At 47.6% G+C, this 71,601-nt stretch overlaps 1 protein-coding gene across 1 annotated transcript; it reads right to left on the bottom strand.

Annotated features, from left to right (window-relative positions):
* Positions 1-25,185: 25,185 nt before the first annotated feature.
* On the bottom strand, positions 25,186-52,608 carry Kank1 (KN motif and ankyrin repeat domains 1). The gene is made up of 11 exons (XM_032891749.1): positions 52,300-52,608; positions 47,628-50,306; positions 37,436-37,627; positions 36,684-36,792; positions 35,331-35,582; positions 33,859-33,946; positions 31,541-31,760; positions 29,396-29,538; positions 28,676-28,876; positions 26,707-26,805; positions 25,186-26,171 (listed from the first exon to the last, which is right to left on the bottom strand). Exons 1-11 carry the CDS (start codon positions 52,421-52,423, stop codon positions 26,109-26,111), a joined length of 4,170 nt encoding a protein of 1,389 aa, XP_032747640.1. The 5' UTR covers positions 52,424-52,608; the 3' UTR covers positions 25,186-26,108.
* Positions 52,609-71,601: the final 18,993 nt, after the last annotated feature.

Genomic DNA, 71,601 nt, shown 5'->3' with positions numbered 1-71,601 from the left:
TGGGAATTCCGTCTTTTGTCCTTGTTCCTGGTGAGGCACATTAAGAGTTCATCATGATCAGCAAAGCACTGTCAGCTTCTGCAGTAGGTCCTGAGTAGCTTCATGGGAACCTGTCCTGAGAGGACACTGGATGAGCAGAGGGGGAGCAGCCGCCTGGGGGAGGGGTTCAGGCTGGAGTGACCGAATCCAGCAATGCTCCTGCTGCTCCCCTGGAGAAAGGACCGGCCAGCCTTCCAACGTGGATGTGTCTGAAGATGCCTCCTGAAGAAAAAGCAAGCTTCCTAACTACGAAAGCAATTGATCCTCTTGTGGAAAACCTCTTAGACTATGTAAAAATGAAAACCAAACTCTAATCCTGTGGTTCGGAAATAGCTACTACTTTTCTCATGGAGATCGCTCGTGGTTGCATCACAGCAGATTCCCTTATCCAACCAGGATTGGTTTTTGTTGACAGGAATGGCGTGGTGCCCACTTGTAGTGCCAGCTACTTAAGAAGCAGAGGCAGGAGGATCATAAGTTCGAGGTAGCCTGGGCTATATAATGACGTCAAGGCCAACATGAACAACTTAGGGAGACCCTGTTGTAAAATAAGAATAAAAATAAAGTGGTAATAAAGGCAGGGAGATAGAGTTGTGTGATAGAAGTTTCGCTTAGCATTTGTAAGGCCCTAGGTTCAGCTCCTAGTACCAGAAAAGGAAGGAAGGGAGGAAGGAAGGAAAGAAGGAAGAAATGGGGGAGGAAGGAAGGAAAAGAAACAAGAGAAATGACACTAGCAGACATTTACAAAGCCTTCTAGGTCTCCTAAGTGCCTGCCGGCTAGCTCACTGGGTCCTTTGGCAGCCTGTAAGAGGCACAGGCATTATTCTCATTTCAGTGGCTGGAACTAAGTAGGAACTTATCCAAAGCCACAGCCAGTAAAGGCTGGACCCGATCGGATTCTGAGTCCTCAATACTTCCGATCATTTCTCTGTATTGCCTAAGATTCCATCTCTGGGGCCAGGTTCCACAGCCTACGAACGCAGGTGTTCTTTGCTTTTCTGACACTTAAAACCAAGCCCCCGTCTGGGGCTGGAACATTTTCCTCTCCCATTTCTGAGCTAGCAGCCGAAGAATCCACCAGGGTGACAGGCTAGTCTGCACAGGAGACTGGAATCCTTGACTTACAGTAGCGACTTTTAAGAGGACATTTGGATCAGAGGCATTCTGGTCATCTGTGGCACCGCAGGGTGGAGGAGCTCTTTGTAGCACCCTCCCAACGCTCTGTCTTCACAGGGTTAAATGGAAGAGGCTCTTGGGAGTGGGAGAGACTGTAGTCCGAGCTAGGAATCCTGTAGCTTGTGTATTATTTGTGTCAGGGGTGAGGAGTCCATGTGCCCTGGCCAGTGTATGGAGGAAGACTGGAGCGGGTTGTTTCTCTCCTTCCACCATGTTGGTCCCAGAGATCGAAATTCAGGGTTGGCGGTAAGTGCCTTTACTGAGCATATCACAGCCCTGTTGTTTGCTGTTGGTAGAAAAGCCTTTCCTCGTCTTCCTAGGAGATTGGCTAGCTGAGGCATGGACTAGCCCTTCAGTGCAACGCCGGAAATGAGGTAGGTTGGCAAATTCTGACCTGGAGATGTCCTTTTAAGGCATTTCAGAGCTGAGCCATCACATGGCCCGACTCAGAAGGTGTGTAGACGTGACTGCCTCTAAGGAATGTGCTGGCGAGAGACTAGAGCTCTTCGATTTTTGCTCTGTGCATATTTTTATCACTTGAAACCCTCCGTGTACATCTATTCCCGTAAGAATTAACAGAAAAACTGCTAGTGTTTGACTGGGGTTTCCCTTGCCAAAATGCAGGTCGAAGTTTGGGTACCAATGTAAAGGTTTTGAAGGGCGGTGCGGGTTTTAAGAGGTAATTAGGTCTTTGGGGGCTTCACGCTCAGGAATGCATTTCTGTAGCGATGCTTTTCAAGGCCGCCTGGTGCCTCTCACACTCACGGGCCTTCAGTTGATACTTCTCACACCACCGAGCGACACAAGATTCTTGACAGCAGCAGTTACCCCATCTGGAAGTTTTCAGCCTTTCAATCCGTTAAGTCCAACTTTTCGCTTCCTAGTTAAGCTGCTTTAGCTATGCATCTCAGACTGCGGTGGCTTGGACGAGATGCTCCTATTAAGTCTTGGGCATTTGAAGACTCATTGGTGACTGTTCGGAAGGATTAAAAGGAGTAGCCTTGGGGTTGGGATATAGCTCAGTGGTAGAGCACTTGCCTAGGAAGGCAAGGCCCTGGGTTTGGGGTCCCCAGCTCAAAAAAAAAAAAGAACCCCCAAAAAGGTGGCCTTGTTAAGGTAGGTGTGTCACTTAGGCCAACTTAAGGTTTTAAAAACTTCCCACCATCCCCAGTGCGCTCTTTCTGCTTCTTGTTGTGGAATGGTGGAGAGACAGCAGCTGCTCCAGCAACATGCCTGCCTGCTGCCATGTTCCCAGCGATAACCCTTTCCTTCTGTAAGTGGCCGTGGTCACGGTGTTTTAGCACAACAATAGAAAAATAACTCATGGCCCAAAAGGGCAACTGATAGAGATATTACACAGAGCTAGGATACTCAAGATACAAAATCTTTAAGCATGTAAAGAGAAACTCTTGTTTACATATGGGGGAAGTGAGCCAAAGAACAGAAATTCAGAATATAGAGCACTGCCCACTGATCTGGTACTTGGACGATGGAAATCTATTTCCCCCTGTACTCTCTGGGTGCTTAGCATTATAACTGCATAGCTACCCTGTACAGTATAACTGTGTAGCTATGTGTACATGTAGATGAAAGGACAGAGGGCCTGACATCATATTAAAAGAAAGCAGATTTATCCCTCTGTGCTCTTCGACTGTGGACACAACGGCTTACCCACTTTGATGGATGGTACCCTCAATGGACCCTAAATTAGGAACATCTATAATCATGTCCCAACTCAAGAAGAGGGCGCAGAAATCGTTGGCTGATCGGGGGTGTCGATCCAATGAGACAGACCGTCATGAACAACACTGTGAAGCTGAGAGCTCCACTGACAGCCCAGACACAGCCTCCAGCCTCCACAACTGACAATTCTAGAGGAAGTCCATGGCCTGGTCTCGGCCTCTGAGGTCATCTCTAGGAAAGGCTCAACAGGAGAGCAGGAGAGGTGAACTCTTGGGATACAGGAGTGGGAACTGTTAGAGTAGACTAGGAGCTGCCTTTTATTTACTGTCTGAATTATATGTCTTTACAATTTTAATGGGCTCCCTATTTCTTATAATGTAAAACCCTTCAATATACCTACTTTATAAAGTTATAACTAATTTAATATCAGTTTTAAGGGGATATAGTTTGGGGTCCTTTCCATTCATTTTTATCTTGCAAGCTTAGACTTTGTAAACGAGTCCTGAACTGCACAAGGAACTCCATGGTTACTGGACTACAGATCTGACACAGAAAAGACTATTGCCTTAGAAATATTTGTAGAATTTGGTTGCTGTAGGCTGAAAACTTCAGTACACTCGGGAAATAAAGAAGGTGCTAGAAAGAAGGGGATTCATACACACTGTATGCGGCCTGTCAGGTGGACCCAGGTTCCACATCTCCCCCTAATGAGACCAACAGTGAAGACACAGGTTTATTTTGTCCAGGGCTGAAGATCATTTCTCCTTGCATGGAAAGCCTTGAGTAACGCTCATTTGTCCGAACTTCCTCTTCCGTTCCTCTTTGATTGCATTATTTGAAGGCTTAAAAGCCAAACTGCTGCCCGTCCTCTCCTACAGATTCTCCACACAGCAGTGTCACAGCATCTCAGGCATCGAACATGGTGGGCTCAGGGCTCCATAGCAAACTGTGAGTGATCCTTGTGTACCTTTCAAATGGCACCCCGTGTGTGTCTAATGAGTCACATCATCCACCATGCCACAGCCTACCCTACTCCTCTCCTTTGTTGTTGGGACCATCCTTGGGCTTGCTTGGTCTTAAGGAGCTTTGCCACAACTGATATTGAAGTGACTGGTTTTCGCTTAGGACCCCAAGGCACGTTCTCATCACAGAGGAACAGAGGGCAGAGGACCAGACACAACGACAGGAGATAGAGGATGACGGAGAAGGGGAAAAGGACAAGGGCGAGGGGACAGCCATCTTTTCCTCAGAGGGGTGGGACAATGGACTGCCTCTAGATAGAGAGGAGACAGATGAGGCCCATAGGCAAATGTTGGTTTATAAGGGTAAAGGGGAAACCCCATGTTAGGATGGGGTGTTGAGTTTTAATTGGCATGTTAATTAGGTGAGCCAAAGGAGGCTTTTGATTGCTGGTCTTCAATACTTTGGTAGCTGGACCTTGGTAGTCAGCCTTAGGGTGAAGAAGTGGCCAAATAAGGGAATCAACCTGGGTGGCCAGCTTTTAGCAAGGTTGTGACGGGAATGGAGGAGAAAGCCAAGGCCTGCCAGCGTCATGCTGGCCATGCTGGCCATGCTCAGGCTGCTTAGAGTCCCTTCTTACGTCATGTAGCTTAGGAAATAAATGGGCTGGTCTCCGGTTGAATCTGACTCGATGGTCTTGAAATAATAGTTTGGACTTTTATAAAAAGAAAGTGTCATAAAATGTTCAGGGGAAAAGGAAATAGATCGTATTTATAATGTATTTAATGGGAAAAATGTGAAGTAAATTCCTACTATAGCGAGGGAGGGAGGGAGGGAGGGAGAGAGGGGGGGGCACCCAGGTGTCAGGAAGGATGCCTTTATTCTCATTCAAGAGGCAAAGGCAGACAAATTTTTATCTTTAAGGTCAGCCTGGTATATATTGTAAATTCTAGGCCAGCCAGGACTACATGGTAAAGTCCTGTCTCAACATCTTTGCCCATGGAAGGAAGGAAGGAAGAAGGGAAGGGAGGGAGAGAGGGAGGGAAGGAGAAAAGGAAGACAGGCAGGTACCCCCACCCACAGAAGGAATCAATCAATCAATCAATCAATCAATCAATGTTTAAGTCTTTAAAGAGAGTCCATGATACCTGGGATTGGAACACCAGGATCCCCAAGGCTTTAACTGTGTGAACTTGATTTCTCTGTTCATTCAGGGAAAATTTATAATGAACTTCCATCCCAGACCACACATGAGGATCACAGGGTGAGCTTAGCTTGTAAATATCACCAATGAGCCAGCCCCACAGATGGAGGGGGGGTGGGGCCCGGAACTGCTCCCTAAGACATTGCAATGTTCGCAGGAGGTTGAAAAGACTGGGCTAGCCTGAGCTGCGGGGGAGGGGTGCCCCCTCCCCTCTTTGTGAGCAGGGACCCCACCAAGGGGTCCAGGTGTTCCAATCCCAGGTATCCTAGACTCTCTTTAACCAGGGCCAGAAGTGCTAAGTATCAAATAAGTAAACCAGTAGTTTTTCAAACAGCTCTTGGAGAAGGCAAGCTTTAAGGACCACTGGACCAAGTCTCCTGCCCCCTGGGTTTGAAAAGTGGTTGCTCTTTGCTCATAATAGCCACTCTCCTTGGGGATTTCCCTGGCATTTGGATGTAAAGAGTCTGCATTTTTAAAGCTGTCCAAATACCTATTTGTGCTGCAGACCATAACTCCTCTCCGTAGGCTTCTATGCTTCATCAAGTAAATGATACACATCTAAAAACCTATCTGGAGAGACATTTACCTGAGGGACTGTGTGTGTGTGTGTGTGTGTGTGTGTGTGTGTGTGTGTGTGTGCTTGTGTGTGTGTGTGTGTGTGTGTGTGTGTGTGTGTGCTTGTGTGCGTGTGCGTGTGGACATGTATGCATGTGCCTATAGTCCCATGGCTCACTGGCTAAATAAACTCTTCTAACCATTTTAAACAGACACAGCTAGCAAGATGTCATTTTGTTTCCCTTACACACTGTGAAACACCATAGTGTACAATGGGCTCGTTTAGCTGTTTTTATTATGAATTTCACATTTTATTTTACTTACTTATTTCATTATGAATTTCACATGCTTCACCGAAAGGAAAAAATTTTAGGGGCCAGTAAGGTAGCTCAGTGAGTAAGGGAGCCAAGTCTGCCTACCTGAGTCCCATCCCTGAAAGGAGAGAATTGAGTCCCTCAAGTTGTGCTCTCTGTCCTCTACACACACACACACACACACACACACACACACACACACACACACACACACACACACATGTATGCACGCATGCACACACAGACACACACAGATTCTCTCTTTAAATAAATAAATAAATAAATAAATAAATATTTTTAAAAAAGGAAAAGGGGATTAAATCTTTCAGTACTGAATATGAAGCAGGAATATGGATGGCACCAATTTCTCCACCATTTTAATATTGGGGCTTGAGCTCTGTCTGTACTAGCAAGATACCTCCCCACCAGCCACACCCCTATCCCTGGTTTTCCCTTTTACTGGTTGTCTTAGTCACTGTTCTATTGCTTTGGAGAGACACCACAACCCAGGCAACTCTGACAAAGTTTCAGAGGTTCAGTCCATTCTCCTCCTGTCAGAGAGCATGGCAGCAGGTAGGTATGTGCTGGAGAGGGAGCTGAGAGCCACACCCGATCCACAAAGAGACTCACGCTGCTGGGCTCAGTGTGGATCTCCCCCCCCCCCAGCAGCCAGGAAGGAAGATGTGAAGACATGAATGGACGCTGAGCACAGGTACCCAGCCATGTGGCTGTATGTAGCTCAAAATAATGGGTTATTTTAGTTATGATCTAGTCGGAGAAGAGCCTAGCTATATGGCCAAAGTATTTGTAAATATATTTTAAGTCTGAATCTTATTTCTGGGAGCAGGGGGGCTGAAAGGCAGAACCAAGGCTAACTTCTACAATCAGCCCTCCTTTTGGGTATGTGTATATGTGTGCATATTCACGTGTGTGCATGTTCGAGTGTGTGCATATGTGTGCAGAAGCCAAAGGATAACCTGGGTTATTCTTCAGGCTTCATTCACTGTTTTTTTTTGTGAGATAAGGTTACACATTGGCCTGGAACTCACCAACTAAGATAGGCTGTCTGGCCAGTGGACACCAATGACTCCCTGGTCTCTACCTCACAGTGTTGGGGTTATATGTGTGTGTCACTATATTTGGCATTTAAAATGTGAGTTCTGGGATCAATCTTAGGTCCTCGTGCTTACAGTGCAAGCACGTCACCGATGGAGCGCTCTCCCTGTTTGGCTCTCTGCAAGCACAATGGTCACAGTTTATAGACGATTATTCTTAAAATCCTCGTTCAACAGCTGTAGAAGCTAACGCTTAACAGCCATGCCCTTGCCCCAAGTCTCAGGTGAGAGCGTGACAAACATGACCAGTCCAGTCAAGTCCAAGAGCCCTTTCTTTCTCCCAGTACCATGGTGGCACTAGTTCTCCACAACATTCCTGGGTTCTCTGAATGATGAGGTGGTAGCCATGAAAGACTGAAGAGAGGATTCCATCCTTGGAAATGTAAATGGAAGAGGCTGCAGTATCCTATATGGACACTAGGTGGCAGAGGACCACTGGGCTCCGCAGGTCCAGCTCTGCCAGACAGCTTGCTTCCTGTGAGCTGTGCGTTAGCCAGAGGTTGTTAGGTCCCGCTGTAAATCTTTAACTCTAGTGAGAAGAAAAGGCTAGGTGTAGCTATTAACTAGTTACCCGAGTTTTAAAGGTTTCTCACTTTACTCGTGTTAGTTTTACATAGCTGTCACCAAATACATGACAGAAACTACTTAAGGAACAAGGACTCAGTCCACCATGGCAGGGACTGTGTGACAACGTTTATGGTGTTTGTGGTGTCAGGAACGGGCGCCTGGGACTCCTTACGTCTAGGTGGACGTGGAAGCAGGGTGTTTTAGTCAGTTACCAGGCTAAATCTTAGGTTGCCCTCTAGTGGTCAGCTTCTTCTGGAGGCTTCCCCCTCGAAGGATTTCCAACTTCCCAGAACAGCGCCACTCTGGGGACCAAGTGCCCAAACACACCAGCCTGTGGGAGACTTTCACAGTCAGACCATAATATTACCCCGGGACACAAAAGAGGCATTAAAGGCTGAAAAGCCGGCATGAAAGGAGAAAAGACCCACAACACATCGTCAGTACAGCAAGAGGCAAAAATTCCACTTAAATCCTTCTTTTAAATGAAAGAGCTTAAAATTAAACCCTCGTGATAGCTCACTTAGAAACATTTAATGATATATGGCATTTAATTCTGACCTTTTTTTTTTTCCTTAAGGAAACAAGAGCTGCTTAAGTTCCCCTCCTTCGTTTTCCTGGAGGGAAAAATGCTATTCTTCTGGTTGTAAAAAGAAAAGTACGTAGTCTCATCCCATAGGAGAGGAGTGGGGTTCTGTGGTGTTTTGTGTTGGGGTGACGGTATTTGAGAATGTTGGAGCTAAGACATCACAAATCATGTTGCGGGTGACGATTATTGGCAGAAGTGGGCTCATCTTTTGAGGTTGCCTGAGGAATGAACGAAGTGAAGGTAGGGGCTGGGACTACTTCGTCCCAGAAAGCCCTCTTGTAGCCATTATTTCAAGACAAATTAGAGACATGCAGTGGCCTAGAAGGGACTCTGCCTTTTTTCAGAATGGTCTGGCGAATCCCCTAAAAAGCAATGGATCCTACCTTTAACTGCATGAAATCTAAAGCATTCTTCTTTGAATGACATGGTGGCTGGTAATTTAAGCTTCCTGCCACAGGGAATGCTCACAGAACTATCCAGTATTAGCATTTGGTGTCTGAGAAGTGAGGGTAGGAGCCATAACCACGGGACGCAGCAGAGAGGCCTCTGTACCAAGGCCACGCCTTCCTATCCTGTGGCTTGGGATCTTGCATTGGGACGGTATTCTGATTACTTAGTTCCTGGTTAAACTGGATTCAACTTCCAAATGGATGCATATCACATACTATGCTCAATTCTGATCAGTCTGTGACTACCAGCACTGTGACCAGTCCCCTCATTGAGGGCTGTGATGTAGTTCTTTGCAAAGGTACCCAGTGTTCAAAATGAGGGAGCTCGGGGCCCTTGGATGTCTACTGGACACTCTGGAAAGGGGTCTAAGCAGTAGATGGAGGGACACCACCACTGAGGGCCAGAACCTCCTGGGACAACTGGCTTGGCACAGCGGGGGAGGTGGGAGCAGCTTGATGGGACTTGGATCTAACTTCAGAGGAAACTTCCTCAGTCCTGCTGAACAGGAGATGAACAGATCCTGGGTAGCTTTAAGAAGGAATGCCGTGCCACATTGAAGAGGCCAAAGAGAGACCAACTTGGACACCCCCCAGGCAAGCCAGGAGAGACACCATAATGCTCTGAACTGAGGAAGCAGCGGTGGGAGAAAGGAGGAGAAACTGGTGGGTGTCAGGACAGCCTGGCCGAGGTGGTGTGGCGAGGTAGCATGTGACAGTACGGATGCACCAGGGGACCACTGGGAGGTTCCGCCTGGGCGGCAGGTTAAAAGCACTGCTTCGGAGATGGAGAGAATGAAGGTTCTAGATTGCACCAGGGAGTGGTGAGATGGCAGAGCCATGTACTGAGAACAGCACAGGTCTGATGAGGCCCAGCGTGTGCTGCCTGACAGAGCTCTCAGTCCTTGGAACATAGAGCTTTCCTCTCTGCACTGTAAGATAGCCTAGAACAGTGTCTCTCAACCTGTGGGTCCCCTTTGAGGGGTCGAATGCCCCTTTCACAGGGGTCACCAAGATTATTGGAAATTTACATTACATTATATTACAGATATTTACATTATAACTCAGTAACAAAACTACAGTTATGAAGTAGCAGTGAAAATAATTTTATGGTTTGGGGTTGGTATGTGGTTCCTCACCACAACATGAGGACCTGTACTAAAGGGTCGCAGCAGCATTAGGAAAGTTAAGAATAACTGGCCTAGAGGTTCCTCAGAAGGGCCTAGTTGCTGGCCAGCAGGCTGTGTTCATTGCTTGTCCCTTCCCACCATGGCGGCTTGCTGAGCTCAGTCAACATCACAGTGCACGGCCCAGTGGGTGTGGTGGCCCAGTCATTATCCCTGTTTTTAGGGTACCCAAGAATGATGCTTGCTTTTATTTGAACACCTCTGTACTTGTAGAAGGATGCTAGTGAGAGAAAGGAGAGAAAAACACCCCAAAACAGAGAGAAAAACGTACTTACCCCAAGCAAAACTGCCACCATTTCCATGGTTTCCGTGCAGGTTACAGAGGCTCTGTCAGTGCAGGCTCCCGTGACTTCCCAGCTGTGACATCCTCAGAGAAAGCAGTTGCAGACTCTCTTTGTCTTTCCTTCTAGAAGTTTCCTCATGGTCAATAAGTACTGCTGTTTTCCTATGTGAACGGATTCCTTCTGGTCCTAACTTGCACAAGTTAGAGCGTCAGGCTTCAGGGTCTCAGGGTACTCAACTGTGAAGAACTCTGGTCAAGAGGGATGTGGTAGTTAGCTTAGTGGATCTGCTTAGGCAAGAATGTTCATTTAGCTGATGAAATATCTCTGGGTGCATCTATGAGGGAGTTTCTGTAAGAGACTGAGAAAAAAGACAAATGCTGTCCAATCTATAGTTTGGCTCCAACAGAACAAAGACTTGGAAGTCAAGCTTGCCTGCTTTAGCAAGGTCTCTGTCCTCTGCCACATCCAACAGTGGCTCTCTGGGCCCAGGCTTTGGGTTTTGGACTAGAACCACACCACTGGCTTTTCTGGACCTCCAACCTAAATAAAGATGGCAGATTGTAGGGTTTGTTGGCTTTAAGAACCTCATAGGTCAATACCTCAGCCATCACTTTCTCTGTGTCTGTTGTGTTCTGTTGGTCTGGTTCTCGGGTGGGCCACGACTGAATCATGAGAGTCTCATGGGGCTGTGTGCACAGCTGAGCATGGGAGGGGCTTCACCAGAGAGTGCGTCAGGAACAGTAGGAGCCAGTCTGTGGAATAAAAACAGTATTCTGGCCATGTCTGCAGCCCATTCCACCACCGACACTCTCTCTCTCTCTCTCTCTCTCTCTCTCTCTCTCTCTCTCTCTCTCTCTCTCTCTCTCTGTGTGTGTGTGTGTGTGTCTCTCCCCACCCCCTTTCTCTCTCCCTCCCTCTTCCTTCCTTCCTTGAATGTGTGTGTGTGTGTGTGTGTGTGTGTGTGTGTGTGTGTGTTCTCCCCATGTAGCCTGACTATGTAGACCAGGCTAGCTTCCAGCTTCTGGTGATTTTCCTGCCCCTGCCTCCCATGTGCAGAGATTTCAGATGTGTGACATCATTGCCAGCTAACCCTGATTTCTGTGGCACCATACTTCTGAGGCAGAAGACCTTGGGTAACCCTGGCAGGCAAGAAAATTGTAGAGCAAGTAGGTATGTGAGTTAGCCAGGCATTTGAGCCCTGCCTGGGGACAGAAGCAGCAAGCAAGCTTGGGAAGGGCACCTTGAGGGACTTATCAGAGCTATAGCCTGAGGTACAGAGGCAGGTAAATACGTTCTATTTACCTGATCAACTGATGCCCTTAGATTTGGTCCCTAAAATTATGACCTAGACAACTGGACAACCACACGGCAAGGACACAGAGTCCCTGAGAACATGGACTTTCTAATAATATCTTTGTCCCCAGAGCAGGGAAATTAACTGCCCTGTTTGTTATCCTAGAGACAGCGAGCTCCCTGCCCCCCACCCCTCAGCTTCTGGCTCCTTAGGGTGGGAGTGATGAATGATAGGCTTAAAGAAAGCAGCTATGTGTTCTTTGGCTTTTGTTCTAGAAGTTTCTGTCCCCACAGTTAAGAAGTCTCATGACCTAACTATAACTAGGGCAGACTTCTTGAAACTCATGTCCTACTTCTGGGCTTTGCCCATTACTGTGCTGGCTCTAGCTTGTATTCACCTCTAATAGCTAGAGGTGAATGGAACCCTGGGTAATTGTTCTGTGAGAGCCGGGGCATCCCCAGAATCAGACCTGAGGTCTCCAATTAAGTAGGATCTAGAATTTATCAGGGTAGTCATATGAGGGTTTCACTGTCCAGTAGTCCCTTGGGCTTTACAGTCAGAGCAGACCATTTCCGATGTGGTCACAGGACCGACATGAAGGTATGAGTCAGGTGTAGCTCATCTTGCTGTCTTTTCCTGGCCCTGAGGTGAGGGAAGGTAAAGGGCACCAGAGCTGATACTTCCTGTCTGGAATCTTACACAAAGGGGACAATAATGGGGTACAGCTGCCTCCTAGGTTTATGGTGATGCTGGCGTGTTTAACATGCTCATAAGCAGAGTTTATATATAGCTGAATGTTATTTAAGGAACATTTGTCATTTCCACCACTGAAATGAGCAAAAATATGAAATAAATGGTGACAAGGCAAGATGGCTCTCAGTAGCTTCTCGGGGGATAGAAGGAGGTAGGCCAAGGAGGCAGGAGGCCTAGCTTCTCTGAGACTCATGGGAGTAACTCTGTTGTCTGGAGTTTCAGTCCTTTGACTTAAGGTACAGTGAGGATACAGTTAAGATACAGGGATTACAGCCCAGGTATCCATCCACAGGTGGTTTTATAAACAAGAAGGCACGTGCACACAATGGATGGTTTTGGCTATTATACTAGGAATGAGCCTTCAAAACAAGACAAGGGAAATAAACCCGTTACGAGTGACAGCTGTCACATGACTGCACTCAAGCAAAGCATCTCAAGCAGGAAGAAGGAGAGAGAGACAAAGCAGAGGTCAGTTTTGCTTAATATTTGCAGTTTCTTTTGTGTGTGTGTGTGTGTGTGCGTGTGTGCACATGCATGTGCGTGTGTGCACACAGGGTAATGACAACGTTCTGGAAACAGAGATAATGGTGGTGGGACACTGGGATGTGCATAATGTCATAGAATTAACATTATAAATGATTAAAATGGCAAACTTTGTGCTATGTATATGTTACCACTGTAAGAACGAAAAAACCAAACAGGGAGAGCGTTATAGCTCATTGGTGGGTCATTTGCCCCACAACCGTGATAGCCCGAGTTCAGTCCCCAGGACTTTAACCATAGGGGAAAAGCAAGTCCTGAAAACAGAGAGGAACAAGGCTGTAAATATGAGTTTCTAGAGAAAGCCAGAGGCAGTGACTCCCCACAACACACACACACACACACACACACACACACACACACACACACACACACACACACACACACACATACACACACACCCTACCCAGCTCTGGCCTGTCAGGAGGCACACGCTGTTCCTCTACCAGCCTCATACCCATCATTTCCTTCCTGATGCAGCTCAGGGCAAACTACCCAGCCCTGTGTCCTGTTCCCACAGCCCTTCTGCCTGTCCTTGGAAAACCTTGGTGCTTTTGGCCCAGGCACCTGCTACATTACAACTCAGCCTTTCTTTTTTTCCTGTGTGGCTGGTTGGTGGTCTCCTTAGTCCCTCTGTGGCCAGGGACTGGCCCTCCTCCTGCTTCGGCGTTTTTCTCTACCCACAAATCTGTGGCTAGAAGAAGTCCAAATGAGCACTTTTAGATGATTCTGGTCTTTGTTCTCTGCCATGAGCAGCTGTGTGTTCTATCTGGCTTTGCAAACATTTTAAGCATTCTGATCACCATGACAACTGGACTTTAACTCGTTGCCCACAATGCATATACAGGTAAATCTTTATGGCGTGATTCTGTTGCTCCAGGCAGCACAACCTAAGATTGCAAACGTGTTCTGTTTGTATAAAGTCTCCATCCTGCTTGAGAAGCTCATTAGAAAGGCTAGAGCGTGGGTGTGTTCATAAACTGGCCACTAGGGGGAGCCCATGGGTCAGAACTCATTGAGGAACAAATTGGTCTGGTTTGGAAGTATGGTTGTCAATGAAACTGGCTGGGCTTGAGGACACTTAGCCTCTCAGGTCCCTTGACAAGTCCCCTTATAGAGGGACCATGGGTGTTGACTCGGTTTGTCTATTGAACAGTGTCTACTTAGTTGATTTAACTGGATAAACATTTTCTTGGCTTAAGGTCTCCCGGGGGCTGTTTCAATTTACTGTCTTGTTTTGTGGTAGATGTAGTCTCAATAGCCACCTCTCCTTTTCTCAGAAAAGGATGAAATTTGTGTCCCCTCCTCTCTGCTTCCTTATTTCTTATACAACTGTCCTTCAGAAGTGTGGACACTTGACACGTACCTTGACACGTGCCTCATGCAGACTCCCCTTGATGGGTGGGTTCCCCAGTTTCCTCTGTACATAGCCGCGCCCTCTTTTCAGACCATGATATAAGGCCAAATCTGCTTGCTGTTTTGATTCTTCTGCAGGGAGAGTTGTTACTTGTTTTTTTAAGTTATTTAAAGTTTCTGAGCTTGTAATGGCGTTATTTCCCCCTTCCCTTTCCACCCCACCAAACACTCTGATCGTGTATGCCTCCTGCGATCTTTCCAATTCATAGCCTCTTTTTCTTTCATTGTTGCCGATGGTGTGTGTATGTGTGTTCCTAAATACAAATACAAATACAAATACAAATACAAATACAAATACAAATACAGCCTGTCTCATCTGTATAACGTTATTTGTGTGTATGTGTTTCCAGGGCTGAGCATTTAGTAGTGGGCACCAATCGACGTGCCTTTCCCCAGGGAGGAAGAGCATTCTGTAGTTGCCTGCAGTTCTTTGTCTAGGGTTGGGGTCTCACCGGCTCTCGCTCTTCCAAGTTAGCATCTCTTTTGGTGCATCCTTGTTCAGGTCATGTTAGGCAACCGTGTTGGTGAGACATCATGTGCAGAGCTTCTCTGACATCTCCAGCAGACACAATCTCACAGCAAACTCCGTGATCCTCTGGATCTTACAATCTTTCTGTGCCCTCTTCTGCAATGATCCCTGAGTCTTAGATATGGGAATCATATCGTAGATGTATTAGTTGGGAATGGGCTTCACGACTCTGCATTCGGGCAGTTGTGGTCTTCTATAATGGTCTTTGTCACAAAGAGAAGTTTCCTTGATGAGGGCTGAGGACCACATTTTCTGTGGCTATAATGACACATTTTAAAATGTAGTTAGACACTGTGCTGGTTTAGTAAAGTGGTGGTTGTACGTTCTCCTCCAAAATCCATGGCTTCAGTAGTGCCACCCCCCCACCCCGCCCCACCCCAATAGTTGGCTAGGTTCCCAGTACCAGGCACCATTTCCTTCTTGTTGAACGGGCCTAACACCTGAGTAGAGAGCAGCTGGTTAATGGGAAGGGCACCACTACTGCAGTGTGAGGGCTTTCTGGGCCGTGCTGTTTACAGGCATCATGGATGGGCAGACTACCGATTGTTTCCTTCCTTTGAAAGCTTGGAGGTTGCTTCTGGTATCATGAATGTTAGTCCCTAGAGAGGAGGCATTCAGATCAGATCTAGCATAGATCTTTTGGGTCCTGTATCCATAGTGCCTGGTGTCTTCAGCCGTAGGGACTTACCATCCATCTCTGGAGAACAACCAAAGGCAACAGAAAATGTTTTGGGCATCTCTTGGATAACCCTGACCAACACACTCAAAAGAGGGCTTCTCCTGCCTGGTGTTGGGATTTTTGTTAGATGGGATATGGCACCTATGGGGGGGGTATTGTCAGCCCTAGATGGGTGTATTTCATTCGAACCATAATGTATATTGATATTCAAACTTGCATGTTTCACAGGTATTCTTAGGTAGATAGCCATTTTGAATTTTGAGAAAAGGATGCCCCTAGAAGAGACCCCAAGCAGCCTCATAGCCTGGCACAGGGGATGGAGAACCTATTGGATACAGACAAGAAAACCTCATGATCAACGATGCTAGCTACCCTGGGGACAACTATGACAGGTGCCCACAGAGCTGCCTGCTCTTGACTTGTTCCCTGAAGCAGGTCATCTCTGCTGGCCCAGGACCACCTCAGTGCCTGTCTTCAGAGATAGACCGTAGGCCTCGAGGTTTTTCAGGCTTTGTCTATGAACCCAAAGGGGTCAGATCATGGATCAATTAACCACATCTCAGAAGTCACTAGCAACAGAATTCTTATTCTGTTACCCCTACCTGTGTCTATAAGGCTGTTTCTCAAGCCTGACCAATGATGGCGTGTCCCCCTTTGCAGTGGGACAAGAAGTGGACATCTCAGCATTCTGAAGACATTCACTAGTAGTGTTTACCAGGGCAAGCCAGACGTTAAACAATTCTCAAGCAAAAGGAATTCTTTCAACTTCGTTAGTAAGTGGCAGATCCCTTTAACTTTGATATTAAATCTTCTATGCCAGCTTCTTTCTCTGCCTACCTCAACAGTCAGGCATACCAGCATGGCCTCAAACCTTGCAAGACAGGTTAGGCCACTGATGGCTATCATGGGATAAGTGGGATGCCTGTCTGTCACCTCCTAGAGATTGAGCCAGCCTTGCTAATTAAGAGCACCCCAAGGAAGTTACATGGGCAAGAATGCAGAACCTACTTTGGACCCTTTCCCTATCGACCCCAGGAAGTAGCTATGGCTTGCAGTAAGAATGACCCTTAGCCAAGAGCTGAGGGGACTCTGCTGTGACTCGTGCCTCTATGATTCGATCGTGGAGGCTGTGGTGGTCAGATTACCCTAAACTTAATCTCAGTCCTCAACGAGAATTGTCGCGTGCCCAACGTCTCGCCAGTAAGAATGACGCGCGGCAACAGGATTCTTCTGCAAACAAGCCTTTACTGTACAGCTCTCTTGAACAGGGACAGGGGACCACGAGCGGCAAAGTTGCTCGCCTTATATACACAACAGTATGCTAATAATCTCTCAGGGATTGGTGAGGCACGGGTCACCCCACTATCACCCCACTACTTGTCCTCCAGGGATTGGTGGAGAATGAATCACCTCACTAGCATGGTACCGCCCCTCATTAGCATATTAACGGCCAACTGACACCAGGTGCAAAAACCTGCGCATGCGCAGTACCGTTGTTCACCACTGGAGGGCGCCCTACATCGAATGTGATAGAAAAATCTAGTTTTACACTCTGGGTTCTTTACTTCGAGGCACCAACTCCTAAGACTCTGGGATTATGTGCTTCTCTCAATTTGTATTACCACAAGGTTCTTTTTTTATTGGGTATTTTATTTATTTACATTTCAAATGTTATCCTTTTCCCAGTTTCTCCTCTACAACACCCCCATCCCATCCTCCTCCCCTGCTTCTATGAGGGTGCTCCCCACCCTCCTACCTCACCCCTGGTATTCCCCAGCACTGGGACATCAAACCAAGGGCTTCTCCTCCCATTGATGCCAGATAAGGTTGTCCTTTGCTACATATGCTGCTGGAGCCCTGCAAACCCCTCCAGCTCCTTCAGTCCCTTCCCTAACTCCTCCATTGGGGTCCCCGTGCTCAGTCCAATGGGTGGCTGCCAGCATCTGCATCTGTCTTTGTCAGGCTCTGGCAGAGCCTCGCAGGAGACAACTCTAACAGGCTCCTGTCAGCAAGCACTTCCTGGCATCCACAATAGTGTCTGGGTTTGGTGTCTGTATGTGGGATGGATCCCCAGGTGGGGCAGTCTCTGGATGGCCTTTCCTTCAGTCTCTGCTCCACACTTTGTCTCCGTATTTTCTTTAGACAGGAACCATTCTGGGTTAAAATTTGGAGATGAGGGCTGGAGAGATGGCTCCGCGGTTAAGAGCCCTGACTGCTCTTCCAGACGTCCTGAGTTCAATTCCCAGCAACCACATGGTGGCTCACAACCATCTGTAATGGTACCCGATCCCCTCTCCTGGTGTGTCTGAAGACAGCGACAGTGTACCCACATACTTGAAATAAATAAATCTTTAAAAAAATTTTTTTTTGGAGATGAGTGGGTGGCCCCATCCTCCAACCAGGGCCATGCCTAAACTCTGGATATGGCCTCTACAGGTTGTCCTTCCCCTTTGTTGGGCATTTCAGCTAATCTCATCCCTGTGGGGTCCTGGGAGCCTCTTGCTTTCCTGGCATCTGGGACTTGCTGATGGCTACCCCCAGTTCCTCATCCCCCATTGCTACGTACCTCTGTTCAGTTCCCCTCCCCTCCTCTCTTCCTCCTAAGTTCCCCCCACCCTCTACCTCCTGTGACTATTATGTCACCTCTTATAAGAAGGACTGAAGCATCCACACTTTGGTCTTCCTTCTTCTTGAGCTTCATATGGTCTGAGAGTTGTGTCATGGATATTCCAAGACTTTTGTCTAATATCCACTTATCAGTTAGTGCATACCATATGAGTTCTTTTGTGACTGGGTTACCTCACTCAGGATATTTTCTAGTTCCATCCATACCACAACAGTGGCTACCTTTCCAACCTTCCATTCATATTCAGGTGCAGCTCGCCTCGGGCTGGGTTTCCCTGATGGAGATAAGCCTGGTGTGGCTGAATCTTATATCAGATCTCCGTGGAAACAGCTCTACTGGAGTCAGGCAGACTCATGGGTGAACCAGAGGTGCTGTCTCCACCCTTCCCCATGGGTATCCAAGAAGGTTAAGAGAAGTCTGTCTGTCTGATGTCTGTCTGTCTCTGTCTTCAAGACAGGGTTTATCTGTGTAGCCCTGACTGTCCTGGAGCTCACTCTATAGACCAGGTTGGCCTTGAACTCAGAGATCTGCCTGTCTCTGCTGCCTGAGGGCTGGGATTGAAGACATGCACCACCACTGCCTGGCCAGAAGTGTGTCTCTTGGGCTACCTGGTGTCCTACAGAAGTAACAGTCAAGGATGGGCTCGTCATAATAGATTTGCTTCATTTTATGCCTAATTGATCTTTTAGAAGATCCTCCTCTCTAGCTGGCATATGCCCTACAGTTCCTCTCACTAAAGGCTTTGTCTTTCATTCTCCATGGATCTGGGCTGGTCCTCTGACTCACTTGGGCCAACACAATGTCATGAAAATAATGAAGTGCCAGATCAGACCCAAGTCTCCAGAATCCTGTCCTCTTATGTCTTGCGTGTTTGGATGGCCATGAGAACATGCGCAGGCTGGACCCTGGAATCATGTGAACAAGAACAAGTCTTCTCTGATGCCTGACCTGAGAGGCCTACAGTGGTAAAAAGATGTGAGACTGACTAAGGTCAGGAGAGCCCATCACTGCCCTCCCAGACGCATGAGCAGAGAACGCTTACTGCGATATGCTGCCCAGGCTTAGGGACGGTTCGTTGGTTTTGTAGCACTAATACGGGCAAGGGTAATGGACCAGCTCGTCAAAGAGATGTTAAGAACAACTTCCTCTGCTAAAGCCAGCTCCTCACACTGCTCATCTCTCATACGGCTCCGAGCTGAGTATCTTCCATGGGTTTTTTAACTCTACAGAAACACCTAATACCTTTGTAGAAACAGAATAGGTGGGTGCACATGAGGAGAAAAGGAATCAAGCAAACGGGAGCTAAAGCCCACAAACTCGACTCCTTGTATTTCCAGAGAGTTGGATAACTCTTGCTAGTCAGATGGCGCAGGTCACTGCGTGGGCCAACATTTATCATGCTGGCATTGGACAGGTTCTTCTCCATGTAGTGGTTAGTGAGTGCTGATAGTTGAAAGGGTTGCTAGCGAGCAGAGGCAGTGTTTCGCTTTCCTAACATTAATATTGTGTTAGAAACAAAGAAGAAACTGTGACAGAACACATCCCTGAATCCAAGACCGTGTGCTTGGACAACTGCAGGACGAGTGTTCTCTTCAGTGGAAGTCCCGAAACTCTGACACATAAAGCTAATCTCTACCCTTGAAACCATTTTGCAGACTGGACTCAGTCACTCACACCTGTAGTCCCAGCCTTTGGCAGGCTGGAGCAGGCATTATCCAGATTGGCATGAGTTTGAAGCTAGCCTACAATGCATGGTGAGTACCAAGTGGTCATCCGGGCTACACGGCAAGACTGTTTCTGAACAAAATCCACAACCAACCGACCAAAAACCGAAAACCAAGCCTAAATAGACAAAGCCAGCAAAACTGAGACAAACAAGCAAAACCCTTAAGGACCAGGATCAAGAGTTTGTAAGACAGAACCCGAGTATCTGGGTATTTGATTATGTGTCTGGCCTTGTATCCTGGCACTGATTGAATGACACACACTTTATTGATGTTCCTTTGGTCATCACGGCTGTCCATCAGTCAGTCTTGGTGAGTGTACTTCCTAGAGCTGAGTCTGGGAGGTTAAATTATAGACAAGGAGGACAGAACCACGTTGGCTCCAGTTTCTTCTGCTGCGTCTTCCTCATCCTAACTAAGACTTTGACTCTAGAGCTGTGGCAGGCCCTGTACATCTTCCGAACAACAGATACCTTCAGTTGGCTCCTCGTCCCAAGGGCTCCTGTGACTTGGCCTCACAGATGTGTCTGTCTCAGCTGCTGGCCTGCATGTCCAGGGTGGCCTCTGTCTTGGTTGTAGAAGGACCATTGTGTGCTTCTGGCCAGCGACGGGATGAGAACAGAGAAGGTTTCAGAGGCAGCTGCTGAGAGAGCAGCTGTGTGGGGCACTGGGTCATCCTCACTGGGACTCCAAGACTCCAAAGGGGCATTCATCAGGGAGAGAGCCAAAGCACAGACGGGCTCTGGGATGAGCAGCTGGGAGGGGGGTCTATGTGTCTGAGTGAATGTAGTCGTTTTCTTTCCTTTTACAAGACTGCTATGACTTAAGTCCTGAGCACTGGCAAGTTCTGAAAGCCAATTCTAGAGGAATGCAGGGTTTACAAACACGGGATATGTTGGCTGAGCCATAGAAAAAGAAGGCTTCTTATAGATAAAGGCATCTTTTTAGAATTATCTTTCAATTGGGAGGCACAATTTTTTTTTTTTTTTTAACCACAGTGATGCTGGTCTCTTCTTAATCACCACTAATTTCTTAGCTCCAGTTCACCAGCACCAGTTGTCCCAATAACCTCTTTTATTCTTGACTCTAAAGCCAGAGCCACATGGCCGAAGCTGCCAAGTTCTGCTGCTTATTTGGGCTGGAATATGGCCTTCTCGTCCTATTACATCAGCAGCAGCTTAATGCTTTCCAGCTCCTCCACTGCCTAAGCTTAGCCAAGCTGGAACTTGCGCTGTGGGTTGACCTTGAACACAGAGATCTGCATGCCTCTCTCTCTCTCTCTCTCTCTCTCTCTCTCTCTCTCTGTCTCTCTCTCTCTCTCTCTGTGCCCCCCCCTTGTGGCTCCCATTCCTCCCTCTTCCCGGCTGGTCTCACTCTCTCTCTCTCTCTCTCTCTCTCTCTCTCTCTCTCTCTCTCTCTCCTCTCTCTTGTGCTGGGATTAAAGGTGTGTACTACCTACCACACCTAGACCTAAGCTTTTCTTTTTTGTTTTTCTTGGATATTTTATGTATTTACATTTCAAATGTTATGCCCCTTTCTCACCTCCCCTGCTTCTATGAGGATGCTCCCACTCCTACCTACCCACTCCTACCTTAGCGCCCTGGCATTCCCCTACATATCAAGCCTTCACAGGACCAAGGACCTCTCCTCCCATTGGTGCCTGACAAGGCCATTCTCTGCTATATATATGGCTGGAGCCATGGGTCCTTCCATGTGTACTCTTTGGTTGGTGGTTTAGTCCCTGGGAGCTCTGTTGGGGTCTGGTTGGTTGGTATTGTTGTTCTTCCTATGGGGTTGCAAACCCCTTCAGCTCCTTCAGTCTTTAGCAAAAATTCTACAAGGAACATTGTGACTATGAAGCCTTAGTTTCTGAGGCATCCCTCAGGTGTTCTCTCAGCCCTGCTCCTTCCTGATGGACCCTTGCAGCTGAGGTAAGGGGAGGGTGACTTACAGTGAGCTTTGCTCTCACTGTGTGGTCTCTGGATCAACAGTGGCAGTTGTGAACCATGTGGAAATGCTGGTTCCTGGGAGCTCGCTGGACCTTGTAAATGGAAACCTCAGAGACTGGCCCAGGAACACTCCAGGGAATTCTCTGGGCACTAGAGCTGTGAAAGTCTAAGATGTGATCTGCCTTCCAGGAGACACAGAAGTGGCCCAGGGATACACTGCACACAGTAGGAACCTTCTCTCCGTCCAGCTCGGATGTATTGATGTGTGTCATTCCTGGCATTTAGAAAACAGTCATTTAAACTCTGGCGTTCTGTCTGCCAGGGAGTCCCCCACTGGTAGTTACTTTGTTGCCCACACCAAGTAAGTGTCTTGGTCACAGTGTCAGCCCATCCCAGCTTCAAGAAGATTCTGGGGTTGGGGATTTAGCTCAGTGGTAGAGCGCTTGCCTAGGAAGCGCAAGGCCCTGGGTTCGGTCCCCAGCTCCGGAAAAAACAAACAAACAAACAAAACAAAACAAAAAAAAGATTCTGGAATCATGCTATAGGATTCAGCCTAGTGGATACTGTCTCAATTGTTTATTTATATACAACCAGTATTTCCTAATAAGCTAGAAGTCTGCTCCTTGGCACGGAGGGGCAAGTGGCATGGTCTCCTGTAGTATTAAAAGCCACCTGGAGTAGCTGACAATCGAGCGGGCTCCTGTCCATCCACCTCAGGCTTTTCCTCTTTGTTTAGCACCCAGCCTCAGGCTCCAGGACCCACACACTGGCTCCTTCTGGGATGCGGAGTGGGAAGACCTGCTGGCTTGTTTTAACTTAGACATCGGCTGGGAGTACCTCCTAGGCAGGTCCTGTGATTTGAAAATGAGGGGCAGACTTCCCATCCTCTACCAAATCACCAAAAGACTTACAGGAGAGACAGGGGGATGTCTAATTTCCCCAAAGTCCCCAAATGCCCTCTACACCAGACATTCTACACAAGTGTACACAGCCAGCACTTGGCCTTCTAGTTTCTGCACCACATGCTTGCCAGATTCAGAGTGGGTAGCTCAGGATACCATCTGGCTCCTTCATTAACTCTCAGCCCCAAGGGTATCGCTTAGGGATGGCAGTGAGAGTGAGCGGGGGCCCGGGTAGGTCTGGAGCACTGTGTGGCTGAGGACTCACCACATCCTTCTGTGGTGACGTCTCCAACAAATGCACTTTGGGTATATTTTTATAACCCGCTGGCTTCTAAATTACAGCCATGCTGAATAAGAGTACAGTAAACATGAGATTAGTTATTTCCTTCTGGTGAGTGTAAAATGAACTTGCTTCCTGGGCTGGGACTTAGAAACACTGTGGTAAAAAGGAAAACGGGAAAGTATCGTTATTTCAAAGCCAAAGCAAAGGGTCATGGCCTTCCCGAATAACCCTAATCTAGCTCCACGAGGAAGCGGGAAAGGAAAGATTAAACTGAGAAAACATACCAAGAGCAGCCCGCTTGCCTGCTCAGCCTGTCACACGCCTCAGGTTGACTGAGCGTGGAAAACTAGTATGGCGGCAGTCATGGTTCCTGGCCTTCTGTAAATGAGTATCCCAGGATGATCCGAAATGCCCTTGCACATGGACAAGCAACAAAGAAACTAAAAGATGGGCTCCTGGCACACCCGAGGCACACAGAGTTCCCGGTTACGGCATACTCCACCCACCTTGCAGAAACATCTGTGTAGAGTGGTAACTGGTAAGGAATTCTCAGGGCGGATATAATTTGCACTAAGTAGCTAGGATGCTTGCAGGCCCAAGGCACCAGATTCCAAGGGGAGAGCCGGGATGTGTGTTTTCTACCAGCACCCCAGGGAAATCCTTACCTGCTCTGAGAATAGAAAGCTTCCACACAAAGATCTTTCTACGTGTAGCAAGCAGAGGGTTGTGATTAGCTGCTCATTCTTTTCCTTTAAGGGAAAAACAGCCGTTTTTCTCTCCATCTCTCGTGCCCGCAACAGTCGTTTCAGTATTTACAAAGCCAGGCATAAAACTTCTCTCAGAGCACTGACATCTGACAGGAAAGTGGTCAACACATTTTCTTTTTATATTTGGGCACTTGTGTCAGCTGTTATGTTCCAGATCGATTTCTCCAGAAGCAAACTACCTCGCCAAGGTGAGAGGTTTACCATGTGTCCTGTCAGTGGTTGGACACGTTGTCAGTGACATTTTCTCAATACCTGGGTCTCAAAGTTCCCACTGTGCTTGTCCTGTTGTCCTAGGGTAAATTCCAGTCCTCAGTCATTCCATTTCCAGGGCAAAGGTTTCTAGGAAATTGGCATCCCCTAAAGGTTGGTTTCCTCTTACTGAATCAGTTGTCTACTCCCTTGAGTTGCCCTTGCTTAAGGGCCTGGCCCATGTCTCCTTTCAGAGTCCCCTTTGCAAAGTTGTGCCTCCGTAAACCACACACAGCTTTACCAACGGGAGTAATCAGACGTAAGTATACAATGTGTGGAGATCCCAAGATAAAAAGCATTCGAGGTGCCCGGTATTATGAGAGCAAACATGGCCTGGGCCAACACGCGCTACTCAGAGGTTAGATACACAGTGTGTAAGACTTTACTCAAAGATAAAATAAGCACTTGTTTTTATCAGCGCACAAGGGCTTGTTTCGTTTTCCTCATTCATTAACAATATTTTTTTAAACTTTTTTTCCCCCCTGGGGATTGAACTCAGGGCCATGTGTGCATTAGGTAAACACTAGAAGACCCCATCCGGGCCCACATTCACAGTTATTAATGCTTTTTACTTCTCAGTAAAACAAAATGCCCAGGATCATAAACCTCCTGAGAAATAGCTCTTTGCTCAAAAGGCATTTGACCATTAGGGGAGAAACAAAGCCCCAAACCACTTCCCTTCACAGATGTCCCCCCCGCCCCCCATTAATTTATTGTACCCATTTCTGATCCACTGGACTTGGCTTCATAACTTACTAAGCCAAAGTTTAGCCTGAATTCCAGAGCTCGCAGACCTGCCTGGGGAGGGGGAGAGCAGTTTGGGAGTCCCAGTCTCTGTAATGTCATTTTTATAGTTCACAGATGAGGACAGACTTCTGTCCCAGAAGCTCCAGGTCTGCTGTAGGTTCAGCTGGCGCAGGCGGACCTGAACCCACCCCCACTACTCCTCTCCTGACTCCTCTCACAGTTTCTCTAGAAGACACAAAACTTTCAAACAGTCTCTCTGGCTTCCTTTCCCCTTGTAGCCAACCACAGGTAAAGCTGCACCCCCGAATTAGTTCAGGACTCGGCTCCCATGCATGCATCTGGGAAGAATCAACTGCAGGGCTCCCTGGAGGTTAACCAGCCTGGCAGTGGTGTGTAAGGTTTTAAATTTCAGTGCTGTGACATGCAACTTGGGGGTGTGGAACCTGTGTCACAGACTCAAGCACCCTCAGAAGACTGCGCCCCTTGGAGCCTGAGACCAATAGACCATGCTCTTGTTCTCGAAGCCCAGATCGTCCATCAGAGTTTGCGGCCACTGCTCTAAGTCATCCGAGCCAGGCAGACAGCAGTCAGTGATGAAACCGGGGCAAGCAACAGAGCTTAATGAAATTTTTATTTTGAAAATATGGCAAGAGTCTAAGGCACTTCAAACATTTAAATACATATACAGGACCCAAGTAAATGCCGCGGCACGGTAGAAATACACGGAGAACTACACTCTGCCTCCCTAGACGCAAATCTGGAACCCAGTCCTCTAACCCAATTCAAACTTTGTCACCAGACACAGACACGATTGGGCAGTTGCTTAAACCGTTACGTTACACGTAGCTCTTTATGACTGTACTGTGGAATATAAAAGTTGAAAATACTGTTGTCGATTTCATATAGAAGTCTTTTATATATAAAAAAAAGGCGTATAATACATCCACCTAGATAAACCAACTGAAAATATTTCTTGTAAGTTTAAATGGTTTGAGAGTTCCGCTCTTCTATTGTTAATCGGGAAATTATCAGCCTGGGGGTGCCAAGCTGCTGCTGATCAAAGTCCTCTCCCTCAAGGTTCTTATTTTAAAAGACAAAAGAGAAGTGGACAGAAGCACCCTGGAATGGAATACTGGAAGGGCTTCTCAATGGCTCCACATTTAGTATTAAGTATTTGTGGAAAACTCCAAAACTACAATGTCCTAGAGAATCTGACATATGCTTGCATGGTAGAGACAGCCTGGCCAGGCCAGACCACCATTTCCTACCACTGCAAGTAACGGAACCAGTTCAGCAGCCACAGAACTGGGGCCAAGTCCTCTAAGAGCAGAGGGCCGGAGAGGTGGCCTGCACCTAGCTTGGCCATTTCCCGGCAGGACTCTCTGCCTTCCCTGCAAAAGCATCAGCCTTCAGCTTGTTCCTTTACTCTTCTGTTTGCTGGTCAGCCTGGCATGGTCCGTATACATTCAGTATCTGTCACCCCGACAGGAATAACTAGCAGCTTCATGGTGGTACACAGGGCTGTGTTACATAATCAGTCAAAGGAACCTCGGTGAGTGGGACCAGGAGAGGTCTTTCTTCCAAGCCTCGGGGTGCTCTAGAGACCAGGAAAGAGGGGAAAAGGAGGTTAATGAGTGACTTCAGGCAGATGTGCTCCCCCGGATGTGGGTTCATCACAGCTGACAACCATCTGTGTGCTGGAGCCAGGCGCTCTCTTCCTGAGAACGCGGGACAGATGTCCACCCTCTGCAGGCATGGCTCTAAAGCTAGCCAGGCTAAGCAGGGACTGTCCAGCTGTCCTAGGAAGTCAGCCTCCCACTTGGAGTAAATTCTGAGACGATGAACAGCCTGCGGATGGCTTTAGGAACACAGTGACCCGTAGCCATGAGCTCAACCTGTGCTGTTTGGATCATTATACTTAGAATTTGCTCCTCGTGAGAGCTGCTGTCCCCCCGGGATGACTGAGGCCAAGCCTTGAGGTAGAAATCATGGGGTAGAAATGATGAAGATTTAAAAAAATCCCATATTCAGAATCAACATAAGACCCCTGTGGCCTGTTCATTCCCCTGGGAAGGGGCCTCCCAGCCTGTGGATTCCATCCTATGTGTACATGCCAAACGCCTGCTACTGACCGGAGACTGGGCTTTCGAGAAGTTGAGGTGGGCATACAGAAGCACAGCAATGTCCTTGTGTCCTGCTTCCAGAGCTATGGAGAGAGCGGTGCTGCCGTCCTAAAGAGGGAATGAAAGCGACAGGCCACGCTGAGTCTCTCAAATCTCCACAGCCACAAGGCCACAAGCTGATAAAGTCCCCCAAATCTACACTTCAGGCAGAGTTTCTGGATCTTACCCGTTGGGTCGTGAGTGTGGAGGTGAGCGAGACTTGTCTCTGTCTATAAGAAGCCAAGGAGAATCATCCGTTCTCTTTGGCTTTGCCTACCAGTGCTGGCACAGGGGTGTGTGTGTACACCAAGGTCCTTAAAACCTGAAGGCTGTCCACACAGAACTCATATCCAATTGTCCCCACCACCAGATGGGGTAGTAAGAACAGAAGGGGCAGAAACCATCGTCTTTTCTTATAATCGCAAACAGCCAGGTAAGAGCTAGGCTGCGTGTGGACTGGTCTAGCCAGTTGCAAACACCTCAGCCTTCCTCTGGACAAGGAAGCTATGGTCTTGTAGCCTGCAGCACCTCTGCTGACCCCTGGAGGTCACATCTACACTCCACCCTGGAGGTTTGCCTGCAAATGTATCTTCTGGAAATACCAGGGGGAGACACTACCGTATGGGAGAGAAGCATGTTTTGGGAGGGTTTGATTTTATTAAGTTTATTAAATTGCAGAGTTTGAAATGGATATGAAGCAATTAAAAGCAAAGGACAGCACAGCTTATTTCCCGTCTGGTTTGAAGTAAGGACTCTCCTTTGGTCACAGCGACAGGAAATGATCCCCATGTGGGTTGAATATTAGCATCCTGCCCTCCCACACTGCGAATCCAGAGAGCAGCTTCTCTTCCGGAGGTCAGGTGAATGTTGTCCTCCTTGTGTAGGTATAAGGAAGTGGGCAATTAGTTGGGATAGCCAGGATTTCTGCAGGTCCCCATCATACTACAGGGCCATCGTATGAGTCGACACGCTTTCAGAGAGAAAGCAGTTGAGTAAGATCTTAAAACACATGCAACAGAGACTGTAGTAGGGGGAAAGTAAGCTGTGAACCCACGCTCCCTCATGGTCCCTGAAAAATTGTGAATTGGAATTGTGATGTCCCTAGAGGTGGGAGGGGGTGACCCTTCTACCTAGTGTTGACCTCCCCTGCTTTTTTTCTTGTGAACGTGAGCCCAGTGGGATCTGAAGTGTATGGCAAAGGAGGATATTTCCCCTAACGTTATGGTGTTTTGAAACAAAGGATGCTCAAGCTTGAACCAGTGTTTGGCAGAGATAAACTTTCCAAGTGAGAACTAGTCTGGCCTGACCTCTATGACCCAGCATCGCTTCCACAGCTCACAAATGCCGGTCCAAAGCTTTTGGTCCATGAGCGCAGTCTCTGTGGCCTGCGTGCTCATGCCTTTCAGAATGTTCTCATGCAAGGTTTATCTTGGAACGGGACAGACTGGGAGGGAGCTCAGTGAGAAGGTTAGTTCGATGACGATAGAAACAGACCAAGCAGAAGTGGGAGAATGTGCTCAGAATGGCCAAAGAACTCGTGGACTTCCTGGCTTACGCATCACAGATCATTCACACTGATGAGCCATTCATTCCAGATCACCCATGACATTGTTAAGTGTTCCTTCCATCGAAAGGAGAAAACCCAAGCGTCTACCGAGAGACTGCACACACCCTGCCCCGGTGAGTTCCATTTCGTAGAGCCAATCTGCTCGCTCCCGTTAGGAGCGCTGGGTTTCACCTTCTTCCTTTCACGAACTCCAGGGTGAGGTCCATTTATTTATTTTTGCTTTTGGCTAATGCAGTGTCAGGCTATATCTACACAGTGAGCGCTGCTTGATCTGGGCTATGAAGGGAAGAGGCCTGGATGCCAACACAGTCCACAGGGAACAGGAAAGAGGGGCCCACACCCGCTCCTGGCTGGAGGCCCAGTGGTACTCACATTGTCCTCCAGGTGGCCATTGCAGCCCGGCTGGGCCAGCAGCAGCTTCACGATCTCCACATGCCCGTGTTCGCTGGCACACATCAGGGCAGTAGAACCCTCGTCATCCTGGATGTTGACGTCAGCCCCACAGGCCAGTAGGCCCTTCACCATGTCTATCCGCCCATGACTGACGGCCAGCATGAGGGCTGTCTGTCCTGCCTATAAGAGAAACGATGGCTAGAGTCAGAAGTGCAGATCAGGCAGAAGGCTGAGTGGGATAGACGATACACAAAGGCACTAGCGCTGTGAGTTAAGGATGAGCACACAGGAAGGAGTCAGGTTTTCACCTGAACTCTGGGGGAGAGCTCAGTACAGCAAGGCAGATAGATCCAAATAGGTTTAAGGTAAAATTGTGAGCACATTTAGGGCTAGAGCTCGGACATGAAGCCATGACAGCAAGATGCTTGGAGTGAGTAGGCAATGAGTGTATGATAAAGGCCCTGTACAGGTAGGGACCCTTGTGTGCAACCATGTTTTTAGTTTCCCTGCAAGCTTCCCAAGAGGCCAGGCAGAGCAGGGAGAGATTTGCAGCATGGGACTGAGCCCACGTGTCACCCGCATGCTGGTCGATGCGCGGACTACAGCTGTCAGTGTGCCACCAGCAAAATGTCCCGTCAACCTCGTCATAGGAGACACTGGCCAGGTAGTGACGGTGAGCGCGGCAAGCAAGGCACTAACCTGACTGGCCTTGGCGTTCACGTCTCCACAGCTGAAGAGTTCTTCTACGACCTGCATGTCCTTCTCCGCCTCCACGGCCGCGAGGGCTGCCAACATGATGGGCGTGTACCCTGCCTTGTTCTGGTGATCTACGTTACACACGTCTACAAGAAAGAAATCCCTTTAGGGAGAGCCATCGGGAACCGTCAGTGTTCACCAGAGGTGGGGTGTTTACAAGAGACGGATGGGGAAAAAGTGCTCTGAAAACCGACTCAAAGGGAAACCAACGGTTTAATGCCCCATCTCAGCAGTACTGGCAGCAGCAGAAAAGACAGTAAGTTACCACAGGACGCCCTGCTCGCGACGTGGTGATTAGGGCGGGGTAGCCTGGCGGTGTGTGAGGAGGTTCTCAGTGAACTTGCTCTGAAGCATAAGCGCCCACTGCGGGGTCTAGACAGGCACATGTTCAGAAACTCAACCACATGGCTTCTAACCCTAGGGCTTGTGGTATAAGATCAATATCAATGCTATGAGTCCTTGAAGAAACTGCCAAGGACCACCAGACCCCATGGGCTAGGTCTCTTCTGTTCTTTAATTCTCGAGAAGCTTTCCAGGGCTTTACTGACATGCCGGGATGAAGAGTAATAGAAAGTAGCAAGTTCCAAGTTAAACACTTCAGATGAGGCAAGACAAAAACTCGGCTTGGGATCCCATTGCACTACGTATGACACAATGGGATGTCCAGAAGGACCTATGTGCAAAAAGCAAAGGCCGTGTGGTGGCAAAGTGGGTACACACATATACCCAAGGTCCTCAGGATCTGAGCTCCTTCGCCCTTCAGTGCTGAAGCCCAGAGTTACACTTTATGGAGTCAAACATTTACTCAAAGTAGCAAGCAATAAAACGAAGTAAATGGAGTAAGTGGTTAACTGAGACCATCTCACAGCGGAATCAAGTCTGCCAAGACAGCCATTCCAGAGTTCTGAGGGCAGAGAAGACACCATTTCTAGAGCAAATCTGAACTCTTGTTCTGAGCGTCCCTGGGTTTACGCCATGTCTCTATTTTAACGGTATGCAGAGCTGTTTACAGTCTGGTGGGAAGGAGGCCTGTAACTGCTTTTCCGTCATCAGATGGAAGGCGTTATCCCCTAACATGGGCACTGAAAGACTAGGCTGCCCTGGGAGGCGGCTCAGTGGCAGTGCTTGTCCAGCACGCAGAAGGCTGTGGTTCCAACACCCACACCCTTATCCTCCAGAAAAGGGAATCTGACAACTGAGAATAGTTTCAAATGATATGTGTGCTTGGATTGTTTTTCTTCTGTACTAAAAACTCCAAGATGGAGGGACACATATCAGGCGACTAGTAAAGGACACTGGGCCATTTCTCCATCATCTTCTCACGAGACTGAATTACTGTAGATTCTGTGTTAGCGGCACGTCAGAAACACTGTTCTGATGATGAAGGTGACTTGGGGGCTGCCCCACTTGAGCGCATTGTTGAAGGCTCCCTTTCTCAAGGGGCCCCTTCTGACCTGCTCTCTCACCTCGTGGATAATGTGACCCACCACTGCATTCTGGGGTGGCACGATCCCACGGCTGTCATTAACAAGGTTCAGCGGTAACAGGAGACAACGCCTCTCATTTCTGTGACGCTTCAGGAGACAGGTAGTTGGGCAGGGACGGTGATGACTCTATTGTGGCTTTACTCGTCCCTGTCCTAACATTCTCACATCTGTACAGCCACATAGTGGCCAGTGTGCAAGGACAAATAGAGTGGTCACAGACACAAAAACTGTGACTCTGAGTTTGTGAGCAGCACTCTGCCTCCGAGACAACCCAGCCAAGCCTGCGTGATTCACTGAGGAACAAGTGTGAGTCACGGCTATTAGCAGGGGTACACCTCATTCGAAGACAGCTGACTTGCAGCGAGAATATCTCCACAACCTTTCTTCAAAATAGATCCGGATTCTGTTTCTTTATGGCCCAGGTTTGGTGAACCTCAAGCCTCCCATCCATGACTCAAGAACCACGTTCTTGCCATGTCACGTGGAGAAGCAATGAGAAGACTTTAGGATGGCCAAAGAACTACGGTATGGGTCAACTGACTTCATGAAGACAAGTCACAACATGAGCTCTCTCAAGGGAACAACAGGGCAGCCTCTGTACCTGCATCCAGAAGCAGCTTGACGATCTGGAAGTTGGAGTGGGACACGCTGTAGTGGAGGGCGGTGTTCCCGTTGCCGTCCGCCATGTTGATGATGTACCGGAGCACGTCCGGGGAGACAGCCTCGAACGCGGCGATGTAGTCACCCACCATGGCTGGCACAGCGGACTTCTGACTGGACACTCGGAACCACTCATGCTGGAGGGTGTTCAGACAGATCCTCTGCCAAAACGCCAAGTTGCTGTTAGTTCTATTTATAGCTCTCTCTTGAGTGCACCCGAAAGCCCAAGCAACCAGGCCTTTTATAGTCAAAGTGTGAGCTCTCAGCATCTGCTCTCAAGAGCTGGTGCAACCCAGCGCCACCCCCAGAGCAGATTCAAACAACAAACTTGAACTCCTCTTCGGGTTTGAAACCATCCTGTCCACACTGCGGCCACTAAGAAAGAGGTCGCAACAACGTGCAAGTGGGTTTAGAGGCAGACCCTGAAGGTTCAATTCTGGACTCTACTACTTATGAACGAATGATCCTGAGGCTCTCCTTATTCTGTACCTTAGTTTCCATGTCTTAAAAACAAAACATCAACAAAACCCCTCGTTTTTATAGCACCCATAATGAGGCTAACACTTAGGCCTGCCTCTGCTTCTGAGCTGTTTGTTGTTTACTGAACCAGCAGGTCTTTCTAGCGATTGTTCGCTGGAATTCGGGAGACATCAGCACATCTGCAACTGTGTTGCTTCCTGACCCAGACTGACTAACTCCAACTCTTCTATGCCACCAGCCTGGGCGCTGAGACTGACCTAGGCTACTACATAGCAAGTTCCAGGCCACCGTGAGCTACGGTGTGAGGTGCTTTCTCACGGAGCAAACTGGGGCAATCTAAGTCTAGCACCAGTCGTCTGGCGCGGTGGCTGCTACTCTAGAGATACCTGGAATATTTTTATATATTGTTTATTGTGTGTAGGCAAGTACACGCACGTTACAAGCATGTGTGGGGGTCAGAGGACAAATTGAAGATGTTGGTAGTTTTCTGCCACACTATGGGTCCTGGGGATCGAACTCAGGTTGTCGGGTTAACAGCAAGCATCTTTACCCATTCCACTGAGCCATCTTGTAGGCCCTGGAGACACCGTCTCTCAGGGCCTCAGATACTAGGGCTGGGTTTGGCTAGTGAGGTCTCATGGGCACATGTCCCTGCGTACTTGTTTGCCCTCAAATCTGTGACAGCCACTTCCAGCTTTTAACAGACCGTGCCGGGGCCACAGTATCCCAGCTACGTTTCTAGGATTAGATAATTCCAAGGCCTCATTTTGTTTTCAAAGCTCTGTGGTCTCGAGAGCCTTGTAAGTTGCCTGAGCTGCAGCAACGGACTCAGGTGATTCGGCCTCGAACGAACGGAACCTGCTGACACACAAAGACTCAGATCCAGGCCATTATCAAATGAGGGCAAGAAGCCACATTTTCACAATGCCCTGAAGATGGGAGCTACCAACCGGAGGCCTGGTCAGATCAAGCAGCTGCAAGACCCAGTTGTCAGCACGGGAGTGAATCATCCGACAGCACAGCAGATTAGCCACTGCCCCAGCAGCACCTCCACATCCTGAGCTGTGCTATTCCTGACCAGTCAGACAGCCACAACCTCCACACTACCTGCCACTGGATTTACCCAGCTGTGAAATGACAGTGCAGTTATTTCTGCCGTTTAAAGATAGTGGCCATCGGCATTCCACGGCAGAACCTAATATATACTTCCCTGACGGAAAGGAGCGCTTGACCTCAGCCCGGATGAGTTTCTTCTAAAAACTACGCTTTTTTAAGAAAGTTCGGGATTGGGGTTGGGGATTTAGCTCAGTGGTAGAGCTCTTGCCTAGGAAGCCCAAGGCCCTGGGTTCGGTCCCCAGCTCCGAAAAAAAAAACCAAAAAAAAAAAAAAACCAAAAAAAAAAAGAAAGTTCGGGGATGCTGCTCTTTGGGTCGGAAGGTTCTGTGGAATGAGGCAGAACACGGGGAGAGAAGATTGCCTGCAATTAGCCTTCTCCTTCTTTCTGCCAAGTATGTGCCTCCCAGATGGCTCCACCACAAGAGAAGTACAGAGTAGGTAAAGGATAGTGGACGCTGGGCCTCAGGGAAACGGTATGTCCCCTGAGCTGGGCAGTACGAGCTCATCCTGCCAGCTACGCTAGAAATGAATGGCTCTGGGAGAAGCATGCACAACAGCTCAGGGGCGGGCTGCCATGTTCCTGCCCATGCTGCATGTTCCTGCCCATGCTGCACCGGGGTGATGCTGGGAAGCTTGGGAACTGCTTCTGTCACGCAGACTTACCATATCTTTGCTGGTCAAAGCTTTGGGATCATTTATGTTATATTTCAATAAGCTGCAGGCAGACAACATCTTTTCACTTAATTCATACCTAAAGGGGAAGAAGAAAAAAAAAAAACCCACAAAACTCAGGATATGCCATAGAATAGAAGTAATTTTTATCTCAGAGCCCACAAACAGTTAATAGGTCAGGGCCATGAGGCAGCTTAGGCAGGTCATGAGGATTGGAACTGTCTTGGCGGTTGGCACCACCACACAAAGCCAGCACCTAGGCAAAGAAGGTCTTTGCATAAAGGTAACTTCCAGATACCTCGGTTTGGGCTTTACGATGTTACAAAATAACATTTGGAAAATCTTATTCCTTTTAGTGTTAAGTGCTTAAAAATACTGTCTTGGCCAGGTGTGATGACGTACGCCTCGGATCTGAGTACTTGGGAAGCAAATGGATCTCTGTGAGTTTGAGGCCAGTGTGGTCATGTATACATAGTGATTTTCATTGTAGCTAAGACTACACAGTAAGACCTTGTTTTCAAATATGTATATGTATATGTGTGTATACATATATATGTGCATATATATATGTATATATATATAATATTTTACTCTTAAGGAGCTTAAAGAGGTCTACATTACTATATTTCTGTTATGGTGAACTCATTCATATCTAGTTTGTTCAACACATATATGACATTACAACTATCTCAATAAAGCTGTTTGAAACTCAGAGGAAACATCAAACCCTCCGCAAACACTTACCTTGTGTTGACAGTGAGCTTCCCTTTGACAAACGTAACGGAATAAATGCTCGCTGAAATGTTCTGATTTATGCGTCACAGAATGAAAACCCACACTGACGTCCACCTTTCCTCATTTTATAAGTGGTAAAGTCCACTCTTACTAATGATGTCGCAAACTCACCTTGTTCCTAAGGTGCCTCTTTCAGCCAACCAGAGCGTGTGAGATTACCTATAACGGCCCCACATCTACTGTGTTCCTCACCACTACATCGCCTTTCTAGTTAATGACTTTCGGTTGAGGCTAACCTCCTTTTCCTCACATGCACAATGGTCCTGCGATAACAAGTCTGACATTTGCGTCAAGATAAAATCTGAAATCTTAAAACAGAGCGCTGGTCATCGGAAAGGTCAACTATGTCTTTGTATACAAGGTGATGTGTTGGAACAATGGATGCTGTAGTGGACAGCAGTTCCAGATGCCAGACTAGACAGCAAAGAGTTACCAAAGTTCAGCGAACAGACTAGCGACTGAGCCATTCCGGTCACTGTGCTGAGAGATCTGAAAGACGCCATACCCTGCACTTATATTCACTGGTACCTTGACCAGATGTGAATGCTTCTGAGACACAGATAAGATTAAACACACACATAGTTGCAAACTACCTGAACCAGTTACTTCTACTGCCCAAGCACGCCACGCATGGGAGGAATCAGGGAGGGGAGGGGAATGTACCACACCTCTCTCTGATTTCCTCCTTCTCAGGTTCACATTCTGGAACCTGCACTTCATCTTCCACCCTGGCAGACTGGAAACCTTCAATATTAACTGCGTGGTGCCCTTCCGCCATTCCCCGAGTGTCGTGGTCCTCCTCCTCCTCTTCCTCCTCCTCCTCTTCCTCGGGAGGATACCCATTGGTGTCACACTCGTCATCTGACTCGGAAGAAGAGCTTCCATCCGAGCTGGAATCATCACTTGAAGTTGTCTCATACCTAGGTGGCAATTGGGATTTCAGGAGATGCACGGTGTCCCCATAAAGACCCAGCGACAGATGTTCCTGAGAAGGGGAAGCTCTGGCCTGACCCCAGACACCTTGCCAGTGGTTTAGAGCCTGCACTTAGAAACTCAAAGTAAGGTCTATTTGAAGGCCTGGCAAGTTCACAATGGGCTTTGGCTTCAGAGAGATAATTCCTAGTTGGAGACTGGTATTGTATACCATTTGCTAAAAAAAAAAAAAAAAAAAAATCAAAGAGCCCTGACACCACCAGGTCAGAATAAATGGAGAGGAAAGTGACTTTATAGAACCAGATCTCAGTTGCTCTGCATTCTTCTATTTGGCCCATCCATTCTCCCACTGTCAAAGTGAACAGATTATGTAAGTAACCAATAGTTCCTTTGAAATCCTCTGTACCACATTGCTCAATAAAACTGAAGATTCGTAAAAACATGCACCGTCATGTTAAATCTCCCTTGGTAGCCTCTTTGCTATAAATACCCAACGCTGTGCTGTTGCTTTCTCATTGAGTAATCGACTAATTGCTTTGCTCCCACTGGAGGAGGGCAGACAGGCTCTACCACCTGGGCCAGTAACCAGTAGGCATTCTCTGTAGAAAGCCAGGAACCAGAGCTATGGCCAGGTCACTCTTCAGTTGAAATGTCCCACAGTCTTGCTCCTGAACACGGAGAGCTAAGTCAAGAGCAATCCATTCTGGAGAAGTGGATGACCATCACTGGGCCCTGGACCAATGCTGCCAGCCTCTTCCTGTCCCCTCCTGTATTCTAACATAGCACCACGATCCAAATGGGAGAAGCAACCCTGATGGTTTTTTGCTGAAGATGTGTTTTGTTTTGTTTTTTTTTTCCAGGTCAGAGGTAGGGAGATGTCACTTTCCCAGCTTCAATGGGTATCCTTGAAAGAGGGACACATCCTTAAGGAGAGCAAAAGGAGAGAAGAGAAGCCCAGATGCGCCTTTCTGAGGAGAGAATCTTCTATCATCAAGATGTGGCAGCATCCCAGAAGAGGCACCCTGACAGTGACTTAAGGAGGCAAAGGAGAAAGCGTCTTTGCACCCCAACACCCCAGCTTGCCTTACCCGCCGTTAACGCCAATGAACTGAAGGTTCTTTTTGGCTCCGTTCGAATCTTTATTCCCATCGCTTTTCTTCATGATGGATTTCAGTGTGTTTTCATTATTTGGACATACTGTTAAAAAAAGAGAAAAGTAAATCAGAGTGGTAAAGTCAAGCGATTCGTGTAAATCATATGAGCTAAATGAGCAGGCACTCTTTCCTCATGGTTGTGAATGCAGATCTTAGTGTGGCTGTGTGAGAAACTTCCAGAAAACCTATTGGGAGAGTGTGTGCAAACAGAAACAATCCATCATTCTATTAATAACATTCCTGTAGATGGGGGGCAGGGGAAGGGGGAGAATCCATCAGTGTGCCCAGACATTACAAACCCGGTGATAAGGAACATTGCTACCAGGCTGTAATGTTTATAAAGTGATGTCATGTCTCATCTCACCCCTCCTTAGGCACCGAGGTAGGGATCCTGGTGTGCTTTCTCCTCAGCTAAGATAACCTAGGGGGCAGAACACGAGTGCTAGCATGTGAAGGAGAGGAAGGCTGTTTGCGTAGTGCACAATCTGCAGCCAAGATGTCACAGCTTGCTTTCTGTTAAGAATACTTTATAAAGGCCTAGCTGCCCCCCTCCCCCGCAAAAAATTATATGACCTTTCTTCCTCTTCCGGGTCAACATGTACCCTTCCGGGTCAACACGTAAACCATCAGCTGGTATGCTGGCAGTGCTCCCTAGAACCCCAGCACCAAACTGCAGGCGGACTCACCATAGAGGCCGGTGGCTATCTGGTCATCTGTCAGGTTCACCGGGGGCAGAGTATTTCCCTGTGTGAGGAACTGTTCACAGCCCTGCTTGCCTTCCGTTGTCTCTGTCTCCACCTCAGGCTGGGATGTTTGTACATTTACCGGTCCTCCCGATCGAAGGCCTCCACACTTACAGGTACATTCCAAGTGGTTTCCTGTTGAGAAGGAAGAATATAGCACGTAGGGTTAGGTCCCCACAGCACAGACTTAAAGAGTCATGTTGTTAAGAAAAAAGTTTTCATCAGGCTGGAGAGGTGGTTGGGCTAAGAGCACTGGCTGCTCTTCCAGACGACCCGAGTTCAATTCTCAGCACCCAAATGGCAGCTCACAACTGTCTGTAACTTCAGTTTCAGGGGAACCGTCACCCTCACACATACATGCAGACAAAAACAACAATGCACATAAAGTTTTTTTTTAAGTAAATTACTTTAAATTATTTAAAAAACAAAACAAAACCACAAGCCAATTCTCTCAACCCACCGTCTTCTCTGGTGACCTCTTGTGCTTTCTTTTTAATAAATCACACTACTCATTTTTATAGACTCCAACCCCCAAGGCCTTCGATGATTGTTAAGTGTTGCCCTTGCCCACACAAGGTTGACCTGCCAAGGCTTGTCTGAGCCACGTGGCATCTCCCTCTTGCACTGCAGTTCCCTTCTGGCACCCGGGTGCAGAGCCACGTTCCCACCCATCTCCAATACCATCAAGACTTTAGATGAAACACATCCTGGTACAGTCTACAGAGCAAGCTACCAGGGAAGCATGGGAGGAAACGGTACCCATAGCCTAGAGAACACACGGACCCAACATGCCCTGGCACCAGCTCGATTTCCAACCTCATCCCCTGACTTCTGCGGCCTTCATGGGGAATGGTCCTAAGATTGGGATCTCTCATTTCCCAACAGCAATTCCACCCTTCTCCACATGGCCATTCCCTTCTCCCCATGGCCACACCCTCTTCCCCTCCCTCAACTGACTGTAACTTTCCTTCCTCACTGCAGCTGTTGGTCACACTTAGGGTCTCTAATACAAGGACAGGGTGAATTTTAGAAATACTTTCCTGGCGGCTTTCTTCATGTCATGTTTACTAAATTACTTCTCCACATGTAAAACACTTCGTAGTTGTTCACTGGCCCAAGCAGACAAATTTGCTTAAATTATATTTGTAATTTAATGTAGCACAGAATTCTCAATCTGACCGACACTGAAATGATGTTGACAATAGAGGATTAAAATAGAAAGCAAATTAATTGCAAATCATGTGTGCGTGTCTGTTTGAGACAAGGTCTTACTGTAGAGCCTTCGATGGCCGGGGACTTGCTACATAGGTCAAGTTGTCCTCAAACTCGCAGAGATCCTGCCCGCCTCTGCATGTCATTATGTGCAGCTAAATATAACAATATATATAAACATAACTTTATAGAAGATTAATCTGTAAAATTCCACTAAGATGAACGAGTTACGGTGATTAAAAATTTTCATATATTTACTATTCATTGACTTAGTACTTTGATCTCCAAAAAACGTTATCCTAAGGATGCATATTTCATTCTGTCCATTTTTAAAACAGAAAGAAGAAGCTAACATCACAGTCTGCCATTAAGAAACGAATGGTTGGGGGTTGGGGATTTAGCTCAGTGGTAGAGCGCTTGCCTAGCAAGCGAAGGCCCTGGGTTCGGTCCCCAGCTCCAAAAAAAGAACCAAAAAAAAAAAGAAACGAATGGTTGGGGGTTGGGGATTTAGGGAGTGAGGAAAAATAACAAAGAAAGAAAAAAAAGAAAAGGGAAAAAAGAAAAAAAAAAAGAAAATAGAGAAAAAAAAAAAAAGAAAAAAAGAAACGAATGGTTGGGCTGAGCTACTGCGCGCTCATTCAAGAGAACGCTACGCAGCCTTTGTGGGTTCTGTGTGGCGCTGTGACCGCAGTCTCTGCTCAGCAGCCTGCCGCTTTGCTACTTTTCACTGTTAGTTCTACCCATGCTCTTTCCGAGGTGTAGACTAAGCCCAGTTTCTTTTAATTCTGTTTTTCTAGGATTCCGTTTCAAGAAGCCCTCTTTTCTCTGTCATTACCCTGTAGCATTATTCCCAGCTCTGTGCACTTCCTCCCCAGGAAGAACAGGCTCCTTGAAGCCCTTCTTGTTATGTCTCTATCTGGGGCCCTCTGCAGGGCTCGGAACAGCGCTGGACATCAGATTTCTTTTGGTGTTTGTGCAATTCCCCTGGAAAGCAGGGTTGTTGCCTGAGGTCAACAGGGAAGGCAAGGTCAGCAGGCATTAAACTAGTTCCTGTCAGTCAGGTCAGGGAGAGCTGCTACTTGTATTGCTGGAAAATCTGTCCTAGGTGGTGTTCAAAGTGGCTGGTCTTGAATGACCCGGACATGATTCCCTGAGCTTAACAAGGCCCTCTCTGTAGGCACGGGCATCATATGGAAAAATACCTGTCCCGGCATGAAGCTCTGAAAAGGACCGACATGAGCAAGAAAGAGAAGTGGAGCGGGACATGCAAAAACCAGAGCGGCTAACGAAGTCCATTGAAGTTATCTTAACCCTGGCCATGCTTAGAAATCATGTAGATGAAGAGGTGGGAACTTTTAAAAGTACAGGTAAGAGCTCCTATGTGCTACTGGGCCCAGGAAGAATCATAATCATTGTCACCACCACCACCATCACCACCACCACCACCACCACCACCACCACCACCATGAGACAGGGTCTCACTATATAGCCCTTGCTGACTTGGAAATTGCTGTGAAGATGCAGCTTGGCCTCAGAAAACTGCCGGCCTCTGTCTCTTAAGTGCTTGTTTTAAAGTCGTGTGCCACCGTGCCCGGTGTATCTTTTAACCTTTCTCCGTGATTTTGCTCTGCAGCCCGAACTGAGAACTATTAAACTAAGATTAAACACAACTCCAACTGGACTGTTGAAAAACATAAGAATTCATACCTCCCCAGTCTCAACTTATTAACTCGGATATGTATGGATTCTTAGAAATAACGGGCAAGCCTGGACCACTATTAGTAGAAGTCTATAGCAAACATTACATGTTACCCAAATATTACTGAAACAGAAGAGTGGCGATTATAAATCCTGCCCCTCCACTGAACTCTGGCCCTGTAGCCTAGATGCTCCACATACCCAGTGGGTGGCATAACTAGGAAAATGCCTGAAGGAGGAATGGGGAACTGCGAGACGGCTTTTGTCATTAACTCATTTAAAGTAGCCATCGATACCAGCAAAACATGAGTGACAGAAATCTTAGTGTTCTGGGAAATAATTCTAAAGTGTGCGAAGTCAGGGTTTAACACGTAGACAATCTCAATATCTAAGGCAAACTATATTGTAACCTAAGTAACTCAAAATGAAAACTTTATATTTTATAGTATTCTCCACTTCAGGAACATTGGAAACAAAGTATTAAATTAAAAAGAAATTCCATGAAAACTAGGGCCAGGACAGTTTTACAAGCCTCCTTCTCTCTAATCCCTTATGATAGTTCTTCCCGGCTTTTGAGATTTTATTCAGAAGATATTTGAAAGTTTTGTTCACAGACAACTATACTATTCTGGCAAGCGATTTTATTTATTTATTTTTGGTTATTCAAAACAGGGTTTCTGGCTGTTCTAAAACTCACTTTGTAGACCAGGCTGGCCTCAAATTCACAGAGATCCACCTGCCTCTACTTCCTGAGAGCTGGGACTAAAGGTGTGCACCACCATGCCTGGCTGCAAATCCGTATTTCTATCTTTTTTAATAGCTGATTTTTGAGAGCTCAGCTCTGAACAGCATGGCAGGCTAAGTAGCTGAGCTGCAGTGCCCATGTCTTAGCATTCAGATTGGATTTTAAAGACCATTTCAGTGTCCCTGTTGAGAAGGAGTAGAATCATAACTCCTGATTCACGGTGTTTCCCCAGAGAATGACTCTTCACCTACTGGGGCACAAGCAGAGACCTGACACTCTGGGTCCACCCTGGTTTAAGGAAGAGGCAGTGGAAATGCTATTTTTGGCAGATGTCCTTTTTGGGAGAAAGTGTGTGGCTTCGAAGGAGGAGCAGGACCTCTGGTCTTGGAATTCTGCTTCCAATGGAGGCATGTAGTCAGAAACATAGTTACTTCCAACCAAGGAGCCCTGGAGCCCCCGTGACTGGTCAGAGCAGTAGTTCCTAGCCCCGTTGTGGTATTTCACTGAGAATAGTTTAAAAGGCTGCTAAAGTGAGCATTCACTCAGAAATGCTAAAAGAGTGGATTAAGAATCAAACTCTCTTTCATCACAAACCCCACCCACAGTTAATTATATACCCTCCCATGACCTGACCCAGAAATCCCGGACTGACAGGCTGTGTTAACTAAACCTGGGTTAAAATGTGCCCTGGACATGCTCCTCCCAGAGAAGCTAAGGTCCTCTTCCCCTCCCCAGACCCTGGATGCCTTGACTACAGCTGAACCCTGACCACTTAACGCTTGCCTAACGTTTATCTCCGTGGGTGAGCATTCACATTTCTGCCAGGCATATCCTGGCTTCCCAAACGGAGGGAAAGTTTTCCATGGCACATCTGTGTATCTTCTTGTTGCAGAGCCACACTTTGTGTACCGCTGACATTTAGTGTCCAGCTACGGATCAACATGAATGCATACGGACAGAAGTACGGACTATAGACATTTTTACTGAAATGACGCTCCACCTCAAGAAAAGACAGCGACAGCTTTCCGTGTTGCCTGAAGCTGCATCCGCCATTCCCGTGGACATCATGAATTCAAGCCAGTTGTGTTTCTTGAAAACTACCAACCGCCAGCCCTTAGCCTGACACCAACCATAGTCTCCAAGCTTCAGTCAGAGAACAGCGTCAGAGTAAGCCAGCACCTTTTCCCAGGACACTTTTTTGCAGTTCACTCATAACCGTTTAGGAAGATCAGTTCAAGAGAGGAGGATTTTCAAGTAAGCAACAGCTCAAGGGGTGCCCAAGGAGAAGGCAGCATTAAATCTTTAAAGAGCTTTCCTTCATAGCTGAAGGTCTTTTCATTAACAAATCATTAACGAATAAATGATCATTAACAAATGATCAAATGGCCTGGGGCTATAATTTCGATCCTCAAAGGGGGCAGTTATCACTTAAAAAATAAAGAAAAACCCTGAAAACAAAGGCTTATTTTTATTTGATGTGCATGACCTTTGCTTACACGTATGCATACACACCATGCACATGCCAGGTGTGGAGGCAGAAGATGTGGATCCCCTGGCATTGGAATGACAGTTGGTTATGAGCCATCATGTGGGTGCTGGGAAGTGAACCTGGGTCCTCTACAAGAACAGAGCCATCTCTCTCTAGTCCTGTTTTGGTTGTGAGCTGAAGCCTTTAATTGTAGAACCATCTGTCCAGCTCAACTAGCTTTTAAAAAAAAAAAAAAGCTCCACTTTTTACTTCTGCCTTGCCTGGACCTCAACTCTATAAACCAGGGTATCTCAAACTCAGAGACCACTTGTCTCAGCTCCCCGAGTAATGGGATTAAAGACGTGAGCCCAGTAGAACGAAATGCCCAGCAGAAATAATTTTTCTTTTCCAAGACAGGGTCTTATATACACTAGGCTAGCACATCATTCCTTACATAGCTAAACTTCTGACCCTCTTGGACATCTGTCAAAAGTTGAGTCTTTACTCATAGAGTACGGAAAATTGTAGGCACCGAGGGCTCATCACACCTGGTTCAGTTATTGCTTTTGAGGGAAGGAAAAAATAATGCACTTAAAAAAAAAAATCAATGCATAAGAATATTCACAAAGTCAAGGGCAGGCTCCGGATTAAGCTCTGATCACAGGACTGGGGCTGCAGCTCTGTGGCAGAAAGCATTCCTAGCAAGGACGAGGCTTCGTCTTAAGCATAGCTACAAACAACACTTTGCTTTAAGCCTGTTTATCCCAATGCGACCCTAAATCTGGGGGCAGGTAATGGGTGGTGGCAGATTAATACATGTTTACATATATTCAGAGGAAGGGCCTCAGCTGCAGTGAATGGCTAGCCTTTTACACACAGCTACTGTCATAGGAACTGCTGGGAGGGAACCTGGGAGAAGAAGTCTTCTCATTTGACAGACACAGGACTCAGCAGAGACAAATACAAACTTCCAGGACATCCAGAACGAGTAGATTCTCCCAGGCTAGCAGAGCCTCCCCACCTGCCCCTGCCCTCAGGCCATTTAACTACTGCTGGGTTCCAGGAACACTTATTTTGATGTTCTTGTAGCATTTTAAAAAGCAGTGTAAAAAGGAAAAACAGATACTAAGTGCTTTAAGACAAGAAGCAGAGGCAGCTAATTAGAAACACGATTCTGTAACAGTTTCATTTCCCACTCTTGCTTTGGTTAGACTTCCTCCTACAAACTTGCACAGCTGAGAGAGAAGGTCTTGAAGTTCATAAACTTATAAAACAAACCCAAGAGAAACCAAGAATGCGAGCACGGAGGCTCCTTTCAGTGGTATAGACGCATTTTCCAAAAACCATGTGGCAGGCAGTTAAGCTCTGTTTGTATTTGTGCAGTGATAACTGGATATTTTTAGGGCATTTGTAACTCTGAGTCATTTGTCTAGAATTTTTTTCCCCTTTCAAGAAAGAAAAAAAGAAAGGAAGGAAGAAAAAAAACCCCCACTCTTTAAATCAATATAATCCAACTGTTGTAAAAGAAAAAAAAACTTACTTCTTCAGGTTTTCTGGCAACAACAGGGATTTCCTTCCTCTTAGCCAGGCCTGGTAGACACCTGGACTTGGGAAGGCTGAGCCAGGAGGATCATCAGGGCTGCCTGATCCACACAGTGAGGGTTTGTCAGAGGAGCAGGGAGTGAACTTATGTCCTCTGACCATTATAACTGTACCAGGGAAACAATACCTCTAATCAGTACCGATTTCTGCTGTGTCACAAGCCACAACACACTGTCCCTCAAATCCTGGGAGAATGCTTATGGCCACGTAGGTGAGAAAATACACAGGGGAATAGCATGATTCGGAAGTCACATTTTGTTAGAAAAGGATAGCATGTTTCTAAAACACAAGCCACATACCCGCACTCTAATACATGGCCAACACACGCGGAGCATTACTAGAGAACATAATGGTTCATGTCTTTCTAAAGAGCTAACTTACACACTCCCAGTGCAATTTTAACCAGAACGAGAGCATTCTGTGTGATAATGTGGCTGAAAATAACAGTTTGCAGCCAGGCAGTGGTGGCACACGCCTTTGACTGAAGCACTTGGGAGGCAGAGGCAGGCAGATCTCTGTGAGTTCTAGGCCAGTCTGGTCTACAGAGCTAGTTCTAGGACAGCCAGGGCTACACGGAGAAACCCTGTCTCAGGTGGGTGAGTGGGGGGTGGTGGTGGGGGCAGCAATAGTTTGCAAGCGGACAAGTAATTCCTTTATTAAACCCTTAACTCTAGAAAGAATGAACTTACAGACAGTATAAGACACTTTGTATTGAGGCTTATTACTGATTTGAATGACCACGTCCTGACAGTTTACCACCAGGGTCCAGCAAGATGAGAAGGAGCACTTTTGCTCTGAGGACCTAGCACATGAACATTTATAATTCCCGGTCCAGGGGATCTGATGTCCTCTTCTGACCTTTGCAGGAACGGCATAACACTCATAACAACATTCAGGTGAAACACTCACATACAAAACTTCAACAACAACAACAACACTCACAAAGGTTGCTCACACACATTTTGCTTGGCAACTTTTCTGAACAAGTCCAAGTCTGGAAGAGTGAGGACAGCAGCGGCTGCAGCTTTCGTTTAGCGCCTGTGCACCATGCAGCAGACTGCGCCATGCTTCCTCTTACAGCCTGACTCTTCATTACAACCACACGAAGGCAGGAAGACAACTGTCTGCAGACAGACTCTGACTCAGACGCCCTGGTGACTACTTGATACCCTGAGGCCTGGTCGACCCTACTGGCATTGCTTTTAAGGATAAGCTTGTATCGCTTTTTTGTTTTGTTTTAAGGATAAGCTTGTATCAGTGAATACCTTTTAGCAATGATATGTATTCTTCACCATGTGTGCAAACCTCTGAATTACAAGGTAGGGATGGTAAGCCACAGTGTCCTGTGACATTTCCTTATATACAGCTTATAGACATTAAGAATGCTACTATTTTCCTGTATCAGACTGCCTGGATTTCCAGCCCATGTATGCCAACATCCAAAGTGGAGTAAATGCTTGACCTAATTCCTTTCTTCCTAAATCTTGGTTACAATACATATGTGGCATGAGTTATATAAATGGCCTTTAAAGTTGCTCTTGTGTGCTCTGTCAGGGGTCAGACTACCTCCTACTCAGAGGGTTTTTTTTTTTCCTTTCATTCCCAGCTGCCACAAACCTCGTGTGTATTAACAGATTAATTAGGTTCATTGAGGGTCAGAGCCACTCTGAAGTATGGAATGTCAGTGTGACTGGACACAGCCCCAAAACACACTGTGGTACCAAATAAAACTTCCCAGTGTTCATGCTCAGGAGGCTACAAAAATTGCTCCAGACAAGACTGTGGAATAGTTTTGGAAGGAGGAAGGCTGGGAGGAGTGTGTCCTTATAACCCCTCCGCCATCTGTGTCTGAGGCACGGAAGTTTACTGTGACATCAGCATGTGACATCGTGATGAAGAGGCGGACATGTAGGCCCACATCAATTTATTCCTGTTTATTCTAAAGTGACTCTTCTGTATATTTGAGTATCTAAATTCTAAAAGGCAAAAACCGCATAAACATCGGTTGTCATGTGCATTTTTTTCCCCCTTTCACAATAAACTCTGTCCTACAGCACAGGTACTGAAAACCAATGATTCTTCAGGTTTGAAAGCATAAACCTGGGAAGATATAGAAAGGGTTTATGTTAGTCTACTTTCGTAGCTGCTCCTTTCCAGAATAAAGGGGCCCACTGAGACTCCCGAGGGTGTCCTACTAATATCTACACCCCTTCCTCAAATTAACTTGATGAGCATCCTTCTGCCTAGGCAGTGCTGGTTCACGAGAACTACAGCGTCAGGGAGTGGAAGCCCAGGGCTGTGTCCAGGCCTGGTAGGGTACTGCACACTGTCAGAGACTTGGAGCACCAGGGTCCAAGGACGGTCATTTCACTGATCCTCTTCGGGAGACGCTACATCCCGAAATATTCCAGGGTGACAGCTCAAGGACTAGCTTCAACTTAAAGAAAAACAGATGATCAAGATTCTCAGTGAATATGAATAGGTATGTGCCTATCCACACGAGCAAAGGGAAAAAAACCACTGTTGTCAGCTTTGCTTATGGCTTCAGTTGCTGTCCCCAGAACTGGAAGCAAATTCCTCATAGCCCTTGCTACTAACTGACCTAACACAGCTCTCTTGTTTACGGCTTGGTGACCCCAGCAGAGGGGCATTCTGTCTGGCTGAACTCCCTAAACTATCCTCAGGGCCTGCGCTGAAATGAAGTGGTGAGCCCAAGGTCATCTGCCATCTTAACACGTTGACGATGTGCCTGCCCTCTTATAAAATGTTAACTGAGGACATTTCCCTCTACAAGTTTTAATGGGTCATATACTGATAATTATGTGTGTAAACAACACAGGAGTTTTAAAAGCAGTGCTGTATAAGATGAACAAATGCATAACCAGAAGACAGACATGAGGCACCATATAATGCCTCAGAGGACATCTCAGGGTAGCCAGGCCTCAGGGACTTGCTTCCTTGTGTTAGCCTGAAACAAGAGGCCAAAGGAGCTAGGAAGATAGCGAGGACCAGCAAGCAAGGCTGTTTATGTTTCTCGGTCTTGGTTTGCATTCAACCCATTATCATCCCAAAGCTTTCTCCATGACTCCAAAAAATGGTTCCAGCAGCTTAACAACAACAACAACAACAGCAACAACAGCAACAAAAAACCTTTCTCCCTAGACATTCTTCCCATAATTCATGGTGGACAATGTATCCCTCTGCCCTCACTGATGTCACTATCCTGGGAACAGGGACATTCTCGCTCCACCTCACCATATGCTCTGCTATGACAGAGAAAACGAGAGCTTGCTGCAAGTTGGTACCATGCTTTGGTCTTCCTAGTCTTTGGAGCCTTGAGCTACGCAAACCCCTATTCCTTTTATGCCTCCCCATGTCCTCGTCCTCAGGTCTCTGGGGTTACCACCTACCTGCAATTTTACCCAGACTGCTTTTCTGGAAGGCAGGGTTCCTGAGCTCCTCTGTGCTTGCGGACTTCATGACGGAATTGATGGACGACAGGGTGCTGATGAGCTGTGAATTGAGGGAACCGATCTGTGAATGAGGCTCCCCGAAAGCCTCCGCCAGCTCACTGTAGTTCTCAGCCAGCAGCGCCTGCTGCTCTGCCAGCAGCTTCTGCACGCGCTCAATGTAGTGATCCAAGCCCGTCGTCATCCCAGATGCAACCTGAGGCTGAAGAGGATCCTCCAGGAGATCCCCTACAGGCTCGTTCCCAACACCCACGCTCCTCCTGCTGCCCATTAGTCCCACGGTCAACTGTGGAGGCCCGCACGCTATGGTCCTCATTTTGAGACCAACTAGATAGTTGTCGTGAATATTTATCTGTCCCACACCCGACTCTTTGGTCTTCACAGCACATGGCTTGTCAAAGTCAGAGCTGCCAGACAGCACTGTCCCGACCCCAACAGACCGAGTCTTTGTGGAGGGGTTGATGTCTCTGACGCGGCCTTCTCCGATGGCCACCGTTCGCATCTCCACATTCTGGGTGCTGGTCTGCTTGTCCAGAGTGCTGAGGAGAGTGTTGGTGCAGGACTCCACCAGGGTGGCTACCTCCGTGTTAGTGCCCTGGTCCACCCGCTCCAGATTCGTGCTGGTGTGCTGGTCTGTGGTATGGGGCACCGCCATGACAGCAGCTTCCCCCTGGCCTACAGCCTCTGTGTTCATACTTCGGGAGGTGCACTCCTTGGGCAAGCAGACAATCACATCAACAGAACAGTCTCCACAGCCAATGGACCGCACGTCTTTGAGGTTCAAGTTTGTCTTAAGGAGGGTCAGGTCGCTCCCAGAAGCCTCTGTGTTGCTGCCTGTTTCACAGACACTGACTTCTACACCCACACTCCGGTCACAAGTCTCAACAGACCTCCCTACGCATCGGTCGTGCGTCCCCACCCTCTCCTTCACGACCCACCAATTCATAGGCAGCTCGGGCCCCACGACTTGGTTCTTGCGGTCAGGGTGGCAGGAGGTGCCTACGCTACTAGTTTGCACGGAGGTCCCAACACACGAATCCGTTGTGTCCACGTGACTGCCGACCATTTGTTCTCTGGTTGGCACCAGCGCCTCCACCAACTTGCTGAAGACAAGTGGCTGGGCCATTATGGCCTTGTCAACTTTTTTCCTGGATCCGGCAGCCTGTAGTTCCTGCTTGAGCTTAGTCATCTCCCGGTCATGGGTGGTTTCTTTAAGCTGTACTTCCAGGCGGTAAATCTTCTCCTTTAAGGCCTCTATGGTCTGCTGCTGCAGTTCGATCTCTTTGTCAGCCTCAGTAATAACCCCAAGCATGGCTTCTGTCACGCTGATGCCAAAATTCCTCGTCTCAGTGACTGTCCCCACAGCTGTATCCTTGCGGGACCTGAAGTCTCTGTGGTATACAACGATGTCATTCATGTTCTCATCACTGCCCACCGCCACAGACTTGCGCTCCCGGGACGCGCACTGCCCGTTCTCCCTGAGCTCCGGCGTGGCTTCGCAGCTGCTATCCTGAATCTTCTGCTCCAGAGCCTGCATGTCAGCCGTGAGCTGCCGGAACTCCTTGATCCTCTGTGTGCTCTGCTCCACGCTCTCCATTTCTTCCTCCTCGTAGTCGATGTATAATTCCCCGCCACCTCTTCGGGCTCGGGAAAGCAATTCCAGCTGGGAGGCATTGCCTGCGCTGTAGGAGCGCTTCCTCACGCCACACGCCTCGTTCTGGGACACGGCCCTCTGGTTCTTCAGCTGCGAGGCCAATTGCCTTTTCTCTTCTTGCAAGACCGAGATCTTGACCTGGAGCACAGGGATGGTTCTCACCTGCTCCTCCAGCTCCTTCAGGCGCTTTAAGGCAATGGCCATCTGCTCGCGGATGTGCTGCAGGTGCATGGGGCTCACGTTGGTCACCGGGGTGGAGATCCCTGAACTCAGTGGGCTGTGACGGACGGAGCTTCCCATGGAAGAAGTCGTAGGCACCGCTGGGACATAGCTGCTATAATCACCATTGCCTTGGTATCCATTCTGAAGCTGGTGCATTGCAGAACTGTGGTTGCCAGAACCCATGAAGGACGGAAGGGAGCTCGTGGAGCCCATGCCTCCAAAACTGGCCAGCCTGGGCCTTCGGAACTCACCCGGTGCCATCTGCATGGTGACTCTCTCCTGTTCAAGCCTTCTCCGGGTCTCCATCAACGTCTTGGTGACATGGAGGTTGTGCCTGGGGAGTTGGGGCGAGGGAGGGGGCAGCAGCTGTCGGTTTTCTGAGATAGCAAAAGTGGGCGAGGTCTCTAGCGGGGCAGGTGGCCGTGGGATTGGGGTGGATGTGACGTGGCTTCTGGCTAGGAGGAAGCTGGGACACTGCTTGCTGTCATCACTGTTGGAGGATGACAGGGACTCAGTGGAAGTCCACGCACCTTGAGGACCAGGTATGGCCCTGACTTCTGCACATGGCCCGGATGGCTTTCGCCTCTTCTGGATGTTTAGTTTCTTGATGGTGTTTCCCTTCTGTATGTCATCCACGTACTTGACGAAATCTAAGTCTAGCTGAAAACCGTACGGGGTTTCCACAAAATATGGGTCTTTCTTTTCCTTGTTACGGTCTCCATTCAGAACTCCATCTGCGTTTTCTAGGAGAGAGAAGAGAACATGACAAGACAAGCATTACAGGGCTCAGTAAGAACAATTATTTGTTGAGTGTAGCAGAAGCCAGTCTGACTTAAGAGTTGTCAGTCCTCGTTTCTGAACCTCGCCCCTCTGAACGAAAATGGAGACACTGCCAATGTCACAATAACACAAGTCTGTAATCCTAGCTACTGGGGAGACCGAGGCAGGAGGAGTCTATGTTCAGAGCCAATGTGGGCAATTGAGAGAGAGATCTCATTTCAACATCAAGTAAACATGGCTGGACGCAGCTCAGTAGTAGATCTACAGTACTAACCACCCCTATAAGTAATGGGATAATTTAAGGATTCAATCCGTAACATCATGAAACAGAAGTCCTGAGAGCCAAACACAAGTTACATTGGTCCTAAAAGCCTGACGATATGGCCTCGTGGATTCACCTGTCCTCTACAACTCTCTGAAGGAAAAGAGGGGAATTATATCTTATGCAGTGTCCGATAAGTCACAAAATGCACTAAGTCAGCAGACCAAGAGAGAGGATCACAGCAGAAGCACAGGACAGGGATGTCAGTGTTGTGTGTTCATCTTTCACAGGTTTGATAGTCTTTCTTACCAGTGGCCAAGAGCCTCCAGTGTCTAACTAGCTCCACGTGATTCCCTCTTGCTCTGACTCCTTCTTGCTTCTAAGCTGGGGAGCAGGTTGGGGGGACACACAGGATAGGAAGTGAGTTTTCCAGTAGCCTATGTACAAGAACACTGTCGCAGGACAGACTTTCACCTACTGCTTAGTTTCTCTCCCTACTTAAAACCCTCCCCCAACTGGAGGAAAGTTTTCTCCGCTCTGCCCCTGTTTTGCTTTTTGATACAACATTTACCAACTCACAAATGCCTGGTTTTGAAATCCTTAGCAACCCAGACGAGTCTAAATGGAAGGAAGGGCAAACCAAATTCCAACTTCAGGATCATGTGGTATTTAGTAAACGCTACTTCTGGCTAAACCAAACATTTTAAAAAGGAAACACAGGAACCTTTCAAAGCACAGACCTTGTTGCTGATCTGAGCTATGCATTTCATTTGAAAAGCAAGGTCGTTTTGTTTGTTTAAACCGTAGGATTAGGTCATATGTTTTCCTACGGCCACACTGAGAAGGCTTGTACTTCCAAGACTGTGAAAAGGACGGAAGGCTAGGAGTGAGAATGAGAGCATTTGTCCCCTGCCCCAGTCCAGGTTATCCCCTGCTGCCTATCCGATTGTCTGGCCCAAGGATAGGAGGCAAACGTAGGCTGCTGCCTGCCTTCTGAACACCAGCACTGCTCCAGCACACAGCTCATGCCAAATGCATGGGATAATCCGATTTCGCCTCCACATTTTTCTCTTTTAAAAACTCTGCAAAGCTTAAAAAGATCATCAAACAGAAATGAAAAAAAAAATGGGCACGCATTCTTTGTGTCTCATTTTCAAACAATATTAAGATAAGAGTATTTGGCTAACCCGTGGTGTCCCAGGGTTCGACCATTCCAAACCCAAATAACACCCAAACCCAAACCGCCACAGCCGCCATCACAACAGAGCAGTAGTAAAACCGCTTGGAGTAAATGTTAAGGAATTCTCTCTGAAATAAGTTCCCCAGCATGAGCTGACCCAGAGTGCCAGTGCCTGGAAATTTGAGCTCATGCTAACAGAATGTATCTTCCCCTCTCTCTCCAACTCCACAGGACAGTAAGCTAGCTCAAAATATGCAGCCAGACCTGTTTCCAGAACTGTCTGAAATTCCAAAGGAAGCAAGGAGAAAAGGACAGAGCCCACCTTCTCAGGGTGGAGGGTGGAGGGTGGAGGGCGGAGGCTGAGTACTCCCGGTGGCGGGATAGGGGGTGGGGGAAGAGCCTCCGTCCAGCGTGGAGGGAGCTGAAGCCATCTGCAGGTCTCCCTTAACCCCTAACTCGGCTCAGCTCCCCTCAACTCCCCCGTGCCCCGAAGATCAGCCCCTACCCAGCTCACCTACCACAGGCCCACAACAGGCCAGCCTCCGGCCGCCGCACCCCGGGTCCGGTTCCACTCCTCTCCACTTAAGGGAACGCCTGTCAACTGGCGCGCACACCTCCCAGGCCCGCAGGGACACCATAGGCCCAGCCTGCACCAATGAGGGCTCCCGGGTCCTGCCGCCGTCACCCCGCAAAGCACACTCAGCGGTCCGGCATCCCCTCTGGAGTCTTAATGAAAACAGGAAGCCGCCTTCTTCGGAAAACCTGTGCTCTTCAGTGCGACTTTGCCAGAAGCCCAAATAAAGCCGGCAATGTGAGCCTCTCCACCGAGCGCTCAGCCTGCCCCTGGGGCCAGACACTTCATCAAAGAGTCTGTGTTCTGGAGGCAGGCCCAGCAAACTCAGCCCGGGTCACCTGAGGAAGGGCAGGGCCACAATTGGCCACTGTTCCCAGCACTGAAGGGCACTTCTCAGCCTAGCTCCTGACAGGTGGCCGGGAACCAGTAGTTTCCCTCCAATGGCTGAGCCCTTGCCACGGATCTTAAAGAAAATCAACGAAACCGGCCCTTTATCCAATGCAAAAGAAGCAGAGCGTGCTTGCAAGAATATCACAGAGACTTTACAAAGGAAAAGGCAATCGTGTCTGAGCCGGTGGCAGCTGGCATGGCTCTTCCGTTTTTTCATGATGACCTTCCCACTGCATCATTTTCCGGTAGGAAAAGTGAGTGGATTTACCCGCCCGGACACACAGAGCAGACTTTTCAACAAAAGTTAACTGTCCTCTATTTAACTACTTCCGAGGTTCAGCATGTAGATAACCAAAGGTCCAGGTCATTCTGAATTATCCCCAAGTGACACTTTGGACTTCTCCCCCTGGAAATCAGGGACAGTTAGAATTTAACCATGGCAGACTCCTTTTCCAAGCACTGCTGAATCCTGAGGACAGAAGGGACCCTGGAGTCCATATTTCTTTCTCTAGCAACAAAATAAAACAAAACAAAAAACCATAGATAGACAAACACAGGACCCTGCCCCCAACGAACAACTAACTCGTCTCAAAATATCACCTGTACAATTATCCTTTACACTGAAATATCCAGCCTCACTTAAATATTTTTAACTTCCTCAACACCCCTTACCCTTTTAAGACAGAGTCTCGTTAGATAGTCCTGGCTGCCTTGGAACTAGCTCTGTAGCCCAGGCTAGCCTCCAGCTCGGATATTCCTGTACCTCTGCTTCCTAAGTGTTTGGAAAAGAGGTGTGGCCACAACATCCAGGACACGATCAAATTTTTTTCTAATCTGATTTCCAGGGTATCATCTTTCCACAACATACCTATGGCATGTATGGGGTGTCTCATCCTTATTTTTCAATTTTTTTGTACAAGTACATCTTACCCTTTTTTAAAAATACCATGAACATCCTCAGAGTAGTCGATTAGAATTTCAAAAATTTTCCTTACTGACTCACAGGCCAGTTAACAAGATGTTATAAACAGAGTAGATGTTTAAAACCCCTTTAACAGTTATTTTTAGGGTGTGGAACTAGGGATGATAGATATATTTTGTGCTGTATAAATGTTTATGCTACATGGATTTGCTTTTTTTTAATTACCACAGAAGCCACTGTCCCTACAGGAATGCACTGCAGTTAAAGTCTGAGCACACTCGAGTGGGCGGGTGTGAAGGCGGCCAGGGAAAATGGTTAATATTCCTTTTCCACCACAGCTTAGTTTTGCATGAGTAAATATAAAGCCAGTATTTCCCCCAACCTCCTTTTACTGTTAGTGAGGCCGTAGCAGACAGTTCATGAAACAGCCCCTACTCCCACCTAACCCCAACCTCTCTCAAGAGACCTAGAAATCACCTTTTGAATTCTTCCCCCCCCCCCCAATGCAGATGTGATGCTAGGGTCGATAGCTGTCAACTTGGACTTGAATTTACACGAGAGGACAGAGGAACCTTGTGCTAGAAGGAATCTGGTTTTGTGGATGAAAGCTAGTAATAAAACTCTTGGAGAGCCTACATCTCTGTACTTACTTTATAAGGAAAGTGACCCTGAGTTCTAAGAGCCGCAGTAGCATTCATCCTGTTCTGTCTTCTCATCCCTACCCCCACTCGGAGGGCTGCACCGTAAATGGAAGAAAATGCTAAGTAACCAAACCGAGGCAGTATTACCACAATCAAGCTTTTATTAAAATTGGTAAATCCCAGGGTAAGGAAGCATAAAAACAATGGATTTTTAGGGAAAAAAAAATCCACCTGAATTATAAAACTTTTTAGCTGTCTCAAAACCTTTTGAGAATAACAGAAATATGTCTGCTTTCAAACAGCCAAAACTTCCCTGGCTGTGTGGAATTCAGAGGGTAACGGCTTCCAAAGGTTCTGGAACTGGAGAGCCGCCCAGGTGTTTACGAGAATTTTCTGAATGCTTGGGAATGCTGTGCTGGAGTCTGACTACCCCTAGCACCCCTCTGTCTTCATTATATAACTTTTAATGAAAATTTATTGGGTGCAGAAAAATGATCCTATTCTGCTGAGAGAGTAGGAGGGAAAAAAATTATAAGAAGTAAAATGAGAAAAAAAAAAAAAAAAAAGAAGTAAAATGAGGTGCAGGCTAGCTGGGAAAAAAAAAAGTCAAACCCAGGACGGGTTGTAGTTAGTTACAAAGTTATGCGGTCAACAGGCCTGAAGATAATCCGTGAACAAGTGGCCAAGACAGAATGAGATACTCAAAAATGGAGTTCTGAAGGCCAGGGAAGCGGTGATGGTAAGAATACCAAGGAAAGCAGGGCAGGACTGTCTGTGGGAGCGAGGGATGTGAAAGGTCGGGGAGGGCTGCGTCAGTGGGAGCAGGGCAGGGGAGACAGGGGAAGGATACAGAAGAAGCTCTAATCTTGGGATCAAGAGCTGGGCGATCTACCCTCTTTAGTATTTAGCCACCAACTAGGGGATAAAGACTAAAAGGCTACAGCAAATAGGTCGGTAAGGACTGGACTGAGCAAGGCAAAGAGATTGAATTCAGAGCACCAATAAAAATGGCTTTCTTTTCTTTTTAGTCTTATCATGTATCTCTCTGGCTGACCTGGAATTGATTGCGCAAGCCAGGCTGCCCTTGAACTCAGAGAGATCTTCCCAAGTGCTGGGTTTAAAGGTGTGCTATTACTCAGGATAGCCACTGGGAAGTGTAGAACAAAGAAGATAAGTATTTGTGTGTTCGACTTATAATCAATATTGAGACGCATTGAAATCTATTCTCCAACCGTCTTCACTGCTGAGCAGGCTCTGTTGTAGGAGCTGGGGATACAATGTAAAGGAAAGAAACAAGATGTCTACTCTCCTGTAGCTCACAGCCTAGTGCAGATGGCCACACAGGGAAAAGAAATAGACAAAATACACAGCAGGAGCGGAGTCCTCAGCATCCTGTCTGGGTGACTCGGCTGCTTGCTGAAAGTGGGCTGTGGCAGTGTCTTAGGCGGGCACCCTTCCTGAGCTGGCCTCTCACCTGGGAATCAGAGATCACAGAGACCCTTTCCCTCCTCTCTCTACCCTGTCAGTCTCGTCTGAAATTAGGGCTGACCACGAAATACTGTGACCTCAATTAGAGAAGGCTCCCCAAGTTCAGGACAGAATCCCGTGATTTTTTTCAGAGGGAAATCGAAATCAGAATCATCACCCTGATAAGGCTAGCCTTTAATGTGTAAATTTACCTCCCATAAAACTCCAAACTCCATGAAAAAACTCCAGGCCCAACTGAGGTCTCAAGAGTAGTTAGTGTAGCACTTTCTTGTGGTTCTTCTCCATTCAGCATGAGATACAGATACATTAGAAATCATTTCAACCAGAGTCATAATGCGTTATTTACTCAATTTTAGCTTTATAAGCAAATGACCTTTTCTGTCAAAATGATATTTGATTTGGGAAGACCTAAAACTGACTCTGCTCACCAAGTAGAAGCTCGGACAGCGGTTAACAAATCTGGGACTACTGCCCTGCCAGCAGCGGTTCTCAACTCAATTTTGTTCTCCATGGTGACATCTGGCAATGCCACAAGGCAATGAAAAGCGCTACCACAGGTGAGTGGCTTAAGCGGGTGGCCTGCGGTGGCACTGAAGGTCTGGTCTGCCCCATCTCCCAAGACAGCCTTCAGGCCCCAAATACCAGTAGTGCCACAGCCAAGGAATCCTTGCAGAAGATGCCCAGCAGAGTAAAACATCTGCATACAGCAACATGTGGGCTGTCACCTTTTATCCCTCCATTTCTCAACGGGCTACAACACTGTGTGCCAGGGACGGGGATCTTTTTAAAGACAGAGTCTGCTACGTGGCCCTAGGGCATGGAGCTTGCTCTGTAGATCTCAGACTTAGTAATTCTCCTGCCTCTGCCCTGTGAGTGGTCGTATCATAGACTTGCACCCGCATGCCTGGCTGTCCATCCTTTCAACCAGTGTATATCCATTGTCTAAAACAATGGGCTTTGTGATGACATTCTCACACATGGGGACCGTGTACTTCTGTCACACACCCACACCCCACTGCCTGACTCACGCCTCCTGTTTCCTACTCCCTCCTTCGTACTCCTTTTCTAAAGAGTTCCTGCTTGACTTGATTCAGTATATGACAGAAAACACACAGTATTTATCTTTCTGAGAAAATGCCACTTTCAAGTAAGAAACACTCATTATTTCTCTAGACGTCTACCATAAAGAGCTATTCTTTATTACAAGAAAAAAAAAAAAAACCCACGAGACATTTCCAAACTAATGTGCCTTGGACTTTTAAATGGACAAGGGTCTGATATTATAACTCTATTAGTCAGGGCACAATGACCTTTTTGTTCTGCTGCATGCTCTAAGCCCAATTACTGAGCGAGCCATGAAGGATAATTACACCCGTGTGTCACCACCTCACACATGGTTAACATGTTTATACACAACAGACACCGACTGCTGAAGCTAAAGAGTTAATTCCCACGAACACACTGTCCCCTCTCACAGGGAGCACAGGGACCTGGCTTAAGAGCTGAATCAGTCCCATAGAAGTGTGGCACTGCCACAGATCCCCACAATGACAAATGGTGGTGTATAGTATGCCATTGTTGGAAGCACCATGGAGGGCCCACGGCTATGGCTGGGAAGCAAGAAAGTCATTAGGGCGAACGTGTGTGTGTGTGTGTGTGTGTGTGTGTGTGTGTAGCTCACGAAGTGAATTCCTCAGAGTTTGGAGGGTTTGAGTTAGCGAGAGAGCTCCTCCAGGAAAGGACAGTGGTATAGAGAAAGCAGGAACTGGAACTGGACCGTGCCCTTCAGAACAGGTCTAGCAGGAAGCGCTCCTGCCGGCAACTGGGCTTTCATATATATCCAAGCGCCTTCCCCCGAATACCAATCTACACCATTTATTATATGAAAAAAAAAAAAAAAACCGCAAGAGAGATGCCAGTGACATTCGCATTCTGTATTCTGCTATAAAAGACTGTGTGGTGGCAGGTAAGGCACATTTCCCTGTATTTATTAAACGGTTACTTTGTTTTACTGACTTATTTTGCTTCCTGAGATAGTCTTGATATGTTGTTACACCCCAGGTCAACCTCAAACTCCAGATCTGTCTCAGCTGCGAAAGTTCTGGACAGAGTTAGTTGCTTTCAACCCTGCTCTTCTCCGCCCAGCTAAAACCCGTTCATTTATTCAGCCATGCAAAAAAGTGCTGGGCTCTGTCTGAAGAAAGCTGGACTTCTTTGCCCGTGGAGTACATGCACACTGCCTTGTCTTAACCTTGCCCATACCTCCCCACAGCTACTCCAAATACTTCGTGCAAATAAAAAAAAGTGAAAGGGTATTTCAAAAGCTTTAAGTGCCAGACTCACTGACACCATACACAGCATAACAGCCGGCTTCACAGTTTGTTTATGTGGCCGCCAGACAGCATGGTGCTTCTTCCTTTAAATCTTTAGATTTCACCGCCATGTTTGTGAGCTCTGTCACGGTTGTTAACCTGCACACGATCCTTACACAAGCCTTCCTTCCTATGCTTGCTCCACATTGCTCTCCGTAAGGGGGAGGTGGGGGGCTGGTCCTCACTTTAGGAGGAAGATAGATGTAGTTTTTCACTTAGTAACTATTTATGAAGAAGCCAACATTGGTACTGAACAGAGCAGCCAGGGAGTGAGCCTGCGCAGATGGAACAACAACAGGCGACAGACAAGTGCTAGGACAGATCTGTGACTGCCTCAGTCACTGCTGTGGGGGGCGTGACCATCCGGATCTGCACTTGAGAGGTGGGCCCACCGGGCAGCCTATGGGGCGTGTGGGGGAGGGGATGAGAAACAGCCTAGCAGAAGAGGGGTATAGGGCAAGACCAGTTTTGTACCCTGAAATGCATCTTGAAGCTATTGGGTGTTTTAAACGAGGGAGTGAAATGGCCCATTTACATTTTAATAAGATTTCTCCGGCTAGTCAAAGGATTATGTATTAAAATTCCCTTCCATAACTTCTGGTAGGTTTCCAAGGATTGCTATAACAAATTTTCTCTTTGGGCTCACAAGTGAGTATTGTCTGCTTAACAGGAGAACCAGTGTGATGACATTAAATTAGCCAAACCTACACAGTTTGGGTGGTCTGACTGACTTGCGTCTCCAGAGGTGCCCATCTCTCCACCGCTACACTCTGTACTTAGGAGGAAACTGAGAAGTCCTGACAAATGCCAGCCTCTGTGAGCTGAGCTGGAGACCAGATCCCAGGACCAAGGCTGTGGCAAGTTCTATCTGCTGCCCCATTCTTCGGCTAAAAAGGAAAACATTTTTCTTTAAGCCAGTAGTGACTCAAAGTGGAGAAAAGTGGTGGGGGAAGGGGGCTTCCTCTTCTGGAGGTCATTAAACAACAGTCAATCTAATCTGTGAAGGACAGAGGTGGTGTGAGTAATGGCAGGAAGCAGGCAGAGGACATTTAGGGAATCTGCGCTCTGGTTTAGCACAGAGAGGAGGAATGCGGACTTGCTCTACACTCAGATTCTGGGAGAGGGAACAGCAAGGATTTTAAAGTGTCAACCAGAAGGCTGACCTGGCAGCCAGCCTGAGTTTCTGTACTTTTTAACTCTTCCTTAACTCTAATTTCTCCACCCATGCCTGACTAGCTGCCTCAGTGGGGGTGGGGGGGATGGGGGGATGACAACTCAATGACATCCAGAGGGTGGACTTAAGCAAACATCCCCCCTCCCCCTCAAAAAAAAAATTTACCCACCAGAGGGTCTTGCAAGCTGGGTTTGGGGTTGGTTTGCCTTTTGTCCTGAATGCTCGCTCCTGCCTGGCTAGCTCTTCCTTTGCGTGACGACACTCACTGTATAAGGGAGGCATCTAGAACCCACAGCTAACCCTATTACCTGTCAGTCACTGCTCTCAACTTCTAACGCATTAGCTATTTCAAACCAGTGTCAGTGGTCTACTTGGCTCAGAAACTCTTCCGGAATCCCACTGGACGCTTCGAGTTCAGAATAATATAATTAGTGATAATAACCAACCGATAAGAATCTGAGTCCGTAATTCTAGCGTAGAGTGCCGGCTAATGACTGCGGGAAGGATTATGGGAACAGAAAATTACCATAGAGCAGCCATCCCAGCAGTGGTTGACGGAGACAGGGATGGATGCTGAGGCTGGTGGACGGAATATTTCCCACCAAAGACAAGGATAGGGCTGTGGTCTCAGAAAACCTCATGGCGGAACAGATTGTCAGTCATGAAGCGGAAAGTCAGAAGCCAGCGGGGATCAAAGCTGGCGTCATGGCCCTGTGAGATCACTAAGGTGAAGAATCATGCTTGCCTAGTGAGGTGTGGCCTGAGTCTGGAAACGTCTGTGATCCTACCTTAAGGTCAATCTGCACTGCAAAAGATGTCTTTCCTTTAAAGATTCTTAAAAGCCACAAAGAAAGGAACCGTGACTGTTTTAGATGGGCAGAGACTGAATTATAAATTTCAAATTCCTTCCTCCTTCTCTTCCTTTCCACTTTTAAGGCACACCATGCAGCCAGCCAGTCAACCCCGGGCCAGGCCAAGCCCCTGATGCTGCTTGCTTTGAAAATCTAGCAGTCAAGCAAGTCTGCTCGCTGTGCCTATTCGAGGACTTTCCCCTTCCTTGAGGTATTTTTGACAGCATATAGCATCTACCTCAATTCTGCAGATTGACATGTCTGGTGGCCCATTATAAAAATATCACCGGAAGTTCCTTTCTATGGCTTTAAGTCTCCCACAGTGTAGCCTCAACCCAGCACTTCACAGGTTTCTACCCCTTCACCTTAGCATGTCAAATACCATTCACACCTATCCGTGACTTCTCTCTCTCTCTGTCTAGCCACATTTCCTCCAGATTCTACCAACTGTCAACATCAGCTGTGCTGCCCTGTGCCAAACGTCTGATCTTCCTCAAAGCCCCACTTCCAGCCTTCAGCATTCTGTTCTGGGTACGATAGGTCACCTTGTTCCCACCACGATCCTAAAGCCTTTACGATATCTGATGACCCACGTTGTGGTTAGCAGGCACATGGTTTACCGCCTACCCTCAACCCAAAATGTCTTAAGGAGATGGGAACTGAGCAGATTTTTTTTTTTTTTTTAAATCCTTCAGAGCCTAGCTAGCCTGGTGCTCACCATACCACGTGCTTAGTTCTATGTTGGCATCAAAACCTCCCATCTGTGCACCTACTGATGAGTCAGTGTGGTGGGGAACCACGTCATGTATTAAAAGCAGGTAAGCTGGGGCAGACTGCCCATGCTACTTGCTAGTTATTGGCAGGTTAGATTATCCCCCGGCTGTATAATTAGGGAAACAGGTGCCTACATCACTGCTGTGAGAATCAGCAGGGATGCTGTGGGGTCTGTACTACTAGATCAGTAACAGCCCTGATGATCTAGCAATTATGAGGACTCTGCCTCTAAATCTGTCAGGACGCCATGAAGTTGGGGGTCTGAGGTATGTGTGATGCTTGTCTAAAACCGAGAGGATCTGTTTCCTGGAGTCCTGTGTCGGTGAGCCCTGAGGCAGGTGTGCATGAGCACATGTATATATTGGAGTGGGGGGCTGGGTAGGTGGAGGGGTAGTTGTGTCTGATTATGCACAGGAAGGAAGTAAAACAAAGGTGGACAGACACCGTCTCCTTTAAAAGCATACTAGGCCAAGGTAAAATATATTCTTCCCCCAGGGATGTGCACTGACTGGAATGGCGCTCGCTCTGCTGTCTCTGGAGAGGTTCTCAGGGCAGAGGGCACCTGAACACTGTACAAAGGGTACCCGAGAACCAGCCAGTACATTTCCGTGGTGGTCATTCTAGTAGGGCCTTCCTAAGCTGAGGAAAGAAATAGTTTTGCTTTTGTTGAAGAAGAAACTATAAGTCGGCTGTAAATGGGTCTTCATTCATGGTCAAGCGGTGGACAACAGGAACCACAGCAGTCGTAATTTATGTGTGAAATGAGTCCACCATTATTCCCTGATTTCTACGGCCACTGCTTGACTGAATAGCTTGACCGAATTTTTGATACAAAAAGTCCCTATCAGGGCATGATGCCAGCATTTGAGTGAAAGTAGAAATTAATTGCTGTGGTTTTTCAGACCAGGGGGAGCTCCAGCAGGGCCTGTGTAGCTTGCTCTGCAGGGCCTGGGTCACTAGCACTGCTCCAGTCGCTTCCTGGCCAGCAAGACTGGCCCACGCTGCAAATACAGCAACCATTGGCAGTGTGCTTGGCCCTACCCTGGACGTGATTGACGAGGCCAGAGGCCAGGCAATAGCAGTGAGGAGGAAGAAAGTGGAGAGCGCCTGGGAACAAGATAGCCTATGTCTTATTAGGGGGTGTGCTGGACCAGGGAGGTAGGTGCACGAGGGAGGCAGGTACCACGTGGCTGGCACAGCTGTTCTTTCATCCAGTGTTCAGAACCAACAACAGAGGAAACAACAGACTTCTCACCACCATCCCAAGCTGCTTGCTCTCTAATGGTCACGGTCTAGTTAGTGAACTGATGTTGAACGCAGCCCAGCCTCATCTCCTCACACAGAGGAGAGCTGCCTCCCAACCCTTTCCCCCAGGAATTCCATGCCAGGGCTAGAGAGAGAGCTCAGTGGTTAAGAGCACTGGCTGTTCTTGTAGAGGAACCAGGTTTGATTCCCAGCACCCACTTTGCGGCTTGCAGCCGTCCATAACTCCAATTCTAGGAAATCCTATGCTTTCTTCTGACCTCATCAGGCAGCAGATACACACATGGTACACAGTCATACATACATGCAAAATACCAATACTCATACAATTAAAAAAAAACATAAACAAAAAGAAAGAGAAAAAAAAAAAACCACACACAAAGAATCATTGAAACTGGGGATGGTAGGGCACACCTTTAATCCCAGTACTCAGGGGCAAGGGCAGACAGATTTCTGAGTTTGAAGTCATCCTAGTCTAGATATTGAATTCCAGGTCAGCAAGGGCTACATAGTGAAACCTGTACCCCTGTCCCCAAACACAAAAAGAATTCTGGGCAACTCTAAGCACAAATAGAAAACAGGCCAGACCACAGGGACAGTTCTGTGAAAAGTAGCCATGTATCCAAGCTCTGACTGATAGAGAGGGTACTATGTTTGGAAGAACTTTTGCAGGGACCCCAACCCCTACAGAGCTGATACAGGAAACCGGAACTAGATTTAATATATCTCAGGCAAACAGAAGAAGAGCTAAAGAGGCAGCTCATTGGTTAAGATCACAGTTGCCTTGCAGAAGCCCTGGGTTCAGCACCGACAGGGTAGGGTAGGTCACTGTACCTCTAGTTCCAGGGGATCTGATGCCCTCTTTTGGCCTCTGTGGGCACCAGGCGTGCACACAGCGCACAGAGACACACAGTTAAGACACTTATACAACATAAAATAAACAAATCTTTAAAAGGAAAAGAAAAACACGTGAGAACAAATGCCCGAGGAGGGATAGATCAACAACAACGTAAAGAAAATCCTGGAATTTAAGCAAACCACGAACTCAGAAACTCAAACCTAGACATCAACGTGGAATAGTCACCAGAGGTACAATGACATCTTTGTGCCAAAGCCACGGGCTAAAGGGAAAGTTCTCACTGAACCCAGCGGCAAGTGCAGAGTTATTTTTTCCAGCCTGTAATAAAGGCAAATATTTTTCATAACACACAGAGGCCCACTTTACACTGCGGGAACCCCCGCCCACATGTCACGTTCCCCTGTCTTTTTTTTTTGGGCATTCCTACTTACCCACCCAGGGACACAAAGGCTGTCATTTTCGGAGAGGCAGGAAGCTAAGTCTTAGCAAACTTCCCTCGGCGTTAAAGGGACTCCACGCACTCACAGGCACGGAGCCCAGGAGCTGCTGGCGAGCATTTATTTATACCCATCTGGAATTTCCTGACCAACCAACAGCCACGGCGTCTAATTCCAGGACACCCAGCACTGTGAGACAGCAAAATCACCAATGAATGAAGCTGTGCAGCGCGATTCTTACCTGAAAAAAACAGTTCTCCCTCCTAATTCCTCAAATCACCCTCCCTCTCTGTGACGCTGTCCTAGAAGTGGAGCTTGTTAACTCTAGGAAGAGAGAGAGGCAGCCAAGGTTCCTCCACTCGTCCCTCTTCCCCAACCCTCCAGCCAGAGGGAGAAGGGTTCCTTGTTGCAGTCTTCGCTATCACGTAGACTGTAACAAGCCAGCAGTAGCCGGCTTGGAAGGAAGTGATTTGGTCGGATGCTGTCCCAGCCTGGGCTGGAGGCTCCCTGTGGGTATTTAATGCAACATGGATTCTGAAAGCTAAAAATGTCACATGTAAACCACAGCCCACCTCCCACCCCGCCCATCACACACAACTTAGACGACATGACTTTCAGAGGCTGAGAATTCCAGGACATGTACACTTTGTTTGGTGCGGTGGCATCAATGGGCACACTTTTGCTTCTGTGTTTAAAAATGAGTAAACTTGTGCCTCTTTAATGATGAAGTTTATCACTTTGAGGGGAGAAAAAGCAAGCAAGCAGGCAAGCAGCAGTCTCAACCAAAGAATATAGGGTGGATGCGGCCCTATGAAGATGTACTGAATTACATCACAACACAAACGAGCTGCCAGCCCCAAACAATACCACAGAGACAGGCGGTGGTTGGGGTTCTCAATAGATGGCGTTGTAAGACCCAAACTAGGGGCAGCTGCAAGGAAAGAGGTGAGGGTTTAGAACTCACAGGCCCTGTTTGGTTTGATTTCTCTGCTCACCTCAGACACCCATGCCTGCCCGCACCCTTCCCCCACCCCAGTCATTTGCCTTTCTGTCCATCTTCTAACTGCAACACACAGGGAGGTTTGTGTTTATCTTCCCAGCCGATAGTTTTCTGTGAGAAGCTAAACTTATTTCAACCAAAGCCATGGATTCATTTTAGCCTCTTTCTTCCTTCCTTCCTTCCTTCCTTCCTTCCTTCCTTCCTTCCTTCCTTTTCCTTCCTTTCTTTCTTTTCCGTCCTTCCTTCTTTTCTTTCTTTGTCTCTTTCTTTTCCTTCCTTCCTTCCTTCCTTCCTTCCTTCCTTCCTTCCTTCCTTCCTCCCTCCCTCCCTTTCTCCCTCTTCTTTTTAAATACCAAATTAACCAATTGGTTCAAAGAGAAACGGAGGGTAAACCCTCAGTGTCACAGACTTTGAAATATCAAGCCCCAATAATTCTAAGTTACTTTACCTAACAATAGCTCTATTAGATAAGAGAGTTGGATGAGACTTCTTTACACCCCCCAACCCCTGGTTTTGGACTAAAAATAAAAACTGACCCATAATTTACACATGCAAAGTGACCCACGTTAACTGTGAACTTTCAGTTCTAGTAAGTTCAGTTAGGGAATCTGCCATCATAAACCCAGTTCTAAAGGTCTTAAATGCTTTAGTATTTGCTTTCTGTAGAGAAATTGGCTTCTGGCTTTTGAATAAAATTCTATATTATAGTCACAGCATCTTAGTCAAAGTTGAGGATTCATATCATAAAGCTGTTATTAAGAATTAAACTAAGAGGCTGGTGGGTCTGTGGTTAAAAGCATCGGCTGTCATTGACTGTACTCTTAAGGCTTGATTCCTGGCACCAACACTGTGCCTCACAACTCTCTGTAACTCCAGTTCCCAGGAGATCCGACACCCTCCCTGGCCTCTTTGGGTATCTCACACACACATGGGTGCACATGCATGCAGGCAAACTACCCAGATTCACAGAATAAAATAACTAAACCAAGGAAAACATCGCAATGTAGTACTTCCTGAGCTGATAAAAAGCATCCTGCTATATTTTTACAAACATTATGTTCCAGTAAAGCTATGATTTAGTTCATAAAGCAGTGGGCACTAATTATTTGGCTTTTGCGTCCTGTATCTGGTGCTGTGCGGAGTCATCTGCGTGCGTCTGGGAAGGTGAGCTGGCAGGTTCACAGTTACTGCATGCAAATAAATGTCTAGTCGACTTCTGTCAGAGGAGGACAGAAGTTAGGGAGGGACACATCTGGAAAGATGACCCCCCCCTTGCCTGGAAACCATCAGTCAGAAAGGCTCCCGCCCAGGTGGAATGAAAGGCCCATTTTTCTTCATTCTCTTCAGACAGAGGAGGCAAGAAGGCAAAGAGCTGGGGGAGGCGAGGATTCTCTGAGGCTGCTTCTCTGACAGACGGGGAGTAGCCAGAAAGAGTGAGTATCAAGAAGAAGACTCTGCAGTCTCCAGGCTGCTGTGGTGGACCTGCATGGCTTTACGCCAGGGGCCTCGGAGCTCTGGGACTACAAGTAAACACCCGTGGAGCTCTGCCATTCGATGGCGTTATCATAGCAAGACTGTCCCCTGCAGTCTACCCTTCACCAAGAGCAAGCTTGAGTGCTAATGTGGATCCGGAAGCAGACACTTCAGAATGCCTGTCCCACGTTGTTACCGCTGTCCCCTATGTGTTCCCTTTCTTGCTTATGTGTTTCACAGAGCCCTCCCGGCCTTACCCTACAGCGGGAACACACGGAATACATGTCATTCTTGCACCAGCCTGCCTGTATGCTGCCCGCCCTTCCCCGCTGCCTGCTGCCTGACCTTCCGCCATTATCCACCTGTAGACGAGGCACCAGCACATTTCTGAGCGGGCGCTTTCGCCATGAACGATCTCATCCGCCCTCACAGCAACCCTGCAAAGCAGGTGTGATCACCTCTGCATCTCACGGCCGAGCTGACATCATGCACGCACAGCTCCTCTCTGCTGCCGCCCTGACAGGTTATTGCGTCTCTCAGTCAGGTACACTCCATCCCGCAGCCTTCATGGAGGCAAAGAGGGTCTAAGGGAGCTGGCGTCTCTGAGGCATGGGGAAGGTTAAGCATGGGCAGATTTCGGTAAAGAATTTTTCTTCTGACTTCAGGAAAAAAAAAACTAATCTAATACAGCCACTTTGTTGTATTAAAACTAAATATTAACCCCCCATCCCCCCAAACCTTGTTCCTGAGAGTTAAATTGAGGGAAAGCATCTCAATGTTGTGCCTTGATTCTGTAAAAACATTCCCCTAAGTTTTACTTGTCCATATTGTGTTTCGGTGATGATATTTTAGGGGCTTGAATTTACTATTTCTTCCCTGAGCAAGGTTCATAGCATATTTTTCTCTGGGAAAAACTCATCTCATCTCCAAGGGCCACCCAAAACATCAGTTCTGGGAGCTGGAAGTGTAGCTCAGTGGTAGAGATCTTGCCTAGAATGCCCAAAGCCCTAGGTTCAATCCCTAGCAATGAAAATAAACACAATCCCCAGCCTCCATACCACGGCGAGTTTTTATGTCCACTGGACATAAACAAGAGTTATCTGCGCAGAGGCAACCTCACCTGAGAAAATGCCTCTATAAGATCAGGCTGTAGGTGAGCTTATCGGGCATTTTCTTAATTAGTGATTGATGGGGAAGGGCTTAGTCCATTGTGGCTGGTGCCACCCCTGGACTGGTGGTCCAGGCTTCTATAGGAAAGCAGGGTGAGCAAGCCATGGGGAGCAAGTCAATAAGCAGCACCCCTCCATGGCCTCTGTATCAGGTCCTGTCTCTGGGTTCCTGTCCTACTTGAGTTCCTGTCCTTAATTCCCTTAGCAATGGAATATTACCTGGAAGTGTAGGTAAAATAAACCCTTTCTCTCCAAGTTGCTTTTGGCCATGGTGTTTCCTTACAGCAACAGAAACCTAAGCAAGACCCTCTCTGTCTCCCCTCTGAGGTGGCTCCTCATCCCCTTATCTAATTGCTCGCCACAACCCTCAGAGCAGTTTGTCCCCTCTTCCACTACTGTCCTCAGAGCAGCTCACTATCTGAGCATAGCCCTTATATCCTCTCTCTATAAAATCAGAGAGTTCTATCCTCTCCATCTTAGACAGGGCCTCATGTGTACAGGACAAGTTCAATTCCAGCCCCCCTCAGGGAGCAAAACTCTGGTATTTGTTTCCTTTCAAGGTGTTTGTGAACATGCCCAGGACTCTCTGCCCATGTCCTCATTTCACAGCCGGCAGGATGCTGGGCACAGAGAAGTGCCAGTAACTGACTTTAGCCCTGTCATTCAAGGAGCTGGCACGCATCTTGGAACCTCCCAGAAGTTCTCAGCCCCCAGACACTAACAAGCTCCCTCTGGTTCTTGTCAGGAGCCGATCTCCACACCCACCATGAATCAGACCTCTTGGGGCCTGGCCCAACTTGGGCATCAGCATTGTCAAAAGCTCCTGAAATGAGTCTGTACTGCAGCCAGGAGTGAGAACCACACCAAGTTCTTTTCAGCTTCTGAATTAGAGCAGAGTCCATAAACAACTCAAGCACCCTTGGGGCTTAGGTCAGTTCAAGTATCTTTAGAGTCAAGCACCTAAACTGAAAGGAAAATCGCGTTAAGAAAACTGGGGACCTGGGGAGCCCGTTTCCTTCTCCGGTGACTGTGTCTACTGGGACATCTATGTTCAATGTTGCTATCTCTTGGTTTTTATTTTTAGTCCCTAAAGAAGTTAAAGCAATTGGTATTTATACACAAAATGAAGCAATTTAAAATGTCCTGGCAATGAACTCAAATTAAAATAATGGGTTGGAGAAATAGATTATAGAAGGGTGCTTCCCCTAATATGTTCCAGGCAAGGACACCTGATCCCCCTCCGTTCCACTGTCATTCCTGTTTTGATCACTTTCCTTTTCTTGTCCCCTCAGATTTCACAAGCTCTGGCTGTCCTTGAACTATGTAGCTAAAGATGACCTTGAACTTCTAACCTTGCTTTTGCGCATAGCACCGTGCCGGGTGCTGCTAGGCATGCACTCTAACAAACTCACCTACACCCCCCAAGGTCTCCATTTTATTTACAGTGACTTGCACCTGAAAAACCCATGGAAGGGAAATTTTGCTGTATACTAATTTGATTATCTTTCACATTTAGATTTAGCTATTAAGCTAACGAGAACAGAACAATGACTCGGGAGGCAGAGGCAGGAGGATCTCTGAGTTTGAGGCCAGCCTGGTCTACAGAGCGAGTTCCAGGGCAGCCAGGACTACACAGAGAAACCCTGTCTCGAGAAACCAAAAAAATAACAACAAAAGCAATGAATCAAACAAAAACCAGACCAACCACATAAGGACAGCAGACAAAGCACCTCACATCCTCATGTGAGTATCTTGCAGAGTCTGTCTACTGACCAGTGTTCATCCTTAAGAGACAGGTTGAGAGCGCTCTCCTAGGGCCTAGGCTGTTTCTAGTGAACTGGAGGTTTCCTCCTAACCCTTAGACACTCAAATCCCTCCAGGCTGGTGACAGGGTGTGAGTGTGGATCTGAGTGTCTCTGGATAACTGTGGGTACAGAGGAAATCGGTGGGTGCAGTTCCTTCTCATGGCACTGATGTTCCTTTACCCACCTTCACCACCAACCAGGGGGCCCACAGGACTCGCAGAGGATAAGAGGGCAAGTCAGCAAAGGTCTGCACCCCTGTTCCTTCTGAGGGGAGCACGCCTGGCTCCACCCTGGGTGTTGGATGAGGGCTCGTCTACACACCTGGATTAGCAAGACCTGTTCATGAGACTTAATGGAAGAGCAGGCTTTCCCGGGAGAGGCTACCCAGCATGCTACGGGAGAAGGGTGTGTCCTGGCAGCAAAGGGGTGTGACTCAGGACAGTGTCATTGGAAGGGGACACTATCTCACTGTCCTATCTTACAGAATGAGAAGCCAGGTTGGTTATCACCTGGAGCTGGAGTCACACGGGCCATCCTTCCACACAGCCTGCTGCCCCTCCCCCACCGCTCTTCTCACCAGATTAAAGTCGCGACTTGGGTCTGTCTAGCCAAGATTTAAAACCAGCCTTTCAGTTGTAGCTTTTCCTTTTTCCTTTGGCAGCCCTGGGGATCGAACCTAGGGCCTTACAAGGAAACACTCTACCTCAGAGCCATGTTCTCGGCCCTCTTACACTTTATTTTAACACAAGACCTCCTACATTGTCCAGGATGGCCTTCACCTCCATCGGTAGCCTAGACAGGCCTTCAATTTACAATCCTCTAGCCCCAGGCTCCTTAGTATCTGGAATTACAGCCTGTGCCACCAGGCCTGGCTGAAACCAATGTTTTAAAAATGTCAAATGGCACAGAAACAAATCAGAAGCTCTCCTAGGGCCCTAAATGTTCACAAGGACTAGGACTAGCTTAAAGTAAGCGAGGGGAAGGAGAAGAGACCTTAAAAAAGATGTACGGAGGTTATGCCAAGAGAGTAGTGGGACGGAAGTAGTGCCGACCACACTCCCAGAATCCCTAGCCCAGGTCCCACCCACAGTTCCAAGGAGCCCACCAAAGCAGACTGAATAACTTCACCAGAGGAGTCAGCCGGTCCTCTGCCTCCTCCCTCTGGCAGGTTTCTAAACAAGCATTGAAAGGGACAAAGGTCACGGGACAAAGGTCACCGGAGCTGTAAACTTTCCAAATAGCCCGAGTATCCTTCTGAGGACAGCTGTGCTCATTTCCCTCTCTTGAACACTACTCTGTCGTCCCGTCCCCCCACACCCCCCGCAAAGTCTCACTGATCCCTGAAGCCAGCCTTTGAGTAAAGGATGGAGAGAAAGCGGATGCTGCCGCCTGCCCAAGAAGTGGAACGGGAGTTAGTGCATGTGACACGGTCAAAGCACCTGCTGGTTTTACCCAAGTGGATAGACCAAGTGTGAACTAGCAGAGCAAGCGACCCAGGAGAACAGGCTGGCGGAGAACATGCGAGGGCTGGACCTCGATGGCAGACTGGCAAACCGCAGGACCCACTTCAGTCCCACAACTCTACCCTGTGCTCGGAAGCGCGTGCCCAGTGTTAGAGCCAGCACACTGCAGGGGCTCTGAGGATGTGACTGAACAGGAAATCTGCTGGTCCACGAAGCAAGGGAGCACTGACAGAGGCTACCTATCCTATGCTCCCTACCTCTTGTCACAGGTGGGTGAGCCACAGGACCTCAACACCTCATTGAAAGTAGGTGACAGCAATCATTTAGTAGAAAAGCCAAACACTCTGGAACCGAGAGGAGGAAAGGGGGAAGGGCTGGGGATGGCTCAGTGGTCAGGAGCTTTCGCTGCTCTTCCAGAGGACCGGCGTCTTGGTTACCAGCATTTCTCTCAGGCATTTCACAACCGCTTGTAACTTGTGCTGCAGGCATCCAACGCCCTCTTCTGGATTCTGGACTCTGCCTGTCTGCATTCACATCCACACACCCATAGACATACAGACACAGAACAGACAGACAAACTGAGAAGAGATGACAAGAAATGATTTTTAAAGGAAAGAGAAACTCCGCCAGATCCATCAATGAGCACGGATGTAGAGCAAAGCCTCACAGGGTTGGAAGGCTACGTGGAGTCTGCATTCATTCATAGACACAGGAAATGCTTTTAGGCCCAGAGAACGGGCTCCAAGCAAAGCCTCAGGCTGGGGAACAGCGCTGAGATGGAGAGGGTGCACCTTCCTCTTGCCTCTCACTCCCTCAAGCCCTGGGAAAACCCGTGTGGTTTTCTCAGGCCTCAGGTTTGAAGGAGACAAAAGCAGATGATGGTTTATGTCATATTTGGCCCCAAAGAAAAATTCAGAGTTTAAAAAAAAATAGTTCTAAAGTTAACGGGGAAAAGTATTTGAGGAGACAGAAAAGCAAAAACAAAACAAAACAAAACAAAACAAAACAAAACAAAACAAAAAAAACTTGCCAACCATCCCTAACAGAACAAAACCACAACTTAGTGAGAAAAGAGAAGAGGGGGAGATGTTTTTTCCCAGGGCTGTGCCCTTGCCAAATGCAATTCTGAGCGGGTAATTCGAAGTGAGCCACTGAATGAAT

Source organism: Rattus rattus, chromosome 2 (genome assembly GCF_011064425.1).
Source record: "Rattus rattus isolate New Zealand chromosome 2, Rrattus_CSIRO_v1, whole genome shotgun sequence".
Taxonomy (NCBI): domain Eukaryota; kingdom Metazoa; phylum Chordata; class Mammalia; order Rodentia; family Muridae; genus Rattus; species Rattus rattus.
Note: the sequence above shows the minus strand (reverse complement) of the source record. Positions and strands in the feature narration are given on the sequence as shown.

Coding starts and splice junctions, on each gene's coding strand:
- Kank1 (XM_032891749.1), bottom strand. CDS start 52,423: ATGGTGTCCCTGCGGGCCTGGGAGGTGTGCGCGCCAGTTGACAGGCGT. Junction 31,761..33,858: donor CTTTGACCAGCAAAGATATG/GTAAGTCTGCGT, acceptor GCGTTTTGGCAG/AGGATCTGTCTGAACACCCT. Junction 29,539..31,540: donor CAAGCTGCTTCTGGATGCAG/GTACAGAGGCTG, acceptor TCTTTCTTGTAG/ACGTGTGTAACGTAGATCAC.